We start from the raw sequence: 72089 nt of genomic DNA, 5'->3' as shown, positions 1-72089 counted from the left end.
CCAACAATAGCCATTTGGTGTGAATGAATCAAAATTATACTTATTTTTTGTCAGATCATCAAAAAATATACTTTTTGGTGTGCTGTTGAATTTTAGTAATTAGTTTATGTGTGCCATGAGATGAAAAAGGTTGAAAATAGCTGGCTTAATCCAACAGAGTGAGAGAGGTAAGGTTACCTTAGACTTTATATGATGGCTGTTTTCTCACCTGCCACTGCACATATTATAGCTCAGGCAGATGCAAGGAAGGTGTGCTTGGATCTTGGCTGGTGTCTAATTTGTATGTGGCTCCCCACCGCCCTGGTCAAGGATGTACTCATGCAATTTGACCCAAGTGGACATGCACAGACCTGACTTTTTAAAAGAACAAATGCTGAGGCCTATCTTCCTAATAAGGCCACATTTAACAGAAGGAACTTATATATGCTCAAGGTTGTCAGAAGATGCTGGATTCAGAGGTCTGCACACAGGCAAAGAATCTGGCAGCAAAAATGGGCATTCTGAGATATTAACATTTGACACATGACACATTAGCATATAGTGGGACATATCTGGAAGAGTGGGACCCAAAAGATTAACCTCAGTGTGACAAGAGCAGTCATAGAACTGGGCAACCTGGCAGAGAAAAGTACTGGTGGCTTTTGTGATGGCCAATGGCTGGTCTGGCTAGAATGGCCATGCGAGATAAGAGTGGCTTTTGTAAGGATGCTCAATATAGAATCATTGACTTTAATTCTGTGGTTTTTGGAGTGTGTGAATGCTGGGAACAGCTGAGAGATAATGACAGAACCTGAGGCCCTGGCATGGATATGAGCGTGCCAGACTCAGACTTATGCTAATGTCTGGATCATTGGTGAAGGTGGACAACAGATGCTTCAACAGCTGCTGAGGTTGCCATTGCTATTAGGGCTGGAGTTTATCCCATTCCATTATTAAGGGGTGTTTCCGACATTCTTGTTTTGACCACAATATTTGAGATGGAAGGATGGGTGGATAGAAGGACAAGTAGATGAAGGAAAAGTAAATGGGAGGGACAAAGAAGGAAGGAAGAAACAAACGGGTGGATAAAACCTGAAGTATAAAATTGGATCAGAGTGCTCTGTGCAGTTCTGGCTTTCATGATCAAGAATGAAAATGCAGAGACACAGAAAACACAGAAAGTGATACGGATGACAAGTACCAAATAGGATTTATAAAAGAAAAAGGAAAAAAACCTCATAACCCTTCAGTACACTCAGTATAAGCTGGGATGTGCCTAGAGCTAAAATCAAAAGACATGCATAAAGCCAACTTGGGCACAGTCACCAGCCTCTTGAATTTTAGTCCAATGATCCAAATGCTTCAAGAGGTAGTTTCATCACAAATTGAAAGGAGCATTTCTTTCTGTTCTATGTATATATATGGAACATGAGGTGATTATGGATTGGAATTATTACTGGGACTAATGGATGGTATTTACCTGGAGGCAAGTCTATCAGGAAATTTATCATTAAAGGACTTCCCAGCAATGAGGCAGACTTCTTGTGACATCTTGAGCTCCTGGACATTGAAAATGACTTGTGAGGCAGGTAGGGAAAGTGATTCCTACACTGAGTCTATGGTTGGATCAAAGACCTCTCAGTTCTCTAATTCCTTGGTTTTATGTTTCTAGAATCAAGAAGGACTTAGATAAATTCTCATGTAGCAGATCCCATTACAAGTTCTTATTGGAGGTTGAAATATAGTATAATACAAATTTATGGAGTAACATCAAAGAGAACACAAGGGAAGAAGAAAGGAATAAAAGAATGCTAAGTAACATGTATTATGCTAGATAGGACCTGTGCTGAAGTTTATATTGTCTCATTTAATTCTCACAATTACCCTGGGAAGTAGATGTGATTAGTGTCACTCTTACAGATAAGGACACCGGTGGTCAGAGAGGTTAAGTGACTTATCTGAAGTGACACAGTTAATTAGCAGCACAGATGGATTTTTGCCTAGTCTTTCTGAAGCCTAAATCCAAGCAAGCTCTCCCTGCCCTGCCATACCCTTCTGAAAAGTGTCTTTGTCTGAAAATTCCATGGGATGCTTGCTCTCCAGCATGGCTCTGGCCAGCTGGCCTTGGGTCTGAAGTGGTGTGACCTGCTTTCTGCTGTTATTGTAAGGAATGCTCACCTCTGGGCAGGGGTGCATAGTGGTTAGTGAATTGGAATTTCACTGCAATTAAGCAATTGTAGATTTCCCTTCTGCTCAGTTGCAAAATAGGTACCATTCTCTTCTGATACTCAACAAATATATCACCAAAAATACTGTAATTGAGTAACACTTTATTACTTACGGTTTTCTGAGTTGGAAGTCAAGAAACAAGATCCTTACCCCAGGGCCAGCTTTTCTTCTTTCTGAGACTCAGTTTCTTAATTTTAAAAGGAAAGGAAGGAAGGAAAAGCTAATTATCTCTAAAGTCTTTCAAATTATATATTTATTATATAACATAATAGTTATATAAGAATATATGTGTATGTATATATACATATGTATATATGCTTCTATTGATATTTAAATAAACATCTGCTGATCTACACTAATATCTGCTACAGTAATATTTTCCAATAATCCCCAAACAGAAAATTCTTTAATATCAATTGTTTGACTCTGGAGTGCATTATTTAGTGATCCTCCTATAGATTTACTTAAAATAATAATAAGATAAAATTTTATTCTCTAATAGTGCCCTGATGATTGGTGCACTCTCGGGAGGACTGAAGGACATTCACTTGGATTAAAACAAAATCATCCACAAAGTAATGGACACCAGACAAGAGCCGACCACAGTTATGTGGGTTCTTGTGACAGACCTGGGTCTGGGTCCTGACTCTCAAAATCCCTGGCTAGAGTAATCTTAGGCAAAGTATTTAACTTCTCTGAGCCTCAGTTTTCTTACTGGGAAGTGGGGAGAATAGTACCTATCTGTTAAGATTATTTTGGATGAGACTTGTGTGCATCCAGTGTCTGGCACAGGTTGGGATTCACCAATGGTAGCTGATGTCATGCAGGTTTTTATGTTCATTCACTGTTGCCCTCAAGGGCATGGTCAGTGTTTCTTCTCTGGGGTTGGCATGCTGCCCTGGAGCACAATTTGCCAATCGTTTGGGTAAGAGGCAATTCATCTTGACCGTAGAAATCAGTCTCTGAAATGTGACCTCTGGAAAAGCCATTCCCATTTGCTTTTAGCCATGCCACAGAGGGTTCAGGGGATTTCCCCCCTGCCTGCATAAATTAGCCCCAGTCACCAGCTTCAGTGCTGTGGCAAGCACAATGTTCCTGCAGTGTCTGAACTCCAGCACTCCAGCCAGAATGGGGTTAAAACCAACATTTGCAGATAAAGAGGTAAACATATTTACATTCCTTTCTTCACACTTTATGCATATGTCATGCAGTGAATAGTTTTAGAGGTCTGTTTGTACTATCTCTCCAGAATTTTTACAGTCTGGAGGACACAAAATCTCTATAAAGTGACTTATTGAAATAGAAGCAGATTGGTAAAACCGTTTCCCTCTTATGAACTGTGAAGAATGATCCTCTAAATGAAATCAGGAAGGAACTGGACAGAATCCTGTTTAATGGTCTGACAAAATGAATCACAACGATTCCAGACATCCATCACTGCTAAAAGGGAACCACAAATGATCTGTGAACCACTATATATTGATCACCCATGTAGTACAAGTGTCGGATTTAATGTTCACACACCATAGAGAGGCGGCAGGGACAGATGGTGCCTTAACTCTTCTTTGATAGATTTTAATGGTGAAATATTGATTTCTATCTGGCCAAGGCCTGCTGTTAGGGGCCAAAGTCATTTGTTGGGTATTGCCGGACACCCAGTCGGCCTGGCGTAATCAATCATTTTTGGCAAGGCAGGTGAAAATCCAGAGAGAAGCACCTTGGAACCTAAACTGGGGCATGATGTGTCTGAATCAAGCCAGAGGGAGAGAGAGAGAGAGAGAAGGAGAGAGAGAGAGAAGGACACTAGCTCTTGGAGATTGTGCTTGTAAAGAATTATTAATGATAAGACATGTTTACTGAGGAGAGTCGCGGCGAATCAGAACTGACATGAAATAGTCTTGGAGCCTCGTGGAGAAAATGAGCCTCTTGCTAAGAGAAACTATATTTTATTTAAACATCCTTCTAAGGCTGAGAACTCAGGTAATCTGTTGTGTTACAAGCCACTGGCTGTTCTTGCCATCTAGAGAGATAACACTGAGGCACTAATAGGAACACATCAATCACAATCACGCTGCAATTCCAGTGGTGTCTCGTAGTCCCAGCTCCTCTTTAAGCTCCTTAATAATGGTGATAACATAGTTCGGGGGCTGCTGAGAGGGGCTCTCCCCACTGAGGGTCATATTCATAAAGTGAAAAGCTTGCCAAGTCAGCACCTGGGGAAACGGATCTATGTGGGGACTTCAGCGTAGGCGGAGGGAAGAGCATGGACCACTGGGGAGGTTTGGAATCCAACAGGAGAATTTTTCTGACATCTGTTGGCCTGGGTTCTGTGATGTCACTCCTAAGAAAGGGGTATGAGTTTGTGTGTTATGTAATTATTAAGAAGGCTCATTTTCTTGGGCAGCTTATAAATTGGTCTTGAAGGTGATTCCCAAAGGGAACTCCCTCTTCAGGTGTATTGAGTGATGGCAACCTCATGGGAGTAAGTGTATGCCTTCCCACTTACGGAAGGGGCAAGTGTGAGTCAGGAGATGGGTGGGGTGCAATGTCTTCTCAGCCTCTGCAGCTTCATGTCACTCTCTAACCTAACACCCACAAGGTCAAGTATCTGTTTGCTGGTTTGACTTCCGCATAGACTTTGAGCTACTTGAGGGTGGCAGTTGTGTCTAATTAATTGTTTTATCTTTAGTACTAACACGTGATCTTGGGACTCACAAGATGCTCAATATGTGAATATGGCTGAATACATAAATGCAGGTGCTTGTGTTGAAAAGAAGTTAGTTTATACTGCTTTGTACCTTTTCAGTATCCACATGAATGTGTGTGTTGTGTTGTGTGTGTATATAAATATACACATTCATAAAGAAATGAACTGACCTCATAAAGACATGTAACACATTTCATATTTGTCTGTGAGACTTACCATTCATGGGACACCATATCACAATGGATGGTAGCCGGGACTTCAGAGCCAGATTGCTTGGATCTAAATACTGGCTCTGCCACTTTCTAGGGGATGACAGTGGACAGGTTGCTACAACTCTGTGTATCAGTTACCTCATCTGTAAAATGAGGATGATAGTACATATGTTTTGAGAATTAAATGATTTCATTAATGTAAGCAGTTATAATAGTGCCTTGGATACATTAAACATAAAAGTTTTATGTGATACATTTAAGTTATGTACTTAGCTATGGCATTATATTCAAAATCTTTATATATGGAAATACATATTGACCTCTCAGTGATACAGCAGGCCTGAGAGCAGTATGTTTAATTTGGTGGTTTGGTATGTGGAAGATGTTTTGATTCACTGTAAATTCATATGCTTTCAAGCTGTATTGTATTGGGGTTTCAATGAGACTGTACTTGCCTGAGTGTGTTTATTTCCCAAAAGCTGTTTGCAGGGCTGTGTGTCTCTTGCTTAACAAGTGCTTGTATTGGTGCACTCATACAAAGGTTTGAGGCAGAATGAGTCCAGCTTTGTAGACTGCCCCAGCTGTGCAACCTGCCCCCATATGTGAGTGCAGGCAGCAGATCTTGCTTAGATTATCTTGCTTACCTAATGATTTTTGCTTCACTGCCTTGCTCGATTGTGTTCACCAGAATGGTAGGCTATTAAAATGTCAAGGCACATTGAATTGTTGTTATCCGGGACAGAGACCTTTCCAATCAACCTATGTTCTGGGGGTTGCATAAACTCAGAGAAGGCGATTGGAGAAAGGCTTTATGGCTTTTTTACATAGATGGGGGTGAGCAGGGCAGTTGGGAGAGGGCACTGAGAGGGAGGGGGAGAAGAGGTGGGAGAGGAGTGGGGTTAATGGCATCTGGAGCGTTCTAATTAAATGCCATCTCCTCAAACAGGTATTGGTGGCTCCTTGCATTTATGGGCAACTGCAATAGGGCCTTGCTGTGTAATGCTGTCTTGAGAGAAGGGAGAGGGAGGTGACTCGAAGTAGGCGGTGGGGGTGGGGCTGAGAAGCTGCAGTACTGAGAATCACGGGTAGGGAACAAGGAGCAGTGTTATAAGGCAGAAATACCAAGGAGTTATACCCTGCAGAAATACCGAGGCATTGGCAGGAAGGGCTAGAGAGGAAAACAAAGGTTCCTTGGCGCTGGGCCTGTCCCACCTCTGTGGAGGCCAAGTTCCGCAGCACTACCGGAGGTGGTGGGCGTTTCCGGGGTGACAGTATGGAACTGCCCTCCGAAGAGCTACCAACACGGCACCTCTGGCCGGGCCCTGCAGGAGCCGTTCCTCTTTTCTGCCGTCAATTCTCATTTGGTCAAGGATTTATTTTTCCTATGGGGAGAGAGAAAGCAGGGGCGAAGGACGTTCTAATAAAATATCCAGGGATCAGAGCCTCTGAAGGTTCTTGCACAAACTCAGACTTGCCTAGATGACTTTTCCCTTTTGTTCACATCATCTCACAAATATTTGGCTTTCCCTGGTCACGTCTGCTTCATTTTTGTTTCAAAGAGATGGCTTTGTTTTTGCTCGTGTATGGCTCTGTCCGTTGTCCCTCCCACTCCTCACGGGCACCATCCACTGGCCTGGCTACCTCCGAGGCCTCTGGGGGCTGGCTGGCGCCCACGTCTTTGTCAGTTTCGTCGGCTGGGTTTTTATCTCGCGGCTGGGCGCCCGCGCATGCGCTCGACTACCCCTCCGCCACAGTCCCAGAAAGTCACACCCACCAAGCATTTTCAAGTTCCTAGCCTCTGCACCCTTGACTTCCCGAGCTCCCACTTTCGTTTCTGGTTCCTAGCGCAGCCCGTTCTTTTGATTTTGTTAAATCAAATCTCACATGCTTCCCACTTCCCTTCCCTCGCCTTCCCTCTCACAGGACTGGACACCTGCAAGGAATCTTGCAAGGCTACGTCTGACTTCCGCATCCTTGGGTCCTCCATCCTCACGGAGGGCGGTGGCGCCCCGTTGTGTCTCTGGCCAGCTAGACCTGCTTTGGGCCGTTTTTCCCATCTTTTATCCAGAGACAGCTTCTCACTCCTAGCACACTCTTCTATTGCACCCTCCTACGTCCTCCTGAGCCTGGTGAGGTGCCCCTCATTTCTAGAACTCCTTTATCTCTCTCATAGCTTTATCATGGTTTATTCAAAATGTGTTTACTTGTCTTGAATGCCTGCAAAATTGGTAGTTAATTCATTTAATCGACAGATGCTTATTGAGTATCTACTCTGTTAAGTATTTACCTATTAAGTATTGGAGATATAATGGGAAGAAAAACAGACACATGGTCAGGGACCATGTTATATTTATTTCTGTAATCTGGACCATTACAGATGCTACATACATTTTGAATGGATGGATGAAAGAAAAAATAAATCTTCTCCCTGTCCTCTTGAGCAATCTCACCAATATTTTGTTTGCTGTCTCATATTCAAAACACAAGCTCATTGTGATAAGCTTGGTAGGTTTTACTGTCTCAAATTCCTGTATATTCCATTATGTCCCTGTGTCTCTGAAGCTACCTTCTGAGGTGGCTTTGTTTCAGTTCTAATATTCCATTTTATTAAGGTTTTGTGAGTACCATGCCAAAGATCAAATGGCTTACTGGTGGTGAAGCCCAGATCAAACTTTATCCTGGGCCTCTGTACTTCTAACCTAGCACTCTCTAGATGACACATAGGCCTGCCTGTCCCTGTCTCCAGTGCCTGTCTCCTAACCAGGAAAATGGTAAAAGGAAAAATAGGCTGATGACCAGTTTTCAATGAACTCTCTTCTAGCCTTTTCCTGGACCCTCAGTGGCACAAAACGATGAGGCATTGCTTAAGAGGGAGATTTACTTAATAGATTTTAAAATATGATTTTCTTAGTTTCTCCTAAACCCCTACCCTTGCCCCAATTATCTTTCTGAAACATACATAGTAGGCTCAGCTCTATTGTAACTGGATTTTCCAACAATTACCAGGCACCTGAGGCTGAGTGTTGTGCTCATCACCTGGGTTGGCTCATTTCCATGATTAGATTTGTTTAATAAATGGAAGGTCTCAAGTGCCTGGGCTGAGAGGGGCAGGCAGCTCTGCAAATGCTTTCTGGACACCGTGCTAGTGGCAGCTTTGGTCTCATGCCATTGACTTGAACTTCATCCACTTGTTGCACTTGAAACTCTTACTGTGTTGGTGAGGCCAAGGTTTCTACCCTTCCCCCACCCCCAAGCTGCTAGTTTAACCCAATAGCCTGCCTCGGGGAAGATGAACAGGGAGCATTGGAGACTGGTCCCCAGCACTAAAGTACAATTTTGATTCTCTTATAGTTCACTGCAGACAGAGGCGGCTCCACTATACATCATTTGAGTCTCCTTAGATTTCATTCCCTGAGTTCAAAGTTCTTATCTGTGGAATGGGAATAAAAAAGACCACCTTACAAGATTGCCATAAAATTCAAAGAGGCAATGTCTGTAAAGTGGCTATCTCAATGTCTTGCACGGAGTGTACCCAACATTCATGTGTCTCTGTCTGATGTAAGCATACGCTATCACAGACACATGTACACACACACACACACACACACACACACACACACACACACAGTCACAAGCTTCTTTAGCCCAGGTAGGCTCCTCCTCATTTTTCTACTTTCACCTCACCCTTTCCTAATATTCCTTTAATTTCCTTCCTCCTCTCCCTGCATCTCCCTTCCCCTTGCTCATTCTTTTGAATGTCCCTTCTTCATTGGACTACATGTCCATATTCTTTTCATGAAGTTTTCTTACTGGGGCCAGTTTCTTACCTCTTTGGGCTGGTGCTTCTTCTCTCTCCTCATAAGCACTTTTGCTAGCCATATTGTCCTGCTGAGTAGTCAGTCATTTACCTCCATGTCTGTCACCCCATCAGACTCTGGACCCCTTGCTGTAAGGACTGTGGATTAGTGAGCTAGCAAATAGAGGACACTTGAGAAGGGTTGGTGGAAGTAAGAAAGGAAGGTTTTTTATGACCCAAGGTCAGTCTTATGAACTTCAGAAGGTGCACATGGCCACCAGTAGCACCTACACACCATTGTGCAAATTCAAATGAAGTGCTTCCCTTCTCTACCCAGGGGATGGGGTGACCAACTGGTCTGGGCTTCAGACCTCATTTGTCTCCTCGACGCTCGTGCAGGGCACACTGCACAGCATGTGAGTTATTCTGTAAAAGGAGCCAAAGATGCAGGGGAGGCTGCCTGGACACTGATCTGACTCACATTGCTGTTCAAGTGGCCCAGGCTTACCCTGTTAAAGAAATCCCTGCCACTGGTTTGCTCCATGGTCATGTGGCTCTCCCTTGAAGAACCTCACTGAGCCATGGTAGTTCCTTCCAAGTGTGACAAAGTTGCCTACGCCCCATAGACATGCTTTTATCTGACAGGCATTCACCTTCATGGCAGTGGAAGGAAAGAGTGCTTTCTCCCCTCACATACCCTGACATCTGTCCTCATTGGATGACCTTTTTGCTTTAATATGATTGTAGAGAATGGCAATTATATGAATAGTTTCTGTTATAAGTGCCTAGTTAATATTAGGTAATACTAAAACACTGTGCAATGTTTTTTGCTCCCCACAAATCTTCATGGAGTAGGCAAAAGTCTCCCCATTTCACAGACATGGAAATTAAGGCTCAGAGAAGAGCTGGTGGGAGATACTTTCCGGCATTCTGAGATCTCCTTTTCCCAGGGTGGCACCTAAACCCTGGGCTCCCTGGCCTGAGAGTTCTCCTTAGTGTCTGCCAGGTGCTTGGAAGGATCTTGCAGTTCCATGGGAAAGGGCATCTCTAAGTTGGGGCAAGTATGGTTTGAAGAATTTGCTGGGTTACAGTTTTATTTGGCCAGAGCCCAGCCCATGTCAAAACCACCTGGACACACCCCTCCTGGAGAAGCAACTTCCTTCTTCTTGCCAAAAAACAAGAGAAAAAGGGAGATTGAAACTTTGAGCTCCCAGGAAGCAGCACATATTTGGAGGCACTTCTGCCAATATAGTTTGTGGGAACATGAAACACTTTTTATCACTTTTTAGAAGCAGGAGAGGCAGGAAAAGGTAATATTTTCATCTTGTCAAGTTTTAAATAAAAAATATTTTTTTCTTAATCTCTTGCCTTTTTCCATAGATCTCAATGCTTTCATGTTTCTAATTTTTCTATGATTCCCTGAAATTTCAACTGTCCTTTGCTGAGGGCTGGTGTTTGCCACAATGTCAGGCTGAGTTACTGGCAAGTGACTTTCTAGATAACTTTAAAAAATCCATAAGAAATGGCAGCATTGTAGGGGCTGAGGGTAGAAGTAGGTATGCACACTCCACAAATCTGCAGAGGAAACACAAGACAGTTCAAAGTCTGACCAAATGTATGTGCAGCGATCCTGAGGCTCAGTTTTAGCATCTGTAAAATTTTAAGTGTGCACAGGGACAACCTGAGGAATGAATGAGATTACAAGTATGAAGGCATAGGATAAGGTCTGGCCCATACGGGGCTCTCCCTAGATGTTTATCACTTTCTTTCCCAGTCATTTCAGCCACTTTGGTTACCACTATAGGCTGCTCTTATGTAACTGTTGTTTGATTAGTTCCATGTAGCTGTTATGGGTTCTATCCTGAACTATTAAATTTTCATTTAAATTATTTTTTCTTATACTCCCCATTACAAGTGGGCTTCCATCAAGAATGAGTGTGCCTTGTGTGTCTCCCACTAATATGGGCATCCTGGGTGTTGTATCAGTCTCTAAGATAGCAGCTCACTGAAGGTGGAGGCTTCGTTCCACTTTCTATGTATCTCATGCCATATGGCCACTTGGCACACTTGTCTTTGAACCACATATCACCAATGTAAACTCTTGACAGAAGCAGGTTTGTTTAGTGGTTAACAGCCATGGAAGAAGCCTCTGACACTAAGTGTGTACTCATCAATGGGTTACTCAGTCCTTCTGAGCCTCAGTAGTCCTATTGGTACAACAGTAATAATGGAGAGTATCTCCCAAGGTTAGTTTGAGGATTACATGAAACTGTAGATGTAAAGAGTTAGCTTTATGTGTGGTATAGAATAAATGTGTAGTAAACTATAGATATTATTATTTGTGGTTGTTATTTTTATTCTTAATGTGTGAAAGGTACCCATCTATCTGTGTCACATATATCTAGTGCTTCCATTATAACCTCTTAAGAAACCATTCTTACACAGACAACAATTTAGTGCTTGCCAGAGGGGAGGAGGAATGGGAAGAGAGTAAAGGGGCTCAAATAAATGGTGACATAAGGGGACTTGACATTTGGTGGTGAGCACATAATGCAATATATAGATGATATATTTTGTACTTGAAACTTACATAATCTTATTAACAAATGTCATCAGTAAGTTAATAAAATGTTAAAAAGAGACCATTCTTTATAAACAATGGCTCTAATGCTGAATAAAGATTGTGCTGTGGCCACTTCAGGAAGCATTATCCCCTGTGAAGTTTATGAGCTAAATGCATTTAAATTGCTCACTATACCCTTAAAAGAAACTGTTTAATGCCAGTCAACATTATTTTTACCTGCATGTTACAAAGCAATAGACATAGTGAAATATATTAATATAAGCAAGCATCTAATTAGCCTTTAAAACTAGTTTATGTACATAGAAATGATTTGTATTCTTTTTTTTGAATAAATTTTTTTCTTTTAATTGTTGTTCAAGTACAGTTTTCTGTCTTTTACTCTCATCCCAGCCCACCCCCAGGGCTCCCCACTTCCCTCCCATTTCCACCCCCCCACCTTGTTATTGTCCATGTGTCCTTTATACTTGTTCCTGTAAACCCTTTTCCCCTGAAATTCCTTCCCACCTCCCCTCTGGTTACTGTCAGATTGTTATTCATTTCAATGTTTCTGGTTATATTTTGTTTACTTGTTTGTTTTACTGATTAGGTTCCAGTTAAAGGTGAGATCATATGGTATTTGTCTTTCACTGTCTGGCTTATTATGCTTAGCATAATGCTTTCCAGTTCCATCCATGCTGTCACAAAGGGTAGGAGCTCCTTCTTTCTTTCTGCTGCATAGAATTCCATTGTGTAAGTATACCATAGTTCTTTGATCCATTCATTTACTGATAGGCACCTAGGTTGCTTCCAGCACTTGGCCATTGTGAATTGTGCTGCTATGAATGTTAGGGTGCATAAGTTCTTTTGGATTGGTGTTTTAGGGTTCTTAGGATATAATCCTAGCAGTGGAATTACTGGGTCAAAAGGCAGATCCATTTTTAGTGTTCTGAGAAAATTCCATGCTGTTTTCCATAGTGGTTGTACCAGTCTGCAATCCCACCAACAGTGCACTAGGGTTCCCTTTTCTCCACAACCTCTCCAACACTTGTTGTTTGTTGCTTTGTTTATGATGACCATTCTGACTGGTGTGAGGTGGTATCTCATTGTGGTTTTAATTTGCATATCTCTGATAGCTAGCAATACTGAGCTGTGTTCTTAAAAACACAGTAGATATTATTCTTTCTAAAATTTATATTAAATCTCAAAGAATATTTCAAAGAGCTTCTCATTTGTTTATTCAATAAATACTTGAGTCACAGTGGATATGGAGATGAGCTAGATATGGTTGGTCCATGTCCTAAAAGATATCTTAGTCTGGTGGGGAGATGGACCTGGATCAATACACCTGTGCTCTAGTGGCATATGCAGAAGGTATACTGAAGGCAGAGGGAAGGGGCTCTACTAGACTGGAGGAATGGTAGAGATGAAAAAGGTAGGTCAGGGGAAACTTTGTGGAATAACAGAGATAATTGCCTGAGCAATTTCACTAGAAGAGGGAGAAACACTAATAGTATGATGGGGCAAGTGAAGCGGGAGGGAAGTAGAGAGACAGACTGAACTCCAAGATGATCACCATGACCAGGGTCAGGCCAAGAAGCAAGGGTAAGATCCCAAGAGTTGCAAGTGATTGGTTTGCATATTAGATTACTGGGAGGATGGGAGACAGGCTTAAGGGTGGGGAGACGGCTTCTGCTGAAGCAGGGAGAAAGAGAATCATTTCTCAAAATGTGGTCCAGGAGTCATAGCATCTGTATCACCTGACAGCTTATTGGAAATATAGATTCTATCTCCACTTTAGACCAACTGAACAAGAATCAGTATTTTAAAAAAGACTTATTTATTTTTAGATAGAGGGGAAGGAAGGGAGAAAAACAGAGAGAGAAACATCAATGTGCGGTTGCCTCTCATGCACCCCCTACTGGGGACCTGGCCCACAATCCAGGTATGTGCTCTGACTGGGAATTGAGCTGGTGACCCTTTGATTCACAGGCATGCATTCAATCTACTGAGCCACACCAGCCAGGGCAAGAATCAGTATTTTAACAAGGTCCTCCAGTGATTTGTATCCACACTGCACTGAAAGACTCTTGAAAGTTTGGGACTGAACTAATGTGGGCATTGGCTTTGAGGACAGAAGTGAAAGAATCTGATTTCTGTTTAAGTCTCTTGTTCACTGAAAAGTGGAATGACTTAGCAGGAAGTGATTGAAGAATTTTTTGGCAAGTTCTCTCTAGAAGATCTTATGTAAATGTGCATTTTGTGCCATCAGATGTGTAAATTACTTAGCTGCCCAGAGTTTATTAAGAAGTCCAGAGTTTATTAAAAGAGAATGTGAAAGATAAATTACCTATGCAGGGCTAGGTAAGTACTATTTGGATAGATAATTTAAAGTGAGTGGGATCTTTCTTAGCTCCCTCTAATAGCCTTATTGGTATGTAATGTGCTTGGGGGTTGGGTGGAGTACTGGGGCCATGAATAGATAAACAATATAGGATCAATGAATGGCTGGCAAAGCTTTAGGGGGATGACCTTTCTTTTAGAACATCTCCATTCATTCTGACATTCATATAGTGAACATTATTCCAGGCACTCTAGGTAATACAGAGGTAAACCAAATAGGATAAATGTGTCACAAACTGAAGGCATTTGAACACCCATGTGCATGGATGGATGTGATGTGTGCAGCAAAGGCAGAGTGCTCATCATGTTGCTAAACTTTGGCAGGCAGTAGCAGACAGTTCATAAACACAGGGGTTCTGCTCCAGAGTCACTCAGACTCCAAACATTTCCTCCTGGGGAACCTTAGGCAATATAACCTCTTTATGCCTCAGCTTTCACATTGCAAAATAAGAAAGATAACACTTCTTAGGGTGCTTATCACAAAGAAAAGAGCATATATATCTGAAATGGCCATCATCATCATCATTGTTGTTATAATTGTTATTGTTATATTATCCTTAACTTTGTTTTTATTCTTTTTTAAAAGACTTTATTTATTTACTTTTAGAGAGAGGGGATGCAAGGGAGGAAGAGAGGGAGAGATACATCAATGTGTGGTTGCCTCTCATGAACCCACACTGGGGACCTGGTCTACAACCCAGTCATGTGCCCTGACTGGGAATCAAACCAGCAACCCTTTGGTTTGCAGGCTGGCACTCAATCCATTGAGCCATACCAGCCAGGGCTGCTTTTATTCTTACAGAAGATACAAAATACATTCTCCACGGTCAAGAAGTTTCCTAGCTAGTTGGAGAAAGAATATGAACCTAAGGGAGATGGTCCACCAACAGCAGAGGCCAAATATGAGCCATCAGAGTTGAGGGCCCTCAACTCTTTTGGAAGGTGTTCTCCATGGGCTGGGATACCCAGGAAAGGCTTCTCAGGAGAGACGTTGTTAAGGCAGGAAGGTGACTGAGGGGGCAGAAGTGTCCTACAGTCATGTAGGAGGGTGCAGACAAAGGGTCCCCAAAAGAAGGATTTATAATGGAGTTCAGAACTCAAGGTGTCCGGGAAACATTAGAAAAATATATAGAATGTCCTCACCCTCCATCCCAGGGGAAGGGACAAATGGAGTAGGGCCATTAAGAGCTGTTTCGCATAGCAACAGCCTTGCAGCTACCCTCTGGTGTGGTCATTTAGCATATCTATAACCTTTAACTGGTTGCATAGATATGTTAAATAGCTGTGACCAGCTCTGAGCCAGGGGAATGGAAGTAACTTCCCCACCAAGATACAACTGGGGGGCAGGTCCCCCGAGTTACAGCACCTGCGTGGGAGCTCAGAGAAGATTGGCTCCATGACGTGGGGCCACGCCTGCCCAGACTCATGATGGCATCCCAGGAAAGCTGGAAGGATATGAGTTCTGGCATGTGAAGCTGAGTGTGGGAGGAGTCAGAAATGGGGCTGCAGAGGAAGATTGGCTGCGGGGATTTAAAACCCAGACTTGGCGGCCATTGAGAAGAAACCATGCAGCTGTGGCAGTGCAAGGAGGACAGCAGCCACTGAGGAGAGAGAACCATGCGACTTTAGCAGAGTGGGGACTCCCACAGCTAGGCAGACACCATCCGTGATGCAGCCGCCTACGGCTCCTTGGCTCCTCTACCGCACGGCTCCGAGCCCCAGCCGGCTCTGCAGCCGTGACCGCGAGAAGTGGCCACCAGTAAGTGACTCGGGAACACTGGGTCACTGCCCGGCCTCTGAAGCCACCGCCAGGCCTCCACACGATGCGCCTGCGCTCTCACCACTCGGGCTCAGCCAACCTTGCAGCCACCTGCTCTGGCCAGGACACAATGAGCTCCGCGCTAGCCCTCTGGGCGCTGCTGCTGCTGCCACTGCCGTCACTCTCCCCGAAAGGGGGATCACCACCGCCCCCCGCAGCCATGAGAAGAGTCACCACTCAGCTTTAGCTGGAGATCCTGGCAACACAACCAATGGTGCTGGGAACTAAGGAAGGCCTGCCAGCTGAGCACAAATCACTAGGGAAAACTGAGAGCTGCCTAAGCCACGGACTTCTATTTCTTTTCCTGAGATACAGTACCCCAGACTGGGCAAAGGGGGGAAGGGAAGGAAGGACTGTGTGTGTTTGTGGGTGTTTCAAGGGACTTTGGGATTTTGGCGAAGTCATTAATTAGGTCATTACTTTTAGTCTCTGTAACTTGAATAAATAACTCTTTTCTTCTTCACCAATCTCTAGCATGGAGAGCTATAATTCTCTGGCTTAGGGAAAGGTGAACCTAGTACAGGGGGACCTCAGGGGAAACGGGGATTAATTCCATAGCATTGTGGGACCCTCTTCCCTGGTGGCCAATTAGGGAGGATCATGGGAAACCACATGTGCAGTAGCTTTAAAGTAATATAACTACTTGTATATATTCAGTAAAAGCCCACCAAAACTAGCCAGGAAGGATCCTCCTTCTAAGAATAGAGTCCCTCCAGCCCATGAGGTCAATCTCTGCTTGGAGTTGGCCTGCTCCCATGTTCTCTTCTATAAACTCTGGGTGTTCTGTTCAATTCTTTGTCCTGATCATAAGAACCTGGTTACCTGTGCCCACCTGTGACAGTCATACTAGAAGGAGGACAATCACAGTGGAATCCTACAGATTTGAGGAGAGGATAACAGCAGCCTTTGGCCCAAGGTCTTCATTGTGCCCCTGGAGAGCAGGCAAGAGGTGGAGGCTCAAGGTCACTCTGCAGGTGAATAGTTGTGCTGGGACAGGAGCCCAGCCTTCAGCTCCAAGCTAGTGCTCTTTCACAGTAGTGCATCTTCATAAAATAGTACAGCACACGAGATGCTCACTAGTGCCTGAGGGTGACTACTGTGAGGTTAAATGAACCAGTGGAAAAAAGGAGCCTTGGGTTTGAGTTTGGTCAGGGATGAAATTCAACCTCTGCCACAATCAGCGGAGTCCCCTCTAACCTGGGTTTCTAACGGCTCTTCTTATCTCTTCCTTCCCTCTCCTCCTTCCCCTAGCTTCTGGTAGCTTACCAGTGATCTTGCTGGTGGCTTGCTGGTGATCTTTGGTGTCTGTCTGGCTTGTACATGCATCACTTCTATCTCTGCCTTCATCTTCACATGGCTGTCTGTGTCAAATTTCCCCTTTTTATAAAGATGTCAGTCACATTGAATTAAAGGCTCCATTTACTTCAGTATGACTTTAACTTAAGTAATTTACCTGCAGAGACCTTATGTCCAAGTAAGATTACATTTGGCATTCTGGAAGTTAGGACTTCAGCATATGACTTTATGAGGAACACAGTTCAACCCATGACACTGGACACACACAGTTGCATGTTCAAATGTGTTATATACATAAAACACTTAGAATAAGGTTGGCATAAAGGGAATGCTTAGGGTTAGGAGCTATTATTTTTCATTGTAATTTCTTTCTAACTGGTCCTCTAGCTCTAGTCCCTGCCCTCCAATGTAGCTAAAATGGTAGATCAGTTAATACAGATTGATTTCATTATGTCCCTGCTCATACTGCAGGCCTTGTCATGTCATTCAAGCTTCTATATAATCTGGCACATATTAATCCAGCTCTTTTCTACCTTCCCACATTACACAATTAATAGCTTTATTATATAATTTATAATCTGCTTTGCACCGTGGTTGGTTGTGAATGCTAACAACCTCCCAGGCGAAATATTTAAGGCAAGATTATTTAATCTGTTCTCAAATACAGATCTATTTGCATTCATTTTTGTAGCCCCTGTGTCTACAACTGTGCCAGGCTTCCTCAGATTTTGTGTGGTGCCGACCAGTGCTCCATGCTGGTGTGTGTGTGCATGCATGTGAACATGTATTTCTATGCAGACATTCTCTCAGGAGGGACAGCAACACATGGTAGAGAGATTCCAGCTCTGTCTGCTATCTTAGCTTGTGTTGTAAGATATAGCTATCTTAGCTATAACAAATTACCATAGTGTGGGTGACTTAAACAACAAAAATGTATTTCTCATAGTACTGGAGGCTGGAAGTCCAAGACCAAGGTGTCAGACAATGGGTTCCTGGTGAGAGCTCTGTTGCAGATGGCTACCTTCTTGCTGCATCCTCACATGATGAAGAGATGATCTCTGGTGTGACTGTTCTTATAAGGGCATTAATCCTATCCTAGAAGGCTCTACTCTCATCATCTAATCACCCCCAAAGGCCTCACCTCCAAATACTATCACACTGGAGAGGAGAACTTCAACCTATGACTTGTTGGGAGACATACACATACAGTCCATGGCAACTGCCCTGCAAGACGTTGTTCTTTCTATGGCACTCCACCTCTGCTCCTTGCCTAGCACGTTGACCCCTGTCACATGGGCCTCTGCTCTGGGCTCCTTTCTCAACCCTGGACCCAGCTAGTTCCCATTTCATGTTCTCCTAGAACTTCTTTCTCCCCCAGCCAGTGTCTGAAGTTGCCTGTGCATAGTGCAGACAGTTAACTGGCAGGAGTAGCTGGTATCTGGAAGAAGAGGATCATGGAACTCCATGCTGGAGGGACAGTGGCTGCCATTCCAATTCTACCTCCTATATAGTGCACATAGACTCTATGACTCTATGCTCTTTTTTGAAAACTCCTTTCCCTGTCAATGGTACCCTTTTTTCCTCTTGGGTACTTCATGTCTTCATGTTCCCTGCCCTGTATCTAAACCTCTCTTGACAAAGAAGACACTATCAGTTCTTTACCCTTAATGCAACTATAAGCCATGAGATTCCACTTTCTCAGTCTGCTCTCTGATTAGGGCCCAGAAGGCTTTTTCCCTGTGGATGTTTCTGAGATGAGGTATGTGAGATGGGGCCTGTGAGCTGAAGGTGTGTCCGTGAGATTGATGGGCTGAGCAGATACGAGACACACATGATTGAAACAAGGATGCACATGTCACTTACACACAGGAGATGTGCATAAATACAGACCTGTGGGGAGCAGGAGGAGGATTGAATGAAAGGCAGTGATTGGACCTGGCAGAGGCATCTGGGAAGACTGACTGGAAGAGGTGGTAGAGAGGCAGACAATAGCTGGAGGAAGAGAATGGTCAAGTGGTCTAAGAAGGGAGAATATTAAGTACTGGAGTTAGAGTTGACAGTCTCAGTAGGAAAAACCAAGTTTTGGGATGCAGAGAAGTCCATGCTGAGAACTGGTGATGAACCCACTTACATTCACTTTGCTGTCCAAGTGAATTTATTTTGTCCTGACTCCCCCATCCCCTATTCCAGGATCTCATCTACCTTTCCTACAAGTCTTCCCTTTTGCAAACATTATAGAGCCTTGGTGCAAATTATATAAGATATTTTATCTGGGGTGACATGCCCCAGTAGGTAAAAAGTGTGGTCAGCAGATGGTGCCTCTGTGCAAACTGGAAAAACCAAGGCAAATGACTGAATTTCTATTTCCTTGGTGCCTTCAGCAGGGCATATCAGAGCTAGGGAGTCTTGTCTACACCTTCTGAGTCACAGCCTATGGACCCTCTTGGACATACTATCCCCTTTTGCAACTCTATAACCTTGACATTTTCTGTTCCTTCCTTCTGGGATTCCTGTCTCCCTCTTTCAAAATTCCAACTCATCCCTCCACACTCATCCCAAGTATTCTACCCTTGGTGACACCTTCTGACTTTCTTAGGCAGAAGGCATAATCTGTTCTCTGAGTTACTGCATGCATCACAGGGCTGGGCACTGCTCATTCACCAACATATGCCAGACCAATCCTGGTCACCCAGCAAGAAGGAATGGGTGAATTGGGCAATATTCTTCAATGCTTCATCCTAATCTTCTCTCTTTATATTCTCTGCCACCAGAGAGGTGAGTAAAGTAGGTACTATTAACTTCACTGGGTCAAAGAGGGTCAGTGGCCTGCTGGAAGTCCTATCTATCTTTGCAGGAACCCTATGTATCTTAACTCATAACATACTCAGTTAAAAAAGATCACTCCCTGCTTATTGGAGAGACTCTGTACTGTCCTGCCCCTATGCCTTTACCCATGCTGTACCCTTCTCCTGAGTGCCTTTTTCACACCTTACTTGATTAAACACTGACCCAAGTTTAAGAGCCACTTCAAGTGCCATCTTCTCCATGAGAATATAATTTCTGGGCCCACAAGGCTTTGAAGCACTTGTTCAGTACTTGAATTGTATTTTGCCCAGAATCAGTAGTAAGTGTGCTATCTCATCTTGTATGAGAGCTGGAAGTGATGTGTTCCAGGCCTTGTTTGTCATTGTGCTTTTAGGATGCCAAGAACAGTGCTGTCTACACGATAATATGCACAGTGTGTGCTTATTGGGTTGGCAATTGCTCATGTAAGTTCATTTATACTCATTCTTTCATTTAAGTATTTATTTACCACCTCTTGCTTACCTTTTTCCAGAAAGAGTTAAAGCAGCATATCTCATTTTGAAGTAGTTAAATCAGTGGCTCTCAAACTCTTTCATTCAAGACCCACAGTAACATACATTTTGCATCGCGATCCTGTATGTATATATATATACTTTTTTTCTCTCTGAAACTAGGCTTTTCCAAAACAGCACCTCCACTGATAAGGTACAGCTCCTGCTTTAAAAATGCTAGTTGTGACCTATTAAATTGATTCACAACACACTAATGGGTCATAGCCTTCAGTTTGAAAAACACAAATTGAAACGACCAAGAGACAGGACTCAGAAGAAGCACTGGCCAGTGGACAAACATGAGTTCGTTTTTGGATAGGTATGGTAGGAATTGGTGGAGGCTGGGGTCAGTGAGGAGGTTTCTTGACCTGGAGTCAGATGTATTGTCCTAAAATGGCCATGAGCAGTGATATGGGAGGATGCCCTGACATATCTCCACTTCCCATTCTGTCTGTCACCCAGTTTCCCCCTGCTGTCCCAAGAGCCCCCTTTGATGACCAAGAATTGAAAGGGCCTTCCACTCTACTTTTCCACATCTGTGTTACGTCATCCACTATACCAACGCTATTGTCTCTATTGCCTGAGACTATGAGGAAGGAAGGGATGAATTTTGTCCATTCTTATATCCTCAGTACTTGCCAAGTGCCTGATGCACAGGTACTTAGTGAACCTTGGCTGAATAACTGAGTGAATAAATAAATGATGACTGTATAATATCAGAGTCCTGCTGAGTGAGGAATTCCAGGGTTGCTGGCTCTGGTCCTCAGGGATTAGGCAGGTAACATTATTGCATGAAGCAGGTCATGCAGGAAGCAAAAGGGGGCACATCCATGAAACCCCTTGAAAGGCCAATGTCTGTGTCTTTACTGTTGCTGCTGTAACAAATCGCCACAAACATAATGACTTAAAACAACAGAAATTTATTCTCTTATGGTCATGGAGGCCAGATGTCTAACTGAGTCTTCAGGGCTGCAAGGAAGGTAGTCACAGGGATGGAATTGTTCTTTTCCTTCTCCAGATTCTGGCAGCTACTGGTATTCCTTGGCTTGTGGCCACATCACTCTAATCTCTGGCTCTGTAGTCACACTGACTTCTCTTTTTCAGTGTCAAATGTCCCTTAGTGTTCTCTTTATAAAGATCCTTGTGATTACAACTATGGAACACTCAAAATGTACAGGATAATCTCCCCATCTTAATATCCTTAATCATAACTTTAAAGTCATTTTTTCCATTTAAGGTGACATCCCCAGGTTTTAGATTAGGACAAGAGTATCTCTGGTAATCATTCTTCAGTCTACCATACTATGGCTGAACAGAATCAGAAGGAGGGTCAGAGCTAAGAGAAACCAGAAGTTCGTCTGGTCCAATCTTCTTACTATAGACATATGAAAGTGAAAACCACGAAGAGACAATGACTTGCCCATGGTCGTTGTTTAGGAGCAAGGCCAGGATTCCTTTTCAGCCTCTACCACTTCTACAGCAGCTGCTCCTCTGAGTCCTGTGGCTCTGACATATTTCTTGCCATGTTTCCTCAGCAGTGATATCTAAAATGCCAGACAAAGATTCAGTACTTGTATTTTTCACCCTAAAAGCCAGACATGTTGTCAGTTGCCAGACATGTCTTCAGGGCTTATGAAGTTGAACTAATACATGAAAAGCTTGTATTACTTTCCACAGAGATGGTGTATACTTCAAATCTTGAGAATTTTTAAAGCCCCTGTGAACTGCTGGGGCACCTTAAAATAAATATAGGTGTTCCTGTCTTCTAATCCTATTAATTATTCATGTATTACTTTCTATTCAAACTACTCATGTCCCAAGTATTCCACACATTTTTTTTTCTTGGTTGTAATCATGCAGTTCAATAAATCCAAAAAAGGTTACAGTCCTTATGTTCAGAGGACCCAAATCCCTTCAGTTCTGCATAGAGAGGGATTAGAAGGTTTAACCATTTTTTTCTTAATTGAACCAGTGTCAGAAAAGAAATACAAGAACTAACAGGAAAAAGCACCAGGGAAGATATGATTTTTGTCAGTCCCGTGAGACACACCACCCAATGTATCTTTGGCTATCTGTGAGGTGCTAGTCCTCTCTAATGGTGTCTCTGAATGTGCCCAAGTATTCTAATCTACTTTTAAAAAACCAATATGGCTTAGTCAATTTCTGTAGATAGATAGATGAATAGAGAAATAAGATTCATTATCCATACATATGTACATCTATATAAATACACACACATGTGTACAGACAGGCATATGGGTATGTATATATGTGTGTTCCTCTATGACTGTTTTAGAATAATGCATTTCATAACTTTATCCTAATCACTCATGTATAAAGTAGCTTAATAATTGGTTTTACAATACTCAAAGGGGTGTAATGAAAGTGGGAATAGTCCCATATAACATTCTGGATATGGGGAACTGTCTTTGTTTTCCTTTGTGATTCTTATTCTTAGGCCCATCAATTGACAAGGGAGATGAAGGCTCAGTGTATCTTTTGACAAATGTCTGTATGGGAAAGGGAACCTCCTTACCAAGTGCAATGGGTTTTAAACAGGTATCTGGGTATCCCATTGATGTGTCACCAAGAGAAATTAAAATGTTTGGGCTACACCCCCATGACCAGCAGGACCAATCATTCCCTTGAGGGCATGATTCTTCCTTTGTGCAGCTCATGCAACCCTGATCATTTTGAATATTTATGGTGATTGATTTGGCACTTGTCTGTTTTTCCTTCTAAATTGGAGGTTCCACATTGGACTTACCTCTGTTTCTCCAATCTGAGGATCTGATACCCAGCATACAAGAAGTACTTGAATGTAGGCTTTGGTTGAAATTTTCATGTTTTATTTTTTACAGTAACCAAATGTTGGGGCTTTATGTATCAGGAAATACTAGTTAAATATCCATAACAGCCAGTAAGTGTGGCAAATGAACCTCAGCAAAGAGGGTGGAGAAAGACTGCGGGGAGCATTGGGTTCTGGGGCACAGGGTATGCTTATTGATCTAATGGCAGCAGTACTCAGCTCCAGCCAATGTGGACATTTGTGAATAAGGATTTAGTATTTCTAGATCATTCTGTTTTACAAAATAAGCCTGAAAATACCAATTTTACTGTGAAACTATATTGCTTGATTAGGTTTACAGGCCACCAGTTTGAGAACTTTCCTGTCTAAAGCTACTCTCTGACTAATCAAATAATCAATTCTGAAAATGAAATAGTCTGGTGCAATGGACAGCTTGACTGCTCTCTGTTTCTTTCCTTCTTTTTCTCCTTTAAAAATACTTTATTTTGTTCCAAGAATGTAACATTTTCAAATAAGTTCCTTCTGTTGTTCTACATTCATAACTAGCTCTGGAATGACTTTCTTTCTTGTGAAATGATCAACATTTAATTGATATAAAATTAGAAATAACTTGTATTACTTTACAATTAACTTGGTTAAATTTAACAAGTATTAATTGCTTGCTAAATGGATAAAAGATTCCACACAGGACCTAAAGATGAGTTAAAGCATTATATACATGTTATATATACATAAATGTAATATCTAAAGCAACCACTCAAAAGCTATACAAAAAGAACAATGGGAGAGTGGGATGGCGGGATGGGAACAACTGTAACTGAATAACATTAAAAAATAAAGTCATAAAAAATAAAAACATACAGCTAAATCAAAATGTAATTCTTAGAAAATGTCTAAGTAAAACATAGAGAGGCAGAAAAAAGAAAACAGAAATAAAGAAGAAAAGTACAAATGGAAAACAAAAATTAAAATGGTAGATTTAAGCACTAGCAAATGAATACATAAATACAATGTAAGTAGTCTAAAAACATCATTTAAAAGGCAGAAATTAAAAGTAGTTTAAAAAGTATGTTCTAACTATTGCCTAAAAGAAGCTCACTTCAAATCTAGTGATATAGGCAGGTTGAAAGTAAAAAGGTGGAAGAAGATATATAATGTAAACATTAATAAAAAGAAAGCAGAAGTGGCAATATTAATATTAGAAAAAGTAGACTTCAGAATGCAGAAAATTGCCAGACAGAGAGGGGCATTATCTAATGATGAAGGGGTTATTCTAGCAATAAGATACAACAATTCTAAATGTGTATGCAACAAACAGAGCTGAAAAATCCAAAGCTAAAACTGATAAAAATGATAAAAACTGATAAAAATGAAAGGAGAAATATACAAATCTATGATAGCAGGTGGAGACTTCAACATGCCTATATCAAGAATTGATGGAATAACTAGACAGAAAATTAGCTAGGATATACAATATTAGGCAACACCATCAACCAATGGGATCAAGTCAGCATTTATAAAGCACTCCACTCAACAACATCAGCATACACATTCTTTTCAAGTGCCCATGGAAAATATGCCAATATAGATCATACTCTTGGATGTAAAACAAATTTTAAACAATTGAAATCTTAAAAATTGTGTTCTCTGATCACAATGGAATTAAGCTAGATATCAATAACATAAAGATAACAGGAAAATATCCAGGTACTTGGAAACTAAACACAATTCTAAATAAACTGTAAATCAAAGAAAGTCTTGAGTGATTAAAAAACTATATAAAACTGAAAAAAGTTAACATAAAATTTGAAACATACAGATAAATCAGTGCTGGGGGAAACTTACATCACTAAATGCATGCATTAGAAATGAGGAAATGTCTTAAATCAATATATAAATTCCTACCTCGTAAGAGGAGCAAACAGAAAGAGGCCAATAATAATCATGAGATCAGAGATCAATGAAAAAGAAAATGAAAAATAGAGAAAATCAAGGAAACAAAATATTGGTTCTTTGAAAACATCAATAAAATTGATAAACCTGTAGCAAGAAAAAAGAAAGAGAGAGAGAAGGCACAAATGACCAGTATCAAGAATGAAACAGGATGACGATGGCGGTGAGGTAGGTGGAAGCAGAAGCAGAGTCCACTTCCCCCAGTGCACAGGTGAAACACCTAGCCAATCTTCTGAGAAACAGAGTGAACAGCCAATGGTATCCCAGCATATATAATGATTGGAGACCAAAAATTATAGAGGACATTGAAAAATCAGATGGTAAGGAGAGTGCTTAAAGACAATAAGGTCCCTGGGACCAGCACATGGACCAGGGAGGCTGCAGCCCCAGGCCCAGCATCCACCAGGTCTGCTGCAAAATTCTTGGGAGAGAGCCACACTGGACTGTGTGAGAGGCCAGGTGCTTGTTTGGATGGGGGGAGAGGTTTGAATAGGAGGAATTTTTCCAAAAGAAAAAAGAAACACTCTGCAGCTGTTTGGGGAATTCTCCTCAGCAGCCTCCAGCCTCCTGTGCCCCTACTCCCACTGGTCCAGGTTGGTGTGCACCCCATCCTCAGCTGAGGGCAGCCTGCCGGAGCTCACTCCAGAAGCACTGGGGAGGGTGCACACCTAGTCCAAGGTCTGCAGTTGCCTGTCCATGCTCACACCAGAGACCCCAGGGATGGAACTCCTCCCACCTGGCCCCTGCATTCAGAGCCCTGGAGGGCCAACTGGTTCTCTAGGAGGAAGGCAGAAAAGCCTTGCAGGGTGGAGCTGCAGTCCCTGGAAAGATGTGACTCAGTGTGGGGTTGAACTACCCTGAAGGGGCACTGAAAGTCCCTAGCATCTAGGACAGCAAAGAGCAAGAAGGTGGTGTGTGAGTTGTCCCCAATTGGTGCACTTCAGGGACAGCTCAACTGGTAGTCTAAAGGCCTAGGCTAGCCACAGAAGGGCACTGAGGAACTGGGCTAGAGGCTGGACAACAGTGAAGAGTGCAGCTCAGGAAGGGAGAAAAGCAAAACCAACCCTCCTCAACCTGACACAGCCAGGAAGACAAACAGAACTGCCCTGACTAGTTTAAAGGCAGCAGAAAGCTTTTTTCCCCTAATTCCTTCTTCCTTTCAGTCCTTCTTTCTCTTCATTCCTTCTTCCTTCCTCTTTTTTTAATTTTATTTTTTTTAAAAAAGTCCCTTTTATTTTCTTTCCTTCTATCTTTTGTATTCCTTCTTCCTTCCTTTTTTAAAATTCCTTCTTCCTTTCCCTCTCTTTTTTCTTTTCTCCTTTTCCTTCCTTCCTCCTTTTCCTTCCTTCCTCCTTTCCTTTCCTTTCCTTTCCTTTCCTTTCCTTCCCTTCCCTTCCCTTCCCTTCCCTTTCCTTTTTATTCCTTCTCCCATCCTTCCTTCTCTTTTTTCTCTTCATTTCCCACAGGTGAGACAATAATACCTGGTGCGGAGAAAAGACCAGAGTTAGACCCAAACAAGGGTCATCCCAACAACAGAGACAGACAAATTTCACTTTGCTACTACAGAGAACTTACAAGGTGGGAGTGGTGAACACCAGTACACCTGCTGGAAGAGGAACCCACCAAAAAAGGAACCACCAACAGATAACAATGAAAGAAGTTGAAGGAGGGAGTGGGAGTCACACTAACTTCAATCCAAACCGATTTGGAAATACAACAAAAAGGTGGAGAAATTAGCCACAAAAAACAAATGAACAAGAGCGAGAGAGAAGCCTCAAAACCTTGTACACAGGGAAAAATCAGCTTCAACACAACCTGTCCACACCTACATAACAGAAAACAATATGAGGTGGATGGAGTGACCCTCAGTTAAATAGCTGGTGGGAAGGACCCACCAAAGAAAAAACTAACAACAATCAAAACCCAAAGACATGCAGAGAACTAACATAAATGACAGCCCAAGACCAGCGAGCTTAGGAGATTAAGGAGACTGCATCACTGAATCTCACAGGTATTCTACCTCAGAAGTTCACATGATAAACCCAGGGAGTCAGAACAGATTAATTTAAGAAGCATAGGCTAACAATAAGAGTCTCACAAACAATGAGAAGACAAAGAAACAATCTCCAAATGAAAGGAAAGGAAGAAGCCTCAGAAAGAATGCTAAATGAAATAGAGGCAACTCACCTATCAGATACTGAGTTCAAAGTAATGGTTATCAGGAAGCTCAATGAGCTCACAGTGAATTACCAGAAACTACAGGGAAACTACATTGAACTTACTGCAAACTATATCAACATGAAAAAGAAAATAGAAACTAACAACAAGGCCAAGAGGGAATGAAGAATACAATTTCTGAACTGAAGAACACAGTAGAAGGAATTAAAAGCAGGCTCGATGAAGCAGAGGATTGAATCAGCAAGCTGGAGGACAAGGTAGAAAAAAACACCCAGAAAGAGCAAGAAAGGGAAAAGAGGCTCAGAAAGAATGAAGAGGGGTTAAGGGAAATGCAGGACAACATGAAATATAATAATATCCATATAATAGGGGTACCAGAAGGAGAAGAAGAAGAGCAAGGGATAGAAAACCTATTGGAAAAGTAATGATGGAAAACTTCCCTAATTTGATGAGAGAAAAAGCCACACAAATCCAGAAATCACAGAGAGTCCTAATCAAGAAGAACCCAAAGAAACCCACTTCAAGATACATCATAATTAAAATGGCAAAATTCCAAGACAATGAGAGAATCTTAAAGGCAGCAAGGGAGAAACAGGAAGTAACATACAAGGGAGGTCCAATAAGGCTAGCAGCTGACTTCTCAATGGAAACGCTCCAAGCCAGAAGAGGATGCCAAGAAATATTCCAAGTAATGAGAACCAGAGGTCTGCAACCAAGGCTACTTTACCCAGCAAGGCTCTCAATCAAGATAGAAAGCCAAATGAGAGGCTTCCCAGACAAAAGAAGTCTAAAAGAATACACCTCCACCAAACCAGCTCTGCAGGAGATGCTAAAGGGACTGATCTAAGGAAAGGAAGGAAAAGAGAGAGAGAAACACAGGTATGAAAAAATGGCAATGGATAAGTACCTATCAACAATAACCTTAAACGTAAATGGATTAAATGCTCCAATCAAAAGATATAGAATAGCTGAATGGATAAGAAAGTATGGCCTATACATATGCTGCCTACAAGAGCCTCACCTTAGGACAAAAGACCTACACAGACTGAAAGTGAAGGGCTGGAGACAAATTTTCAAGCAAACGAACAGGAAAAAAGACCCAGGGTAGCAATACTCATATCAGACAAAATAGACTTCCAAAAAAGGGCCATAAAGAGGGACCCAGAAGGTCACTTCATAATACTCAAGGGAAGAATCCATCAAGAAGACATAAACATTGTAAATATATATGCACCCAACATAGGAGCACCCACATACATAAAGAAAATCTTAGAGGACTTCAAGAAAGATATTGAAAGCAACACAATTATAGTGAGGGATTTTAACACCCCACTGTCAAAAATAGAAAGATCTCCAAACAAAATATCAACAAAGATCATGGCATTGAACAATGCCCTAGATGAAATGGACTTAACTGATATGTATGGGGACCTTCATCCCAAAGACACTAAATACACATTCTTTTCAAATGCTCATGGAACATTTTCAAAGATAGACCACATGATAGGACACAAAACAAGCTTCAACAAATTCAAGAACATTGAAAGCATATCAAGCATTTTCTCTGACCACAAGGGACTGAAACTAGAAACCAACCCCAAGGAAAAAACCCCAAACACTCAAAATCATGGAGATTGAATGGCATGCTATTAAACAATGAATGGATCAAGAATGAAATCAGGGAAGAAATAAAAAAGTTTCTGGAAACAAATGAAAATGAACTCACAACAACCCAAAACTTATGGGACACAGTGAAGGCAGCCCTGAGAGGGAAGTTCATAGCGATACAGGCCTACCTAAAAGAGATAGAAACATTTCAAACAAACAACCTAACCCTATATCTGCAAGAACTCGAGGAACAACAACAAAGACAGCCCAGAGCAAGCAGAAGGAAGGAAATAACCAAGATCAGAGCAGAATTAAATGACATAGAGACTAAAAGCACAGTTCTAAGGATCAATGAATCCAGAAGCTTGTTCTTTGAAAAGATAAAACAAAATCAACAAGCCTTTAAGCAGGCTCATCAAAAAAAAAAAAGAGAGAGGATCCAAATAAACAATCAGAAATGAAAGAGGAGAGATTACAACTGATACCACAAAAACACAAGGGATTATAAGAAATTAATACAAAGAACTGTATGCCATGAAATTTGAAAACCTAGATGAAATGGACAAAGTTCTAGAAAAATATAATCTCCCAAAACTGAATGAAGAAGAAGCAGAAAACCTGAATAGACCACTAACAACAGAAGAAATTGAAGCAGTAATCGAAAAGCTCCCGACACGCAAAAGCCCTGGACCAGATGGTTTCACAGGAGAATTCTACAAAGCATTTAAGGAAGAGCTAACCTATGGCAGACTCCAGCCAGCAGAGTTCCGCCTTGTGACTGAAAGAGAAAATAAATGCACAGGCGACAGCAATCCTGTGGAGAAAAGGGAAAGGAATGGCACAGCTACTCTCTCAAGGGGAGAGAGGGAGAGCCTGTGAGTGCCTTGGCCATTCTCTCAAAAGGAGAATGCCCCGACCCTTGCCTAGACAGGATTTTATTGTTTTCTTGGGGGCTTACATCAGAGAAAGATTTATTATCTATTACATAGGATATTGTCTACATTTTAGGTACAATCAAGGAAATGAAAATAACATGCAGAGGGGACTAGCAGTGAGCTGATTAACTCTGTCCTTGGGTGAATTCTCACAGGCTTTGGAAATTACCTTGAAGATAGACAATACACATTTGTTCTTTTAGACCAGGGTGATGAAGTTTTAGCAAGAGCAAGCCATAACAATCAGTGTGTATTTTCTAGGCCTCATTCCCATGGGAAAACTCAGTTTGAAGGTCTGGGTCCTGCCCACCACTTTGCTTATGTAGGTTTTCTATACAGAGCTGAGTCACATTTGCCAGACTGAAACAAACTGGTCCCCTACACTAACCCCTATCCTTCACAGACTATTCCAAAAAAATCCCAAATGATGGAAGACTCCCAAACTCTTTTTATGAAGCCAGCTTCATCCTAATCCCAAAACAAGATAAAGACACAACAAAGAAAGAAAACTACAGGCCAATAACAATGATGAACATAGACATTAAAATTCTCAATAAAATGTCAGCAAAAGCATCCACCAATACATTAAAAAGATCATACACCATGACCAAGTGGGATTCATCCCAGGGATGCAAGGATGGTACAATATTCACAAATCAGTAAATGTAATACATCACTTAAACAAAAGCAAAGACAAAAATCACATGATCATATCAATAGATGTGGAAAAAGCATTTGATAAGGTATAGCACCCATTTATGATAAAAACACTCAGCAAATTGGGGATAGAGGGAGCATTCCTCAACACAATAAAGGCCATATATGAGAGACCTACAGCCAACATCATGGCTTAGTGGAAAAAACTAAAATATTTTCCACTAAGATCAGGAACAAGACAAGGTTGTTCACTTTCATCACTTCTATTCAACAAAATATTGGAAGTTTTAGACACAGCAATCAGACAAGAAAAAGAAATAAAAGGCCTCCAGTTGGAAAGGAGGAAACAAAACTGTCATTGTTTACAGATGACATGCTAGTGTACATCGAAAATCCTATAGACTCCACTGAAAAACTGCTTGACCTAATAAGTGAATTTGGCAAAATAGCAGGATACAAAGTCAATATCCAGAAACCAAAGGCATTTTTTTTATACCAACAATGAAACATCAGAAGCAGAAATCAGGAAAAAAAAAGTCCCACTTGATATAGCAAAAAGAAAAATAAAATACCTAGGAATGAACCTAACCAAGGAGGTAAAAGACCTGTACTCAGAAAACTACACAACACTGAAGAAAGAAATCAAGGAAGACACAAATGAATGGAAACATATACCGTGTTCATGGATTGGAAGAATTAACGTCATCAAAATGTCCATACTACCCAAAGCAATTTACAGATTCATGCAATACCTATTAAAGTATTAATGGCATATTTCTCAGACATAGAACAAACACTTCAAAAATTTATATAGAACCATAAATGAACCTTGATAGCTGCTGCAATTTTGAGAAAGAAGAGCGAAGTAGGAGGGATCACAATACCTGATACCAAACTGTATTACAGGCCACTGTAATCAACACAGTCTGGTACTGGCATAAAAACAGGCACATGGACCAATGGAACAGAACAGAGAGCCCAGAAATAAACCCAAATCTCTATGGTCAATTAGTTTTCAACAAAGGGGGAGTAACATAAAATGGAGTAAAAATACCCTCTTCAACAAATGGTGTTGGGAGAGGTACGCAGCTACAAGCAAAAAAGAAAAAAAAAAAAAGAAACTTGAGCACCAACTTACACCACACACAAATATAAATTCAAGGTGGACAAAAGATTTAAATATAAGCCATGACACCATTAAAGTCCTAGAGGAGAACATTGGCAGGAAAATCTCAGACATTCCACTCAGCAATATTTTCACGAATATGTCCCCCAGAGCAAAGGACATTAAAAAAAACCCAAATGGGATCTTATCAAAATAAAAAGCTTCTGCATGGCTAAAGAAAACAGTATTAAAATAAAAAGAGGACCAACTGTATGGGAAAACATATTTGCCAATGATACCTCAGACAAAGGTTTAATCTCAAAATATATAAAGAACACACATGACTCCAGTCTAAGAAGACAAGCAACCCAAGTAAAAAATGGGCAAAGGATTTGAACAGACTCTTCTCCAAGGAAGACATACAGAGGGTCCAGAGACACATGAAGAGATGTTCAGTGTCACTGGCTATTAGAGAAATGCAAATTAAAACCACAATGAGATACCACTTCACACTGGTCAGAATGGCCATCATAAACAAAGCAACAAACAAGTGTTGGATAGGTTGTGGAGGAAAGGGAACCCTAGTACACTGTTAGTGGGATTGCAGACTGGTACACCTACTATGGAAAACAGTATGAAACTTTCTCAGAAAACTAAAAATGGATCTGCCTTTTGGCCCAGAAATTGCACTGCTAAGATTATACCCTAAGAACCCTGAAACATCAATCCAAAGGAACCTATGCACCCTAATATTCATAGCAACACAATTCACAATAGCCAAGTACTGGAAGCAACGTAGATGCCCATCAGTAAATGAATGGATCAAAGAACTATGGTATATTTACACAATGGAATTCTATGCAGCAGAAAGGAGGAGCTCCTACCCTTTGTGACAGCATGGATGGAACTGGAAAGCATTAAGCTAAGCATAATAAGCCAGGCAGTGAAAGACAAATACCATATGGTCTCATCTTTAACAGGCACCTAGACAACAAAACAAAACAATAAGCAAAATATAACCAAAGACACTGAAATAGAGAACAGGCTGACAGTGACCAGAGGGGAAAGGGGAAGGAATTTCAGGGGAAAAGGGTGAAGGGTTTACAGAAACAAGTATAAAGGACACATGGACAATAACAAAGTGGGGGGTGGAAATGGGAGGGAGGTGGGGAGTACTGGGACTGGGCTGGGATGGGGGAAAAAGGCAGAAAACTGTACTTGAACAACAATTAAAATTAAAAAAAAAACAGAAAAAATGAAACAATAAAAAAAGAGAATGAAACAGGAGATATCACTACAGACCCTACAGATATCTAAAGGATAATAAGAGAATAGTATGAATAACTCTATACACAGAAGTGTGACAACTTAGGTTAAATGGATCAATGCTTCAAAAATACAAACATCACAATTTATCCAATATGAAAGAGATCATTTAAATAGTCTTGTAACAATTATGGAAAATGAATTAATAATTTAAAACTCCCATAAAAATCTTCAGGCCCATATGGTTTCAATGGAGAATTCTATCAGATGTTTAAAAAAGAATTAGTACCACCTTTACACAATCTTTTCCAGAAACTAGAAGAGGAGGGAACATTTCCAATTTGTTTTGGAGACTTTCATTTCCTCGGTATGAAAATCAGACACATACAATACAAAACAAGAAAAATACATTCTAATAAATACAGGTGCAATAATCTTTGACAATGTATTGGCAAATAAAATTCAGCAAAACATTAAAATATTTATATGCCATGGTTAAGTTGGCTTTGTTCCAGGGATTCAAGATTCATTCAATATTTAAAATCATCAGTCATTCACCATATTGACAAGCCAAAGAAGAAAATCACATAATCATATTAATTGACTCAGAAAAGCATTTGAAAAAATTCAACTTCCATTCATGACAAAACTCTTAGAAAGGGAGGCTTCCTAAACATGATTAAGAACATATATATTTCTTATTTGAATGTTTATGCAAATATGGATTTATAAACTATATAGAAGACAAAAAATCCCAGCAAAAACAACTGCAGCTATTTTGAAATATTTCTACCTGATATTTGTCTTATATTCTTTTTATTTTTATTTTTAAACTAAAATTTTGGCATTATAGTCTCCTGCATATATTAAAAAAAAACTATAACTAACATTATGCTTAGTCATGAAAGACTCTCTACTTGTCCCCTAAAATGAAAAATAAGATAATTGTGTCAACTCTCACCACTCTTATTCAAAATAGTGCTGGGAGTTTTAGGCAGGACAGTGGGGCAAGAAAAGGAAATAAAAGCATACAAATTAGAAAGAGATGACATGATTGTCTGTACAGAAAATTGTAGGAGACTATTCTACATGGTGTGGGCCCAGCTCCCAGTGGAAATCAAGGTCTGATGTAACAGGGTGCAGCCAAGAAGGGGACCTCAAATAGGGATTTGGAATGGGGCCCAGAACTCAGGGTGTCCAGGAAATATTAGAAAGACATACAAGATGTCCTTACCCCTTCCCTGCTTCAGGTGTGAGTTGGGGGAAGGGACAAATGGAGCAGGGCCATTGAGAAGTGTTTTGCATAGCAACAGCTTTGCAGCTAACCTCTGGCATGGTCATTTAACATACCTATAACCTTTATCTGGTTGCAGAGATATATTAAATAGCTGTGGCCATGCTCTGAGCCAGGGGGATGGAAGTAATTTCCCCCCAAGATGTAACTGGGAGGCAACTCCCCCTATTTACAGCGCCTGCGTGAGGGCTTGGAGATTTTTGGCTCCATACCATGGGGCCACACCTGCCCAGACTCACTATGGCAGCCCAGTAAAGCTGGAAGGATATGGGAGTGCTGGCAAGTGTAGCTGATTGTGGAAGGAATCGGAAATGGGGCTGCAGAGGAAGATTGGCATGGGGATTTAAAATGGAGACTTGGCATTTATTGGGGAGAGAACCACTTGGCTTTGGGGTGCTCCCTTTGGTCACGGGGCCTGGGAAGCAGGAGAGACTTTGCCTGGAAGAAGTATGAAAGAACTCTTGCCAGTAGGCCATGAGAAGGTGTCACATGGCTTTGGATTAATTGGAGATCCTGCCTGGATGGTGAGCTGGCTGATGGTGCCAGTGGCCTGAAACACGGACGTTTGCTTCTTTTCTGGAGTTATGGTACCCCGAAGTAGGGCAGGGGGAGAAGGAAGCACTGTGGGCATCTGTGGGTATCCTGAAGAACTTTCATATTTTAATGATACATTAGGTCACTAAGTCTCTATATCATTAAATAAACATTTCCTTTCCTTTTCACAAATCTCTGGCATTGAGAGATGTCTTTCCTATAAGGCAGGGACAATAGAGCCCAGTAGGAGGTCCTTTCGATAATAGTATATCACCCTTGGCCCCCTTGTGTTCAGTAACAGTTTTCGGCATCCCCGGGTGGGCCAATAATTGCTCCCACCCACCCGGCCTTGTTCTGTAACATGGATGCACAGGACCCACACCTATGGATAGGTTCTCCCCTGGGGATTCAGGCCTGCAATGTTCCTAGGCCACTTTGAGTCTTGCTTTTGCTAAAAAACTCCCTCATCCTGACTGCAGCAAATATTTACTGAAAAGTAACTTCCTAAAATCCATGCTAAAGCTTCCAAGGACAAGTGTAACTGGTTCAACCACTTTTGCCTTTTCATTTGCAAATATCCCTCTTCTGTGATGTGATTAGTGGCATTGGCTCCTTTCTTTTCTGTAAAAGGTAACCACCTAAAGCCAATCTGTGCATAGTAAATGAGGACCATCATGTAATGTGCCCAGAATAGAAATAAAGGCCTGTCATGGCAGTGGCTGTGGCTTTTGCTCCCTTTGAGAGAGATGCCACCTGCCCTTTTTTTTCCACAGGACTCAACAGTCCATGTGAATGTCTCTCCCCCATCCACAATGTGGTGGGCCCCATGAGCCCGGGTCTGCATCAGAAAACTCCAAGGGGTATAAAACAAAAAATCTCCTAGAATTAACAAGTTCATCAAGGACACAGGATACAAGATAAACTGACAAAAATCATTTGCATTTCTATATTAACAATAAAGTTGTGGAAACAAATTAAAAATACCATATGATCTCACCAATAAGTGGAACCTAATCAACAAAACAAACAAGCAAGCAAAATATAACCAGAGACATTGAAATTAAGAACAAACTGACAGTAACCAAAGGGGAGGTAGGATGGGATAATGGAGGGAAAAGGGGGAAGGGTTGTCAGGAACATGTATAAAGGACACTTGGACAAAACCAAAGAGGGGTAGGTTCAAGGTGGAGGGTTGGGATGGCTAGGGTGGTGGGGAATGGTGGGGGGCAAAAAATGAGACAACTATACTTAAACAACAATAAAAATGTGAAAAAAAATAAATACATAAAAATATACCATTTAAAATCATTCTAAAAAATAAAATACTTAGGCATAAATCTAACAAAATATGCACATAACTTGTATTTTGAAAGCTATACAATGGAAGTAAAAAAATAAAGAAATTCTAAACAAATGGGGAAACATACTATATTCATGAGCTGGAAGTCTCAACATATTTAAGGAGTCAATTCTCCCCAAATTATCAGTTTATAGGTTTGATGCAATTCCTATTAAATCCTAGTAAGTTTTTTTTGTAGATACAGTAAAAATTATTCTAAAAGTAATGTGGAAAAGTATAGGAACTAGAAAATTAAAGACAATTTTGAAAAAAGAATAAGAAGAAATTAGTCTACCTACTTTCAAGATTTATTATATAGCTACAGACAGTGTGTTACTAGTAGATGAATAAACACAGATCAATGAAACAAAATAAAGAACTGAAATAGTCCAGACTGCAGCTTCATCGAGTCTTGACTTCTTACTTTCCTCTGTGAACAACATGAGCTTCAGCACAGATTTCAGCTTCTCTACAAGCTACTGGAGCCTGGGCTCTGTGCAGTCACCCAGCTACTGGGTCTGGCTGGCCAGCAGCTTGGCTAGCATCTACGAAGGTGCCAGATGCTCAGACTCCTGGATCTTGGTGTCTTGTTCCACCAGTGTGCAGGGCAGCTGAGGATCTGGGGGCCTGGCTGCCTAGATGGCCTAGAATCTTGTGGGCATAGGGGGTATTCAGGGCATGGAGACTATGCAATTCCTGAATGACTACCTGGCCTCCTACCTGGAGAGGGTGAAAAGCCTGGAGGCTGATAATCAGAGACTGGAGATCAAAATCTGGGAACACTTAGAGAAGGGACGCCAGGTCAGAGACTGGGGGCATTATTTCAAGACCATCCAGGACATGAGGGCTCAGATCTTTGCAAATTCTGTGGACAATGCCTGTCTTGCTGCTGATGACTTCAGAGTCAAGTATGACATGGAGCTGGCCATGCACAAGTCTGTGGAGAATGACATCAATGGGCTCCAAAAGGTCATTGATAACACCAATATCACTTGGCTGCAGCTGGAGACAGAGATCGAGGCTCTCAGAGAGGAGATGCTCTTCATGAAGAAGAACCACAAGGAGGAAATAAATGGTCTACAAAACCAGATTGCCAATTTTAGGTTGACTGTGGAGTTGGATGCCCCCAAATCTCAGGACCTTGGTAAAATCATGACAGACATCCAGGTGCAGTATGATAAGCTGGCTTGGAAGAACTGAGAGAAGCTAGACAAGTACGGGTACCATCAGACTGAAGAGAGCACCACATAGTCACCCCTCAGACCACTAAGATAGGCGCTGCTGAGACGATACTCACAGAGATGAGATGTATGGTCCAGTCATTGGAGATTGACCTGGACTCAATGAGAAATCTGAAGGTTGGTTTGGAGAACAGCCTGAGGGGTGGAGATGCGCTATGCCATGCATACGGAACAACTCAATGGGATCCTGCTTCACCTGGAGTGAGAGCTGGCCCAGACCCAGGCAGAGGGGCAATGCCAGGCCCAAGAGTACGAGGCCCTACTGAACATCAAGGTGAAGCTGGAGACTGAGATTGCCACCTCCTGCAGCCTACTGGAAGAAGGGAGGACTTCAGTCTTGTTGATGCCCTGGACAAAAGCCACTCCTTACAAACCATCCAAAAGACAACGACCTGCAGATTTGTGGACGGCAAAGTGGTGTCTGAGGTCAATGATACCAAAGTTCTGAGGCATTAAAGGCAGCAGAAGTGAGGCATTCCTTGGCAGGGCAGGAGGCCAATAGAAAGTTCAGAGCTTATTGAAGACCATTAAAAAAAAAGAAAAGAACTACAATAGTCCCAGACAAATATGCTCAACTGATATTGGAGAAAAGTGAAAAAGCAATTCAATGGAGGAAGGACAGCCATCTCAACAAACAGTGCTAGGACAATTGACAGAAAATGAACCAGGTCTCATACTTTCTACAAAAATTAACAGAAAATTGATCATAAACTTAAATGCAAAACATAAACTATAAAACTTTTATTTTAAAAACTGTACTTGAACAGCAATTAAAATAAAATAAGATTTAAAAAATAATAATAATAAAGGTCATTTAGGCTAAAGGGAAGTAATATCAGAAGAACCCTGGTATTTGGAAGAAAGTGTACTGTAAAAAAGAACTAATTAGGTAAATTAAAAAAAAATTTAAAAGCCATTAATTGTATGTACATTGTCTGTATGTGTGTGTATTTCCTTAAATGATAACTGACTAACTCATTAAAGTAAAAATAAAATGAAAAAAAAAAGCAGGATAGAATTGTGTAATTCTAAGACTAAGTAAAAGATTCTTAGAGTTAACACCAAAAGCATAATACCTAAGAGAAAAAAATGGATAAATTATACTTCATTAAAATTAAGAAAAAAACAACTTGTGTGTAAAGATCCTAATATGAGGATGGAAAAAAAAAAGCAACAGAGTGAAAGAAAATATTTGCAAACTATATATCTAACAAATGACTAGTATGTAGAATATATGAAGGACTCATAAAACTCAGCAATAAAAACCTAAACAATCCAATTGGAAAGTGGGTATAAGATTTGAAAAGACATCTCACATCTCCATACCTATCAGAATGGCCCAAATCTAAAACATTAACAACACCAAATGCTGGTGAAGATGTGAAGCAACAGGCACTCTCATTCATTGCAGGTGGGAATACAAAATGATACAGCCACTTTGGAAGACAATTTGGAAGTTTGTTATAAAACTAAATATAGTCTTACATATGATCCAGCAATCAAGCTCCTTGGTACTTACTCAAATGAACTGAAGATTTATTTCACAAAGAAATGTGTGCACATGTTTATAACAGCTTTATTCATAATTGCCCAAATTTGGAAGCTACCAATATGTCTTTCAGTAGGTGAATGGATGAATAATCTGTGGTATATCCAGACAATGGAATGTTATTCAATGCTTAAATAAAAGAGTTATTAAGTCATGAAAAGACATTGAAGAACCCTAAAGGCACATTGCTAAGTGAAAGGAGCCAATATGAAAGAGCTACATACTCTATGATTCCAACTATATGACTTCTGGAAAAGGCAAAACTCTGGAAACAGTAAAAAAGACCAGTAGTTTCCAGGGCTGAAGGAGGGAGGAATTGGAGTAGGCAGGGAGCACAAAGACTTTGTAAGGAAATGAGACTACTCTGTTTAATACTATAATGGTGGATATTTGTCAAAACACACAGAATGTGCAATGTCTAGAGTGAACTACGGGATTTGGGTATAAACTATGTAATTTAAATTATGGGCTTGGGGTGATGGTGTGTCACTACATGTTCACAGATTAAAACAAATGTGCCACTTTGGTGCAGGATGTTGATAGGGGTAAGGCTGTGCATATTCAGGGAGGTGGGGGCAGGAGGTATATGAGAACTCTCTGAAATTTCTTCTTAATTTTCTGTGAACTTTAAACTGCTTTAAATGTCCCTGGCTGGTGTGGCTCAGGGGATAGTGTGCTTGCCTGTGAACCAAAGGGTCACTGGGTTGATGCCTAGTCAGAGCACAAGCCTGTGTTACAGGACAGGTCCTCAGTAAGGGGCACGTGAGAGGCAACCACACACTAATGTTTCTGTCCTCTTTCTCCTTTCCCCCCTCTCTAAAAATAAATAAAATCTTTAAAAAACTATTTTAAAAGTAAAGTGTATGTATGTATGTGTGCATTTATAATTTAATCTTTATTATATTTTTCCATTACCATTCAGTCCTCATATTCTCCCCTTGCCTCCCCCCAGCAACCACCACACTATTGTCCCTGTCCATGAAAAGTAAAGTCTATTTAGATTAGCCACTAGAGAATGTAAGTTAAAACTACAATGACATATCACTACACTCCTCTCAGAACAGTTGAAATAAAGATGAATGACAACATCCAGTTCTGGCAATTATATGGAGAAAATGGATGTTTCATACATTGCTGGTGGGAATGTAAAATGGAAAGTAGTTTGGCAGTTCTTAAAAAAACTAAACATGAAGCTATCGGACAGCTCTGGGCATTTATCCCAGAGAAATTAAGACCTACATGTTCACACAAAACCCTGTAGAGGAACAATGATAGTGGTTTTACTTGTAATAGCCCCAAAGTGGATGCAACCTGGCTGTTCTTCATTGGGTGAATGATTAAACAAATTGTGGTACATCTGTGCCATAAAATACTATTCAGCAATAAAAAGGAACAAACTGTTTATATATGCATCAACCTGGATAGATGTCCAGAGATTAAACTAAGTGAAAAAACAATCCTAAGAGGCTGTCTATTATATAGTTTGATTTACATAACATTTCTGAAATGACAAATGTTTAAAAATGCAGAAAGAGATTAGTGACTGCCAAAGGTTAAGGGGCAGAAAGTGAGAGAGAGGGTAGTAGGTGTGGCTATAAAAGGGCATCTTGAAACATCCCTGTGGTGTTGGAAAGTTTCTTTGTCTTGTGACATTTGTCTATAGTTTTGCAAGATGTCACCATTGTGGGAAAGTGGGTGAAGATATATGGGCTCGCTCTGTATTATTCTTATAACTGCTTGTGAATCTACAATAAGCTCAAAATAAAATGCTTAATTTAAAATACAATTTGATAGGTTAAAAAGACTGCAGATTATTGCATACTAAGAATATATTACAATTTATTCAGCCAATTTTTACTGTCTTATGTTTAGGTTATTACAAATTTCTTATTTTGGAAAGAATTGGTATGAATACTTTTGTAATTAAATTTTGGCACATATCCTTACTCATTTTCTTATACTGTATCTCTAGAAATGGAATTGCTGTTCAAGGGTTATATATTTTTCTCACACTTTCAGGATTCCTTCACATCCAAAATATAGGAAGATTCAATATTTAGAGGCATTGAAGTTATGTGAGCATTTAAGATGTGAACAGAAAGAACATTTTAAAAAGATGCCAGTCCCCTCTGTACTTATTTTGAGCAATTAAGACATAGGAGATTGATAATGCAGTAAGTACAATAAGCACATTTTAATGACTTTTGATAACACATTTCAAAATTTTTTCATTTGAAAAATGTGGATACTATAATCTACCTTCTAGCAATGTTGTGAGAATTCAACACACAGAAAGTACTTGGAAGAGTACTGGCTGATGCAGACACCAGCCCGCAGTGTCCTCAGTGTTATGGATGAGATGAGACATTCACATGAACTACCAAATCCTGTGGAGGAAAAGGGATGGCACGGCTACTCTCTCAAGGGGAGAGCGCCCCTACCCTTGCCTTGACAGGCTTCTATTGGCTTTCAATTTGCAGAGGAATACAGGTAAAGCTCATTAATCATTGTCAGGCAGTAAGGATCAAACAATAGATAGCATACAAAGAACTATGAGGGCTTATTCTGAGTCAGGGTCTGTTAGCTAAAGGGCTACAACACTTTGGGAAACAAACTCTTTTCCTGCTCAGACCCTTATCATTTAATTGAGAGCATTCTTAGCAAAGCAGGTTTCACAGGATTTTATATATTCTTTCTTAGCCTGATCACCTGGGGAACCCACCCTTTCCAGCACAGGGCTGCAGCACCCTCTGTCATTGTTTCAGGCCGAAGTCAGGCAGGGGAAGTAAGGCAGCCAAGAAATTAGGAGATTTCTCGCAGACAGAAAGAGGATTCAGGCTATGTCAAAGCCAAGGGGTGAGGGTCCATCACCCCCTTTTGCTATAGCTCCCCAAGTCTTTCCCTGGGGGATCCCCATGATCATGCCTGTCTTAGATTGTTCCTCCCTTGAGGAATCTTACCTGTCAGTGGCTGACTGATCAAGCATTGGGGGCCAGGCAGGGTGAAGTAAAAGGAGCAGAAGCAGTGCTCCTGCCAGAGGGATAAACTTTGTCTCCTTAGTGGCTTATGGTCGGAAGGTTGCTCACTCAGCCTTAGCTATGGGGGATTTCAACTTCTGAAACCAAGCAGGGTGGTTCCCAACAACTGGCCACATAAAAAGTCTTGACAAACGTTAGTTGCCCTTGTGATTATGGTTCTGACTGGGTCCAGAAATGACACAGTGATTTCTACCAGCCTGTAAGGGGAAGACCATTGCCTTGCATCCTTGCCAACACCAGTCATTATCAACTATTTCCATCTTTGCCATGTTTCAATATTATTTAATTTGCATTTCTTAGATTATTAATGGGTGGAAACATATTTTTCATATATTTATTGACCATTTATAGATATTCTTTTGTGTCTTGTCTGTTTATATTCCTTGCCCATTTTTCAATTAGGATATCTGTTGCTTTGAAGGAATTTTTACATGGTAATGTCAGTAACTCTCTCATATGTAGTGAAAATATTATTATCTTGTTTGGCTTTTAACTCTTTAAATTATGTTTCTTGATACAAAAAGTTTTAAAAGCTTTAGAAAGTCATGTTCACCAAAATTTCTTTATGGATTTGCTATTGATGATATGTCTGTAAAAACCTTCCTGATAAAAAAATTGTACTATCCCTTTATTTTTCATATTTTATGTTCTTTAATTTTTATTGAATCCTAGGTATAAAAAAGTGCTTGATCAAGATACTCTTTTCATTGATTCAAGCTTGGTCCTCTTATATGCATTCATTCCTTTGATTTTAAGAATGTAATGAGTATTCCATAACCAGGATCTTGAAATAATTTATATTCTTCTATGTGATCTGCCCTCACCCTATCTCCTTCCTCTTCTTGAGAAAACCATTCAGAAGTCAGTATTTATCATTTTTATTTGTATAATTTCATCTTATCCACATGCCTTCTGAAGTATACATTGTATTTAAATTGTTTTTACTCATAAAAAGAGTATCATGCTGCAGGTAATCTTCTGACACTATTTTCCCCCCATTTAATATTATGTTGTTGCTCAGCCTAGTCATTATACCTGTGTCTAATTGACTTTATTTTGACTGCTCTATAGACTTCATTGTGTCCATATACCTCTGAACTTTTCTGTATGCTCTCATTTATGGACATTTAGGTCGCTATTATGCTAAGCACTGGTCTAAATACACATACACATATTTTTCATACATACAGGTGAAAAGGTTTCTGTTCAGTGTACATCAGGAGTAAAATTGCTGGTTATCAATCTTTTCCTTCCAGAAGCATTGTTTAAGAGGTCCTGTGGGGCCATATCCTTCCCAATGCTTGGTGTTGCTAGAATTTTATTTATTTATTTTAGCCAATTAAATAGTGTTATAGTATATGTAAAATAGTACCATTATGGGAATTGGACAGAAAATGATATTTTATGATGTCCTTACTTTTCATGTCCCTAGTTTCTTCTTGTATTTATTGGCTTAGTGCATTTTCTCTTCTGTAAAATGCCTATTTGTATCTTCTGCTCATTTTCATTTTACATTTTAATCTATACATGTATATCTTTAGCAATATGACATTTAATTGTGGTTAAGGTGTATATTAACTTACATTTTTGACAAATGGATAGCATGTTTTTCCAACAACTACTGTATTTTGAAATGTTCCTCAAGAAAGCTTATAGTTTTTGCCATATGCTTCTTTCACAATCTTCCTAAGTTTGTAATAAAGACCTTAGATTATCCTGATGGCAAGTAATTATTTGTCTTTTTTAATGGGGTTTTCTTAGCAGCACACACATAACCATGGAGCCTTGTCTGGGTAGCTGCCTTAAACACAGTTCTGTTGGAAAGCCTTGCTAATCCAGGTGAAGACATTTGACCTGCTGTGCAACAGGCCCACAACAGCCAGCATAAATGTTTCAGCTTTGCAGACCTGGCACATATCAGGGGCTCAGTCAATGCTTATCAGTTAATATGAGATGAATAATTTGGCTAATTATTTCACTAATCTTACTCAATTGCATACCTTTCTTTCTATGAGCTCAGTTAGGCAGACAAAACATTGAGCCCTTCTTTCCACACGCTCTTTAAATAGCACATCACCAAGTTAATTTTCTCCTTGGAAAAGAGACCTTCACATAAGAAAACAGATGTAATACTCACATATGTATTTGCGTAATATTGAACAGAATTTCTATTTAGAAATAGTTTCTAGTTTGGCTTTGACAGAAAAGTATCAACCTTTGGATGTTATGGTCCTCATTACCAGTCAAGAAAGCCACAAAAAATGCTCTAAAGGCCATGAAAATGCTTGGTACCCTAGTGCTGATCAGCACTTTTGAGAGAATCAGCAGACCCAGGGAGTTGGTAATGGGTACTAACGAGATTTGTACCCTGAAATCCATACTGCAGAAGGCATTGGAATCTCCAGAAAGCCACATCTGTGTGCTCTTCGCCAGACCCCAGCAAGAAGCCTGAATACAGCATGTCATTATGATTAATTGTGGGTAATGAGGGTCTTATGAACCCAAGAAAGAGAATCGGTTGTTTCTCTACTGCTAGTTATAGGCCCCGATTTGTTTTCAAGCACTCTACAGAGGACAGCCAAGATAGAATAGGACTATTCTATAGCCATCCTTTGCTCTCCTGCCAAAAATTTTAGTAAATTAACACACACGGGTCCGTTAGGGACTTTGTGAGCTCTTTCAAGGATGTGATAAAAGGTGTCCTGGTTTGAAGAATCTTTATAAAATCAGGCTGTAGAAAATCTTCTGTGAATTCTTAAAAAAGCTCATTGGAGCTCTGAGTTCACATACAAATAGTACAATGTTCATAGGTGCAGGGTGCATAAAAGAAGTATTTCATGGAAGCATGGGTGTTCCAGTCATTCTCTAACCTACCAGAAGGTGGTGCAAATTCACCATCGATATAGTAAAGAAGGATGTGGTTTTCTTTTTCTGGAGCGGAGCTCTGCAAGTACAGTAACACCGGGAGGTTCGGGGGTGGGTGGGTGGAGGGAGAATGCTCCCGTATTTAAAAATAATTTAAGCAGACTGAAGATTTCATCCATAAGAAAACAAATAACTCCCCTTCATGTCGTATAACATCTGTCAACTTGTTTCTTGCCAGATTCAGTTGATGTGGGTCAAACTTACAAACAAAACAAAACGAACACGGGATAAAGATTTGAGGAAGATAATTTTTGATATCTCAATATAACAAAATTAACAAGATGGGATTTGTAATGGCTTCAGAAAAACACTATATTAATGAAATTACCTTGTTGGACATTGTAACAAACAGCAAAGAGGTGATTAATGGGGCATATATTTCTTTCACTTTAAAAATATTCATTATTGTATTTTAATGTTTGGACATTTAAAAATATTTTTAAGATGAAGGATTGTGACTGCCCTTTTGTGTGGCAGCTTGTGCTTTTTGAAAATAAAAATTACACCTTCCCCCAGGAAGATATTATAGGCTCAGAAGACCCAACAAGAATGTTTTAAAACAAACACAAACAAAAAAGAAAGCAAAAACCTATCAGCAGCAGCAAAAATAACAAAACCTTTTTCATTCTGCATGAGGGGAGAGTCTGGAAGCAAGCCCTGACTTACATCAACTTATCAGATATGTCTGATGGTGCCCACTTTTCCAGGAGTCCAGAGCATGTTTAGAGATGTGACATCCACCTGGATGGGAGAAAATTAAAAAAAAAAATTGTTTATGAATCCAGTAAAATATCAAGTGGGCCACTTTTATAAAATCCTTTCCTAAATCCTCCCTGTTTCCATCTGAAATCATTCGGTTTAAACAGAGAAGTGATTTTGAATACAACCAAAACAAAGCAAACAAAACAGAAAAACCCAAATCTTTGTATATAGAAAACAAAGAACCAAAAGAAAGGTTGAACATTTTCAAATTAGAATTTTCAAAGACAACGCACCCAGAAAGTGACCTCAGAGTTCTGAGTACTGATTTTTCAGCTCGAAATCGAGCATAGTTTTAGCAAATGTTACCACGGGGAACGATGTACTTTTTTCCTAACTATAATCTATCTTTTAAAAAATTAATTTGCTCTCCGTATTGCCGGATTACATTTTCATTTAACTTTGGGGCCGTGCCTTGTAATTAGTTTTTCCTGATCTGTTTCTTGCAAGGGGTAGGGAAGAAGTGAAAAAAAAAAAAAAGAAAAAAAGAAAAGAAAAAAGATTAAAAAACAAGCTTGTAGGCTGCAGTTAAAATATTTTCCTTTATCACGCCTGGCAGGAAAAGAACCAACAACATTGAACCCAGGGCGGCGGCGGGTCACACACACATCCCTCTCTCCGGATTCCCAAACCCAAACGTCTCTTCTTAAAGTCTTCGCGGCTTATTTGGGTTCGAGAGTCGCTAGTTATTTATTTGGAAGAGAGACGGGGTCTTGGAAGGGAAGCTGAGGGGCGTTTACGAGGACGACGGTCGGTTTTATTGAACAACTTTCTCTCGGGCGTTCGCCTGGGCCGGAGGCGCCGACACCCCTTCCCCAGCTCACCTGGAAGGTCCCCCTCCGGGCACCCGCTTAGTCCGGCGTTCCTTTCAAAGCCTCCTGTCGGCAGAGAGACCCACAATGAAATAAATTCTCATTTTCTGACGTCTTTGCCCCCGTAGGAGTCCAGACAATGTTTGGGGGGCTCGGCACGCATGAAGATAAAAGAGTTTTATTTTAAATGCGATACTTGTCAGGATTAGACAGCGTTTCCTTTCAGCTAAACTACAGAGCGGATCTTCATTTCCTATTTCACTGCTTCCCCCCACAGAAACTTTTCTTTCTTTTCTCTTTTTCTTTTCTCTCCCTCTTGCCCCCCTCCCCCCGGAGTCGGGGAGAAAAGCCTTCGCACAAAGCTTTCCCCTGCAACCCCGGAAATCACATTTAACTCCTAATCGGTGTAACTTATCAGGGGGACGCGGGGCCTGGGCGGCCGCGCCGCGCCGACTTTCCCGGGCGAGGCGGCGGCCGGGCCGCGGCCGGAGGGAGCGCCCGGGCGGCCGGGCGAGGTGCCGGCCGGGGGGAGGCGGCCGCGCGGGGCCGGGGGCTGCGGCCGGACCTGCGCGGGGCCGGGGGGGGGGGGTGGTCCCGGCGTCTCCGCGCAGCCTCTAGACGGGGACGGGGCCGCGGCAGCTGTCTCCGGCTCTGGGACCCGCGGTTTCGCTTTCGCCGCACAGTCGCCCCCGAGGGTGCCAGCGACTCGGCGCGGGCACGGCCTCCGTCCGCCGGGTCTCGGGGCCGCCCGGCCCGGCGCCCGGCGCCTGGCGGGGGGCCCGGCCTTGCCCTGCCCCCACCTGGCCGCGTCTCTTTTTTGCCGCGCAGACCGCGGTGAAAAGCAGCACAAACAGCGCTTTGCACTTTTCCGCCACTTTAGTGGGAATCGGAGGAGCCGGGAGAGAAACGAGAAAAGAGAGGCGGTTATTTATGGCCGGCGAGTTGAAATCTAGCACCATATGGTCGGATTCCTCCGACCTGGCCGCCTCCAGCCCCGGCTGCCCCCGCCCTCCCGGCTCCCCGCGACGTCGGGCCCACCGTGCCCTGCCGACCACGTCGCCAGCCCGGCCTGCGGGCTGGGAACGCCTCAGCGGCTCCTTCACTTGCTTCCAGGCCTCTCACTTTTTTTTTTTTTCCTACAGAAGTTGATATGAGCCAGGCTTTAAAAAAAAACATGGTGTCACTTGTAATTAAACAAAAAGTCATTAGTGATCTTTGAGCATCAGTGACACTCTCCCTTTTCTGGGAGGTCACCAGGGCTGGGGAGCCTTGGGCCAGGTGCACGGTGGTGTAGGGTTAAGCAGCGTCAGACCTTGAGAAGGGTCTCACTTCCTCTTCGTTTTGTCGCCCTTTGTGCTACATACGGGGGCAAGCAAGGTCTGCCAATCACTCCCATTTCTCTTTCTTGTTCTATAAAAACAGGGTCGTCACAGCAACAGGGACATGACAGGCTGGTATCTCTCTCGAGCTCCAGGGGGCCGCTAATAGGATTGAAGCAAAAGATCAAGCGAATGGTTTCCTATTTTAGGCCCCTAATAACTCCACACTGCTTGCATATACATGGCCTTACAGTATTAGGAGGCAACTTTTAATCCCAGGAAAGAGTAGCCTGTTTTCTAGCAGAGCCTATTTTAGAAAACCCAGTGGGATCCACCCTCCCTCATCATCCTCCAAATCCTCATCTGTCCATCTTCCCTCTTATTTGAGAAGAGGAAAGGAAAGCTCCCTTCCTTCCTGACTTCACTCACTGCCCCTTCCCCGAAGCTGAAGGTGTAATTTCCTTTCATTAATTTATTTTACCAGCTCAAAGTAAATACTCCTTTTAAAGGGAACAAAGACACTCCTTTTTGGTATTCAGTCAAAGTCCTTGGTGAGATCAGAAGTTTGCACATCTCTTGTAGAAATCAGCCTTTCTACATGTGATTTAGTCAGACAACCTCACCCTTCACTCCTCCAAACACACCTACAAAAACACAAAACAACCTAATCTAAGGAGGAATGAAGATTTCTCTCCCTCAAGCCATTAATGTTCAAAATGCAACCTGAAGTCACATAGGCCTGTGGCCTGGCTTACATGTGGTTGGTGAGTGTCCCTTATCTGTGTGCTTGTGGAATAGATGGAGGAAGCAAATGAAATGCTTTGGACAAGGGGGCGGTTTGTTGTCATCCTCAAGACCTGAGGAAACCCGTCAAACGAGACTGACTTCAAAAAACCAAGACTGCCTGGGAAATCTGAATGCAAACAGCCCTGAAATAATCAGTGCCACCAACATCTGTCACCACAGCTGTTTCCTTTCTGGTTGGTGAGAGAACTTGTCTCTTTCTCGTGGGCTGGCAGTGACCTCCAAGCAACGAATACAGGGTCTTTTTCTTCCAAACAGAATTCTTCAGGTCTCTGTGTACTTAGCCGGCTTAAAAATAAAACAGAAAACAAAACAAGCATGACATTGCCACCCTTAGGTGAAAATAAGCAGCCTGGCAACATAGGTTAGGAAGCAGCGTTTTTGTGATGTGGTCACAGATAGGGAAACTGAGGCATACAAGTAGCCAGTGAACTTTCAAATTAATATCCGGAGAAGAATCAGAATTGATTAACTCGATCTGCAGCCTACTGGATTCTGCTGGGTGTTTTAGAAGGCACTGGGTTAAAAAAAAGAGGTGAGTTTTTATTGTTTTCTCTTTTTATTCAACCAAAAGATAATTAGTGAGCACCTGAAATGTGGAAGAGAAATGCTTTGTGTTGTGGAAAAATAAAAAATAAAATGTCTCTGCCCCAAGGGACTGTGCCTTCTGGGAGGGACTCTAAGACAGGCAAGGGTATGGATACAATAAGATGGTGGCTCAGTCTGAGGTTATGGGAGGAAGTCTGACAAGGGAACATGGAATGACTGTTGGAGTAACTAGCAGACTTCAAAGAAGAAGTAGCCTTGGAGTTGCTGGGACTTGGGACTTGATGGCTGACTGAGACTGTGATCAGTAGAATAGGAGACAACACTGAAAATGCAGACAACAGCATGCATTTATCATCACAAGTAAACAGTGAATTTACTTTTCTGGGAGTGAAGGGAGATTAAGGAAGGAGTGAAAGAAGAGAGCTACTGCTATGCTATAAGGCTTTTAGACTTTAGCCTGTGGACAAGGGGAGCCCTGAAGTGACAATTCAAGGGGACATTTGCAGAGAGTGAACCTAGGGCTGATGCCCAGGCAGGTTTGGGGTTAGGGAGAAGGTATGCACTCTGAGATCCCAGTGTGGGGGCTATGGTAGGCATGAGGTATGAGGGCTGCTGCAGACCAGTGGCATAGGGATGGCAAGAAAAAAATGATTGTACCAGAACTGGCTGGACTTAGGGCTTAGGCAGAGAAGCTGTTTAAAGTGACTGGGCCTTCAAGCCTGTGTGTCTAGGGAAAATAGGAAACTTCATCATGTGCAAAGAATTAAAATAACACTTAAATCCAGCATTACATGTAGAGTGTTTAAAACATTGGGTGCTTCATGAAAACAGAGAAACTCAGATATGAACATTGATTAGCTTTTGCCAACGTTGAAGAGTTTTCTTTGTCAAAGCCAGACAATTGGGCTCCTGTCTGAGCCTCAACCAGACTTAAAGCCAGGATCTCAGAACACAGTGTCTGTGTGGGGTGGACAGGGAAGCAGCCTGTAGAGAGCATATTTTCCCCAAGACACATTATTCTTCCTTAGTACTGATTTCAATTTTTTATTCCATTATTGAGAAAGAAAGTTAGAGAAAGATATATAAGAGGCATTTTTTCTTCGACTCCCAGGCATGAGAAAATGTTCAGGTGTTAAAATCAATATGGCATCTGTTTACTTATATTTCAGTTGCATACAATGTTTTGCTTGAGAATTTCCACAGGGAAGACACCAAATCATTATACAGCCAATGCAGGCCAAGAGGATACAAAACAGTGAAAAAGCATTAGACTGGACATTTAGATCGAGTTTTCTTTCTCATTATGCCAACCACGTTGTGTGACCCACCCACGTGGTAGCACTCTTTACTCCTGGTTTCCCCACATGAAAAATGTGGTGGATTGGATGATCTCAAAGGTTCTTTCCAGATCCAGACTATTGGATCATTAATGTAACTCTTCCTTTGAATTTTCCCAACAATTTCTTCCTTATATTCTGTGTTCTGTTTTGCATGTTCAAACAGAAAGGGTATTTATGTCAGATTATTCAGACTTTATTCTGAATTTTAATAACTTATTTGCACTGAACTTTATATATATTTTAAAAGCATTATACCATCATTCTCACTTGATCTACAAAACTGTTACATAAAGTGAATAAGCCAGAGATTTGATCCCCAAATGTACAGCCAATAATAATCATTTGTTTTTATGAGTGCCTCCACATGCCTTCCATTAAATTTCTCATTTAATCACCATAATACCTTGTAGGTATTGCTTTACTGATCAGAAAGCTGAGACTTACAGGAGTTGGGACTCAATGAATGCTTCCACTCATGATGGCTGAGTCAGGATTGGAGTCCAGGTCTGTGAGCTTCAAGCTCTCTAAGGCCTGGGGAAGTTGTACAAAGGCTGTGAACTGTGTCCCTCCCCTGCATAATATCTTTTGTATGGCTTTGCTGTCTTTGACTTCCCGTGGTCTTTGTGGCATTCCGTGATCTTCCCATGTGAAATATAAGGGCCAAAATTTAAAATAGGCAAGCTTCTGACAAATATTTATCAAGCACCAATATGTGGCTTCAGGATTCTGAAGAAATCTTAAAAATGTCTTATTCCATGAGAATTTTACAATCTGAGATGAACAAAGCACTGAGCCAGTGAAACATCAGTGAGCAGACAGTGTTCTATACCATAATGAAACCATCACCTTTAGGGGATGCTCACTCTCTTTCCACTGCATCCTGGAATACAGGTTGAATTCTCATGATAAGCTTATGTGGTGGGCACACTCTACACCTCTTTTGGGCAAAAAGATGTTGATCTGCAGAGTGTTTTAGTCACTGCCTAGAGGTCCCATGGCTAGAAGCGGTAAAGCCGGGAATTTTAAACAGGACCTCTGACAACAAAGCCCACCACATCCTTGATGTGGACCCTGGCTCGTGGGGTCTGCATCATTATGGATGAAATGAGACATTCACAAAGATTACTGAATCCGGTGGAGGAAGAGGGACGGCATGGCTTTTCTCTCAAGGGGAGCAAAAGCCTTAGCCCTTGCTCCAATGAGTTTTTATTGTCTTACTGGGCACATTACAAGAAGGTCTTCATTAACTATGCACAGGCTTTCTTTAGGTGGTTACCTTTTACAGAAAACAAAGGAGCCAATGCTGCTAATCATATCACAGAAGAGGGATATTTGCAAATGAAAAGGCAAAAGTAGTTGAACCCATTACACTCATCCTTGGAAGGTTTAGAATGGTTTTTAGGAAGTTGCTTTGCAGTAAATGTCCTCAATTCAGGGTGAGAGAGTTTTAGCAAAAAGCAAGACTCATAGCGGCCTAGGTACAATGCAGGCCTGATTCCCCACAGGAGAACATATCCGTGGGCGTGGGTCCTGTGCATCTCCGAGTGGGATCTGGGCCCATGGCCATGCAGAACAGTCTACTACACATCCTCCCTCTGGTATACAGCTTCTCATTCTCAACAGCATTATGTGAGGGGCAGGGTGGTATGCTCAGACCTCTGAAAATAGGAGAGTTCAGGGTCTGGAACTGTGATGAGACAACCTAGGACATGCTAAACAGAAAAAGAATCTCACTGTTTTATAGTCTTGCCTTGTAGTGGAATGTGCTATTCTGTTGGGAATTTTGAAAGCACTGCAGGAGAGAACAGAAATCAATGGGCAGATAGCTTGGAATTTTAGGAAGATGGGCTTTGGGTCCAGAGACCAAGTTGGAGTCTTGGCTCCATCATTTACCTGCTGTGCCTGATCTCTCTGCACATCAGTTTTCTTGTCTGTAAATAGGGTAATGATATGTCTCTGTTCAGACTTAAGATATTGCATTTAAAATGTCTGATAACTAGCCCCATGGCAGATGCTCAGGAAAATGAGTTACCAGAGGGAGCTATACAGCAAGATCCCATTAACAAAACTTAGAATCAGCTTGTTGGATCAAAGTGAAGACATTTGGAGACTTTGTTATTTGTCCAATGTTTTCCTTGCCCTGGGTTTTTATTCATTTCCTGGTGTTTTAACTCTGGAATTAACAGGAAAGCCAAGCAGACCCAGTTCTGTTTCTTTTTGCTGCATAATAAACCAACCAAAAACATTTGACAAAATCCAGCACCTATTTATGATAAAAACCCTCAGTAAAGTGGGAATAGAGGAAACATACCTCATCATAATAAAGGCTATATGTGACAAACCCACAGTGAACATATACTCAACAGGGAAAAACTAAAAGTGCTTTCCTTAATATTGGGAACAAGACAGGAATGTCCACTTTCACCACTCTTATTTGACATAATACTGGAAGTACTAGCCATAGCAATCAGACAAACAGAAGAAATAAAAAGATTCCAAATTGGAAAGGAAGAAGGAAAACTGTCTTTATTTGTGGATGACATGATACAGTATATATAGAACCCTAAAGATTCCACTCCTCAAAAAAACTACTGGAACTGATAAATGAATTCAGTAAAGTAGCAGGACACAAAATAAATATTTAGAAATTAGTTGCATTTTTATACATCAATAATGAACTCCTAGAAGGAAAAACTAAGAAAAAAATCTCATTTATAATTGTACCAATAAATAAATAAATAAATAAATAAATAAATAAAATACCTAGGAATAAATCTAACCAAGGAGATAAAAGGTCTGTACTCAGAAAAATTATAGAACACTGAAGAACAAAATGGAAAAAGATACAAATAAATGGAAACCTATGGATAAGAAGAATTAACATCATTAAGATGTCCATAAAATACAAAGCAATCTATAGATTCAATGCAATTCCTATCAAGACACCAATGGTATTTTTTCATAGGACAAGAATAAATAATAAAAAATTTTATATGGAACCACAAAAAATCCTGAGTAGCCACAGCAATCTTGAGAAAAAAGAACAAAGTTGGAGGTATCATGCAACCTGATATTAAACTATACTACAAGGCCATAGTAATTAAAACAGGATAGTACTGGCATAAAAACAGATACATAGGTCAATCAACAGAATAGTGAACCCAGAAATAAACCTTTGCCTTTATAGTCAATTAATATTTGACAAAGGAGGCAAGAACATGCAATGGTTTAAAGACAGTCTATTCAATAAATGGTGTCAGAAAAATTGGACAGATACGTACAAAAAATAAAACTAGACCATATTCTTATACCATATACAAGAATAAATTCAAAATGGATTAAAGACGTAAATGTAAGACTTGAAACCATAAAAACCCTAGAAGAAAACAGGCAGTAAAATGTCTGACATTTCTCTTAGCAATATTTTTCTGACATTTCTTCTCAGGCAAGGAAAACAAAGTAAAAAATAAACATGGGACTACATCAAATTAGAAAGTTTTGCATGGTAAAGGAAACTGTCAACAAAATGAAAAGACAACCTACTTAATGTGGGAACATATTCACCAATGATACATCCAATAAAGGGTTAATAGGTAGAATTTTTAAAGAACTTACACAACTCAACACCAAAAAATACCAAATAATCCAATTAAAAAATGGGCAGAGGACATGAAGAGACACTTCTCCAAAGAAGACATACAGATAGCCAATAGATATATGAAAAGAAGCTCAAAGTCACTACTCATCAGAGAAATGCAAATTAAAACCATAATGAAATACAACTTCATACCTGTCAGGATGACTATCATCTATGAATCTACAAAAAACAAGTGTTGGTAAGGATGAGAAGAAACGTGTGCATTGTTGGTGGGAATGTAGATTGGTGCAGCCACTATGATAAATAGTATGAATGTTCCTCAGAAAATTAAAAATGAAACTGTCCTATGACCCAGCAATTTTAGTTTTGAGTATATATTGGAAAAAACCTAAAACACTAATTTGAAAGGATATATTCAGTCCTATGTTCATGGCAACGTTATTGATAGCCAAGATGTGGAAACAACCCAACTGCCCATTCATGGACTAATGGATAAAAAAGTGGTGGTACAGATATACGATGAAATATTACATGGCCATAAAAAAGAATGAAATCTTACCATTTATCATAGCATAGATGGATCTAGAGTGTATTATGCTAAGTGAAATAAATTAGAGAGAAACAGCTATATAATTTCACTTACATGTGGAATCTAAAGAACAAAATAAATGAACAAACAAAGTAGAAAACAATTCATAAATACAGAAAACAGTCAGAGGGGATGGAGATTGGACTAGGTGAAAAAATGTGAAGGGACTAAGTATAAATTGGTAACTACAAAATAGTCATGCAAATATAAAGTATAACATAGGGAATACCATCAATAATATCATATGTATGGTGTTACGTGGGTACCTGAAATATCAGGGAAATCATTTTGTAAAGTATATGATTGTCTAACCACTATGCTGTACACCTGAAACTAATAAAAAGTGATATTGAATGTAAACTATAATTGAAAAAAAACTGGTCTAGGAAGACTCAAACAGCTAGGGCTTCTTGGGCATATCTCTCACATGGATGATGATCTCTCTTCTGCAAGGATAGTAGTCTCTCTGTAAAACCAGAAGACCAGAAAGAGCCCTCAGTGGCTTTGGGTCCTGTACCCATTCTTGAAACAATCCCTGTGACCAAAGGGAGGTTGTGCTTTGATTGGCTCCACTTGGACTATGTGCTCCTTCTGAGTCAACCCCACCCAAATTAGTTAGTCTGAGTATGGGAAAATTATGATTTTCAAGAGAAAAGTGAGTTGTGGATGGAAAAGCAAGACTATTAATGTCCACTGGACTTTCTTGTTTCTCACTGACACTCAATAGATATTTGTTGATGATAAAGATGGGTGGAAAAATGTCTAACACCCCTTGCATTAAGATGCCAAGACCAGTAGCATCTTTGCCCAGACCAAAACTACACACAGTGTGTGTAGCCTTGGGGGTGGGTGGTGGGTAGCTTAAGGGTTTTATGAAACTTACACTTTGGCCAAACTTGCATTTTTTTTACATCTGCACTCTTGCTTGTCAGCTCTCCCACTTGGAATGAACTTTCCACCCATTGCAGCCATTTAAAATTACATTATCCAATTTGTAAGATCCAATTTATGGTCACTTTAGTCAAAGGTGAGCTTTTCTTTCTCTGATCTTTATGGCCTTACTACTCAACATGTGGTCCAAGTGGCAGCAACATCAGTCATTTGGGGACTTGTCAGCAATGCAGAATTTTGGTCCCCATCTCAGATCTATTGATCAGAACCTTCATTTTAACACAATATTTGTAGGTGATTTGTAGGCACATCCAAGTTTGAGCAGCAGCAGAGCAGTGGTGCTCACAGGGTGATGCAGAGAACCTGGAGGTGCCTGAAATTCTTGAAGGGGATCTGAGAAGTCAAGTCTATTTCAGTACTGATACTAAGACTGCATTTTCATCTTCACTCTCTTTCACACATGAGTGTACAGTGGAGTTTTCCAGAAGCTCCATGACCTGGGAGGATGTAGTCCCTCTGATGGAGGTATTGATATGTGTACTTGTATGTTCTTGTGTTTAAAAAATTTGTTTTAATTTGAGATATGATAAATATAGTTAGATATAACCCACATTATAATTTTTAGGTGTATAATGGGATTCTCACATCTGAAGGTGTGAGAACTGCAGCTCTTGTTCCTTCTGTCTCTGGGTAGGAAGTGTTGACTTTGCATCTCTGGCTTTCAGCACTGCTGGTGTTCCTGCTGTTGGTGCTCTTCTATTGTGTGTGCATTGAGGACCACTTGTACCTCCTCATCTTTGATGGCAAGGAGGAAGTCCTGGGGTTACTACTTGGGCATCTGACTCCATGAAGTTCCTTTCTTTGGCTCAAGCTTAGATACAGAATCTCAGAATACAAATATTTACAAAGAGGTTTGAAAATTAGGAAGTCCTTTTGAATAACTAAAAAAAATTAGATTCCAACCCACTGCATTATCCCTTCACTTGTGGCACTTTTCACTTTTCAGCTCACACAGTTTAACTCCCCATGTGTAGGGGAGGAATTCTTGCTTCCATTTTAAGAAAAGCAACACAGATTAATAGATTTATATGGCTTTTCAATATCACTGAATTAGCCAGTGTCATATGGGACTTTAATCTCAAAATGCCTAGACAAGACTCCTTGTCACTATACCATGGGTCTGGGAGAGTCCATAAATGAGACCAGTGGGTCCTGCATGCCTTACTACCATGAACAGTTGAAACATAAAGGGGCAGTGGAGCCAGCCAGACACTTAGGTGCCAGGAATAGAATGCAGGGATGTAGCTAGGCATCTTCTGCAGGGGCCTAGATTCACCTACCTATTCTGAAACTCAGTTCATGCATTCAGTGCTTTCCTTCTGCCCCCTGATGGGCTGGTACCTATACTTGGGAGTCCCAGCTCTTTCTCCCAGCATTTGAAGAAATTTGTGTCCTTATTATTCTGACTGTTAATATGAGGAAATTGAGGCTTTGAGGTTAACTTGCCCAAAGATACAGTGGATAAGTGGCAGACCTTGCCTTTGAAGACCTGCCTCTTTGCTTCTGCCAAATCTCTCTGTCCCTCTTTCTGGATGGCTTGACTTTGCTAAGGGGCTAGATTTATGATCTAGCTTTTGTTCATCAGTGTGATTCAGATACTAAGAAGGACTGTTCTAAGACTGTATTTTGGAATCAAAACCTTTAAGGCTGAACTACAATTTCTCCCACTTCTCTCTCTCCCTTCTTTTCTTCTTCCTACCCCTCTTTTTTTCTCCCTCCCCATCTCTTTCCCCTTTTCTTCCCTCCCTCCCTTCCTCTCATTCTTCCTTCCATCTTTCTCTTCTTTCCTGCCTCCTTCTCATTCTTCTCCCCCTCCCTTTTTCTCTCTCCTCTCCTTTTTAGAAGCTTCTGGAATCCCAGAAAGTGCTTTCCAGGAGGTTGAAATATTCTTCTCTGGATAAAAGAGAAACAGCATTGCTGTTCCTGATGCATAGATGTTCTGTGTAAAAGCCACCTCACCCCACGCCAGTCTAGACACACTCACCACAGAAATGGTGAGGAGACTGATGCTCTGAGCAGCTTAGGCTTGCAAAGGGCAGCTTTACCCCCTGCACCCAGGCACTTGAAATATCACATCCAGAATCCACTGGGTTCTCTTTCTATGCCCCCACTCTATCTAGGGGAAATGTCCATTGCAGCAGTAAGGGATTCAGGTGGAGGGCAAAAGAGCTATGGAGAAACTGGCACATTGAAATCTGGACAATCCCTAAACCTCATTTTCCCCATTACATATGACTACTTCTCTGCTCTGCTCCCTTGTACAGGATTGGCCAAGAAGCCACTGGACCGCCCTGCCTGGCACCCCTTTTATCTTTTTGGCCTGAAGGGGCCATGGGCTAATGATCAGTGAAATCAGGAAAAGACAAGAGGTCCAGTTAATCCACAAATTGAATCACCAGCCCCTGAATAGTCAAGAGTTGCTGGCACAAAAGTTGGTTTCTCTCTTTGATCATTAGCAAGCTCAGAACACACCTACCTTGGCTTTCTGTGGAAGTCCTCTGAGGAATTAAAGGCTGCTTCTTTTTGGCCAAATAAGATTCAGATATAGGACTAAAAAAATCCAGTGTTCCAGTGTTCTAGGGGAACTGTTTTTATATGACAGTGAGGAGAGGATTGAAATTCTAAAGAGGCTGTATAAATGTACTAGATTTAATGGGCAAGTTCTCTTCAGCATAGCTACTTCACCAAGAGGTCAGGGGAATTAACCGTATGTAAACTTTATCAAACTGTATCTAAAGTTACATATCTTCATAGAGGCAATATAGTGCAGTAATGCTGACACTAATAATTTAGGCATCAATTGCTTTAAGAAAACTGGTGTACAAAAGCTATAATTCTGAATATAAAGAGGATAGGAAGTCACAATTTGTATTGCAAGGTGATTTTTTTTTTTAAACTAAGACTTTCTCTCAGGCTTTAAAAAATATCAATGGTTTTCAAGTGACTTGACTGACAAAAACTGCATTTACCCATGAGTTGTTATCAATGGATTCATGTAGAATATGCTCCTGTGTTACTAAATTTTAATGATCATTAAGAAACATCTACCTACAGATGATATTAGCCAAAAGGGTGAATGTAACAGATGCCACCTTGTCAGCATAGCAAGTCCCATGAACCATGATATTATGAGAGTGGATCTTAGAGCAAAGGGAAACCAAGAGTTTTTGGGGGTTTTCAGATCTCAGAGAGCTTGCTGAGAAAAAAAAGGTTCCCAAGTTATGCTTTTGCAACAGCCTGAACCTTGGACTCTCTTTGGAGTCAGATATAAGATTGAGTTTCAGTTTTGCTACTTATAGGCAATGTTATTGACTGTCTCTGAGCCTCACTTTCTGCCTATGCTTTACACCCTGATTAAAGCACTCCAATCTTTTCCTGTCTCACCCAGAATAACATCCAAAGGCCTTCATCTGGCTACTGCTGACCTCTTTGGTCTCTTGCTGACTAAGCTCTAATGACTCAGATGAGCCAAGCTCACTTTGCTGCAAGACCTTTGCACATGTTTTCTCTCATCTTGGGAAGTGGGAGCCTTTGCATGGCTCCTATGCTGACCTCATTCAGGTCCTTGCTCAAATGTAATGTCCTCAGAGAGAGTCTTCCTAGTTATACATCCTCGAGTCCCTAGCTCTTCTCCCTTCTGCTGGCTTGGTTTTACTTCACAGTAGTTACCATTGCCTGAGACATAATATTTATTCACTTGTTGATTAATTTGTTATTTGTCTTTGCTGATAAAAATGTAAGACTGTGTAAGCAGGGGCTTTGTCTCATTTGGCCTGTTTCCACTGCCTATGACTTTGCCTTCACTTAGCAGAGACACCCAATGGTCACACAACAAATGACCTTGGAAATGGCGATCATTAGACTGGACTTGGAGATATTGTCAGAATTAGGAATGATGTAGGTAAAGCCTGGGATAGGGATAGAGCCAGTAAATGGCAAGTATTATTGTTGTTAATATTAATTAGCATGAGCCTAGTAAACTCTAAGCTTTGTAAATATTTGCTGAATTTGTTGGATTTGACAGACCTAAAGGACCTTTAATGGACAGTGAATCAATTTCTCTTAATGAAAACACCTCAGGAGGCTGTGTATCTGAGGCTCCTGTCAAAATTCCCTCTTCCTGCTCATGGATGTAAAAATCAAATGCTTGCAGGGGCCAGGTAGAGTATAGAAACAGCTGAAGCAGTCTGGGTGGGAACTGTTGAACTGGAGAGGCCATGCTCAACTCCTGGTAAAGATCCAAGGTTTTCAGATTATGTGCTTTTAAAAAAATATTTTTCTTTTAGGTTTAATATATGTAATAGTATATACTTTTTTGTATAAGTATTGAAAGAAGGGCATTTACTAGCATTTAAAATTTACTTTCAATCTTTAAAATTTGACACTATTACAGATGTCCCCCATTTCCAGTCCCCCTTTGCTCACCTCCACCCCTCCCCTATTTGCTTTTTAAAGAGAAATTAAAAATCCATATATTTAATAAAATCTTATTTTAAAATTATAATAATTGTGTTGGGGTCCCACTGTGTGGTGCCACCCCCACATTTGGTGAATCCTAGAAGAACTCCCAGGACTGAGCATATAGTCATGCTCATGGCTAAATTTTATGACAGTGCAGTTGGAAGAGAGGCAGAGGGATTGTAAGGGCAGAGTCTGAGGGGGGTGATATCTAGGCTTCCTTCTCTTCTCTCCCTCCCATTGAGGTTCACACAGAGCTCATACTCTCTGCTTCCCCAACAACACAATGCAGCAACATGTGTGCCATGTTTCTGTGCAGGGAAGCCCATTAGGGCTTCAGCACCCAAGGATTTTACTGGGGGCTGGTCCCTCTGCTGAGCACATACCAAAATTCCAGACTCTCAGGGTAAAGTTAAGTATCCAGTCTAAACCATCTTGTTTCATAGCCTAGGCACGAGGAGCCACTTTTCTCATTCAGTGACTGTTTTCTCTCTGTGTAAGAAACCACTTGGCAACCAAGCTTTTTCTTATGGAACACTTTAAACATACACACAAGAAGAAATTTATATAATGAAGCTCCATGTGCTCATTACCTTCTGCAGCAGTTAACATACACCTATGTTGACTCATGTATGTCCCCACCCACTTCCCATCCCACCCTGAATTATTTTGAAGCAAATCCCAGACATCAAATTTCATCTGCAAGACTTCGGTAGGTATCTCTAAGTGATAAGGACTCTTGAAAATGATCTGGGGTACAATCTGCCAGTATGTAACTTTCACCCTAGTCCCTAATAATGGTTCTTGGTTGACTGGCTGCATTTCCAGACCCTTCCCCTGCCAATATCACTACCACATAACTTGAGCCTGAAGGCAGTGTTTAAAAGCACATTTATGAAGCACTCCTATGCCCCAGGTGATTGGGGCAATATAGCTTACACTGAATTTTAGCAGAGATAATTCCAGTGGTGTTAGTGCATATGCCTTTGGCATCTTTGCCTTGATTTTAAACTGGCAGAAGGCAGTAGCTGCACCTGCTCTTAGAAGGCCACTTTAGCTCTGGAAGACCTGGATGAGAGGCTTGGATGATTCCTTTATGCCCTCTAGTTGGAATTTGCCAAACTGCGAGGTTAGGGACACAGTCCTCCAACAGCCAAGTTGGCCCAAGACTTCTGACCCCAACTGCAAGGACCCAACTTACAAATTTAGAGGGAAGAGTGCATACAAAACCACCCTCTTTTCTGACACCAACTACAAGTTCAGGGGTTTCCCAAAACCATCTCATGTTTGATTCACCAACAGTCTCACAAAACTCATGGAAACTTATACTCATGGTTACTATTTATTATAGGGAAGAGTACAAGTCAGAATTAGTGGCATTTAGGAGGTTTTCAAATGCAAAGTTTCTATGTTTTCAGGACCTGCTACTTTCCCAGCATCAGTGTGTGACAATATGTGTGAGTATTAACAACCTGGGAAGCTCATCCAAGCCTCAGTGTCCAGAGTGTTTGTTGGGACTTTGTAACATAGTCATGATTGATTGATTGACCATCCATTGGTTAAAGTCAGTCTTCAGCACCCCTTTCCTAGAGGTCCATCTGATATAATGTGGTTGGAGTGGCTCAAGCTGGATAACTTTGTTAGCATAAACTATCAGGTATGGTTCCAGGGGTCTACCATGAATAACAAAGACACTCCTATTACTCAAGAAATTCCTGGAGGGCACCAGATGAAGATCCCAATATGGGGCTGGGACCATGAAGACTAGCTTTTGTGGCTTTTTCTTGTCATCTCGTGCCCTCCTCTCCTTCCTTGCCGATGCCACTGGTTGCCTCTGTAGCCAGTAAACCAGTAATGACCATGGCAAGTCTGGACTTGGGAAAGTGCCCCCACTGACTGTTCCCTGCTTCAGCCAACCCTCAAGACTCCATATGGGGTGAAGGTCAGCCCACATGGGTGCCTGTTGGGTAGGCACAAAAGATTTTAAACTGGCAGAAGGCAGTAGCTGCACCTGCTCTTAGAAGGCCACTTTAGCTCTGGAAGACCTGGATGGGAGGCCAGGTAGGAGGAAAAGCAGAACTAATGGTAGCACTGCCATGAGTCAGCAGGTTGGGAACTAGCACAAGGGTACAGAATACACCAATTAAAGAGAGAATTGAATGTGCTTTGGTGATAGAAGGAACACAGAAAATACTAGGATTGGAATCTACTGTTTTTTTTTGGGGGGGAGGGGCATTAAGCAAATTGGAGTAGAAGAGAGAAACTGAGACTGGACTATGTAGAACCAAGGATGGGTAAAGCACAGAGAATGTGCATTGGACAGGCAGAATGAGTGCCAGAACAGAATGCCCTAGGGCATTATGACCTCATGGATACTTAGAGAATGTGTTATCTTGTGGAACTAGATCAGCTAGATACTGGCAAGTATCTGAAAGAATAAAAAAAGTGGTTTGGAAAGGACTTAGATATTACTTCCTTTTTTAAAAAAATATTTTATTGAGTATGCTATTACAGTTGTCCCATTTTCTCCCCCTCATTCCCCTCCACCCTGCATACCTCTTCCCACCCTCATTCCCCCTCTTTAATTCATGGCCATGGGTCATATATATAAGTTTTTTGGATTCTACTTTTCCCATACTATTCTTACCCTCCCACTGTTTATTTTCTACCTACCATCTATGCTACTTATTCTCTGTACCTTTTCCACTTCTCTTCCCCTCCCACTCCCCTATTGATAATCCTTCATGTGATCTCCATTTGTGTGGTTCTGTTCCTGTTCTAGTTGTTTGCTTAGTTTGTTTTTGTTTTTGTTTTAGGTGTGGTCATTTTATTGTACATATTTTTTATGTTCTTTTCCTTAGAAAAATCCCTTTAACATTTCATATAATAACGGCTTGGTGATGATGAACTCCTTTAACTTGACCTTATCTGAGAAGCACTTTACCTGCCCATCCATTCTAAGTGAAAGCTTTGCTGGATAGAGCAATCTTGGATGTAGGTCTGTGCCTTTCATGACTTTGAATACTTATTTCCAGCCCCTTCTTGGCTGCAAGGTCTCTTTTGAGAAGTCAGCTGACAATCTGATGGGAACTCCTTTGTAGGGAACTGCCTCCTTATCTCTTGCTGTGTCTAGGATTCTCTGCTTCATTTTAATCTTGGGTAATGTAATTATGATGTGTCTTGGTGTTTCCTCCTTGGGTCCAATTTCTTTGGGACTCTCTGAGCTTCCTGGACTTCCTGGAAGTCTATTTCCTTAGCCAGATTGGGGAAGTTCTCCTTTATTATTTGTTCAAATAACTTTTCCACTTGTTGCTCTTCCTCTTCTCCTTCTGGTACCCCTATAATTCAGATGTTGGAATGTTTAAAGATGTCCCAGAATTCCTAAGCCTCTCCTCATTTTTCTGAATTCTTGTTTCTTCATTCTTTTCTGATTAGATGTTTCTTTCTTCCTTTTGGTCTGCACCATTGATTTGAGTCCCAGTTTCCTTCCCATCATTATCGATTCCCTGTACACTTTCCTTTATTTCACTTAGCATAGCCTTCACTTTTTCATCTAATTTGCAACCAAATTCAACCAATTCTGTGAGCATCCTGATTACCAGTATTTTGAACTATGTATCTGATAGGTTGGCTACCTCTTCGTCGCTTAGTTATATTTTTTCTGGAGCTTTGATCTGTTCTTTCATTTGGGCCATTTTTTTTTGTCTCGTTGCACCTGTTACATAGTGAGGAGCGGAGCCTTAGGTGTTCACCAGGGCAAGGTAACACAAGATGCTGTGTTGTGATGCTGTATGTAAGGAAGGGGTTTGAGAGGGAACAATGGTGCTTGCTCCACTCTCCGCCAGGTTTCGGTCACTTTCCCCACTTCCCTCAAGCAAATTGGGCCCTCCTGGTGCTGATTTCCATGTGGGTGGGTTTGTGTATGTTCTAGGACCCTGTGGCTCTCCAAAAAACTTTCCTGTTAGGCTGGGAGTTCCTGCTCCCCTTTTTTTCACCTGGTTTATCTGCGTGTGAATGTGAGACTGCCCAGTCAAGCTGCTGCCTTGCTGGCCAGCTGCAGCCTTGCCTCGAGTTCTTTCCACCCCTGCTGCCCGACTCCGCCCCTCCTGCCAGTCTGGATGAATATGTCTTCTTTAACTCCTTGGTTGTTGGACTTCCATACAGTTCAATTTTCTATGAGTTCTGGTTGTTTTTTTTGTTTTTAAATTATTGCTGTCCTTTTGGTTGTGTGAGGAGGCACAGTGTGTCTACCTATGTCTCCATCTTGGCCAGAAGTTGATATTACTTCTTTGTTTAAGCTCAGAAATTGAATGTTATCCTTTACTGTGATTTTACATTCAATTAAATATAAGAAAAACAATAAGAAAAGAAATTCCAAGAGTTTAGAAATTACCTCCTAGGAGCCAGGGACAAGGTCAGATCTATCTTTTGGCAGAGCCAACTTCTTTACTACATACCTTCACTCCTGTCCAAATATCCTTACACCCAGACCCAGGCATCCTCCTTATACTTTCCAGCCCCTATGTATGTCTCTATCCTCTAATTTCCCATGGCACTGACTCTTCTTAATAGACAAGTTTCTCACACAGGAGTGAAACACAAGCTGTAGGACAGACCCTTGGATTCCAGTTCAGACTCTGTCACTTACTAGCTGTGTGACTTTGGGAAAATTGCTTAACCTTTATGCAGCTCAATAAATGCTAGTTGTTATTTTTTGCTGATAATTAATTTCATATTATTTACAACGTATGTACTTGAATGATGGTATGCCCCTTGATTTTGTATTGCTATTCAAACTTTTTTAGGCCTTAATTTCTATGTTGCAAACTTTTTGAAAGAAGGGACTGAGCATTTTACATGCAGATATTAAGGCACCGAGGATACAGAGATGAATGGCTCAGTTTTATTCCAGGAGAACTTCTGGTGTTCCTGGGGGGAGGAGGAAGATAGGTAGATATAATTACAGTACAATGTGATTTTTCATGAGATAGAAGTAAACTAAGTATGTTTTGGGACCATGGAGAAGGAGGAGGACCTACTTTAGGGATTAGGAAGAGAGTGGGGAGGAGGCCAGAAAGGATTCCTGAAGGAGGTGGCATGTGAGCAGGACTCTTGTTGAACTATTCTGATTTACCAACTTCGGTGTTCATTAGAATCACTGCAGGGTTTGTTAAAAATAGATAGCAGGGCCCTCCTGACCTATTGACTAAGTGCATGGGCATAGGATGCAGACATCTGTTTTTTTTGTTTGTTTGTTTTTGGTTTTTTGAACCTACCTGGCTTTTCTAAGTATTTGTGTTTTCACAGCCAGCAGGGAATGCCAAATTTTGTTTTGCTGCTTGTCTTATTCAGTTGGCTACTGTAACAAAGTACTATAGCTGGGGTTGCTTACAAACAACAGATATTTACTTCTCACAGTTCTGGAGACTGGAACTGTGGTTAGGCACTGGCATGGTTGAGTTCTGTGAGAGCCCTGTTCCAAGTTGCAGACAGCTGACTTTCTGCTGTGTACTCACATGGCAGAGAGCGGAGAGGGGACTCTTATAAGGCTCCACCCTCATGACCTCATGTAATCCTAATTACTTCCCAAAGGCCCTACCTCCTAATACCATCACTTCACAGGGTAGGGTTTCAACTTACAAATTTTGGGACAACACAGACATTCAGTCTATATAACATTATTATGCATTAGAGTACAAATTACTAGTTTCAGTAAGTTCATCTCATTGTTAAAACAGACAATATTTGGCCAATGTATCAAAGAATTCATCTTCTGGAAGAGTTTTTGACTGGCAGCAGAAAAGATTAATGACCATCGACCTATGTGTATAGAATATGACCAGGGGCATTTGGAAGCCAAGTATGGAAGCTACAACAAAGAACACAACTACTGCCAGAGAAGTCTGCCCAACCAGCAGCTTCCCTAGGTGCTAAAAGAGTATAAGAAGCTCACGTTCAAGGCTGATGTGCAGGGAATCCAACCAATACCCACAGAAGGACAACTGGGATGCTCAGCTGCATGAAGCCATATTTGGGGAGGATAGTGATGTGACCTGTGCTGTAATTGTTGAGTACCACAGCAAGGTGTGCTGTAACTGGAGATGCTAAACATCTCTGGATTAAAATCCTTCAGGGAAGGAACAAGTGCAGATATCTATTACTTCCTAAACAAGGGGGCTTCATTTCTCTTATTGCAATTGAGAAGATAGGTAATGAGTTACTAACAGCCAAGTGAGAATCAAATCTTTTTTAAAAGTATATTTTATTGATTATGCTATTATAATTGTCCCATTTTTTCCTCCCATTTATGCCCCCTCCACCCTGCGTTCAGCATTCCCCTCTCCTTAGTTCATGCCTATGGGTTATACATATAAGTTCTTTGACTTCTCTGTTTCCTATACCACTCTTAACCTCTCCCTATCTATCAATTATGCTTCTTATTCCCTGTATCTTTTTCCTCATTCTTCCCCTCCCCCTCCCCACTGAAAACCCTTCATGGGATCTCCATTTCTGTGGTTCTGTTCCTGTTCTAGTTGTTTGCTTAGTTTTTGTTTTTGTTGTACTAGGTTCAGTTGTTGATAGTTGTGAGTTTGTTGTCATTTTACTGTTCATATTTTTGGTCTTCTGTTTCTTAGAGAAGACTCTAACATTTCATATAATAAGGGTTTGGTGATGATGAACTCCTTTAATCTGACCTTATCAGGGAAGCACTTTATCTGCCCTTCTATTCTAAATGATAGCTTTGCTGGATGGAATAATCTTAGGTATAGGTCCTTGCCTTTCATGACTTGGAATACTTCTTTCCAGCCCCTTCTTGCCTGCAAGATTTCTTTTGAGAAATCAGCTGATAGTCTTATGAGAACTCCTTTGTAGGTAATGGTCTGTCTCCTTTTCTTTTGCTGCTTTTTCTGTTTTTCTTTAATCTTGGGTAACTTAATGAATGATGATGTACCTTGGTGTGTGCTTCCTTCGGTCCAATTTCTTTGGGACTCTCTGGGCTTCCTGGACTTCCCAGAAGTCTGTTTCCTTCTCCATATCAGGGATGTTTTCCTTCATTATTTTTTCAAATAAGTTTTCAACTTCTTGCTCTTGCTTTTCTTTTTCTGGCACCCCTATGTTTCTAATGTTAGGGCACTTAAAGCCCTCCCAGGGCTTCTAAGCCTCTCCTCATTTTTTTTTTTTGAATTCTTGTTTCTTAATTCTGTTCCATTTGGATGTTTACTTCTTCCTCTTGTTCCAAATCACTGATTTTAGTCCTGGTTTCTTCCTCTTCACTGTTGGTTCCCTATATATTTAGCTTTATTTCACTTTGGGTAGCTTTCATTTCTTCCTTCATTTTGTGATTGAGCTCAATTAGTTCTGTGACCATCCTGATTAAAGTAATTTGCACTCTGCATCAGATAGGTTGTCTATCTCCTTGTTGCTTAGTTCTTTTTCTAGAGTTTTGATCTGTTCTTTCAGTTGGGCCATATTTCTTCATCTTGGCACACCTATTATGTTGTAATGGGGTGCGGCCTTAGGTATTCAGTAGGGCAAGGTGACCCTCTTTGCTGCGTTGTAGTGCTGTCTGTGGGGGAGAGGTCAGAACGAAAAATGCCACTCGCTTGCTCTGCTCTAGCCCCACTTTCAAATGAACTCTCTCATGTGAGACTGGGAGGTTCCCCTGCTAGTGCCACTCCTGCAGGAGTTTATAGCTAGCTTTGAGTCTTTAGTTTCATGTTCAGCCAGCCCCACCTTGCCCACATGGTCTGCCACCTTGCCTGGAGTCCTCTCAGCCAGTCCCTCCTCGCCTGTGCTTCCTCCCTGCTTGGCCGCCCATCTCCCATCTCAGTCCCTCCTACCAGTCAGGGTGGATGTTTCTTTAACTCCTTGGTTGTTAGAGTTCCATGCAGTTTGATATTCTGGCACTTCTGGATGTCTATTGTTTTTAGATTGGTTGTTATCCTTCTTTTGGTTGTGAGAGGAAGAGAAGCATTTCTACCTACGCCCCCATCTTGACCGGAACTCTCAGAATCAACTCTTAATAATAGATACGGGTTTTAGAATCAGACTTTAGACTATTGAAGAGGAAAGGATTGCTAGGGATCCCACCCTTCCCCCAACTGTGTTCCATGGAGCCCCAGGAGTCCCATGGAGCTTACTAAGGCTCATTGGACTAAGCAGGGTAGAATTCTGGCCTCCCTCAGAGCCCATGGTCATTTTCAAACAGATAATCTCCCCTGTTATTTTCTTTATTTATTTATACTTCTTGGTATTGTTTTCTTTTAGAAAGTATTCTGGGGCTAAAAGAACAGTTTGCTAGCAGCTGATATTATTGACCCCCTTTTGTGTTGTAAATGTGCAGGGTGAGACTCAGAGAAAGTATCTCATCCACATTGTTCAGTTCTTGCTGCCTGGATCTGCCTGGGAGACTGGTCTGATGGCTGTGTGCAGCTCTTGTTGCAGTCCTGTGGGCCTCAGTCCTGTCCTGGGACAACTTGGAGTAGGTAATGCTCATCTCTGTAGACACCAGTGTGAAGGAGGGAAGGATACCTGGTCTGAACATGCTTGTGAGACAGTGTATCCTCAACCTGACAGGTCAGCTATAAAAATCATGCACTTTTTGCCTCCTGGAGAAGTATTCATGAAATCGCTTTATGGTTGACTTCTTGTGGGGACAGGGTATTTAATGGAGGTTTGTGGACATCACAGGAAACTAAACAAACTCTGGAAAGAATTCTCTTGAGTACCACAGTCCATCTTCCTGGAATGCTGGGTTGACAACTAGAATGGCCACAAGAGGATCTGAGATAATTGTGGAGCTAGTAAGCTTTTGGTCCATAAACAAAGAAGACATACTCCTACCTAGGTGATGTGGGTCCTGGGGTCATGGAGGAGTGGTGATGATTACTTAGGTTTTAGATCATGTTCTACAGTGGCTGTTGCTAAAAAGAAACAGGGCCAGGAATTAGGAGACCCAGGACATGAGTCTGATTTGTCTTTTGTTAACCTCATAATCTGGAACATGTGATTTAACCTCTATGAGCTAAGACAGCAAGCTCCACAAGGCAAGGGCTGAATTTTATCAATAGTATGGAGCATAGTGCCCAGCACACTGAGCATTCAAAATCCTAAGAGAGCCATGTTCAGGGTGCCCTTGAGCCACTGCTTAGTGTAGGAATCATTCCCTGCTTGTCCCATTTGAGAACTGCCTCTCCCCTACTCACTAGTACTATTGCCTTACCCTTTCCTTAGTAACTGCCCCCTTCTCACTCTCTCATTTGAAATACACCTTCTTCTTACCCATTCAGCTCGATCCTTCTCTCCACTGAAGATGAGATTGTGCTGTGAATGAGAGAAGCATGGGATATGGGAGGAGAGAGGAGGACTGAGCAGATTTTGTGCAGCTATATAAAATGCTGATAGAAGAACATGGTGGGGTGATCCTCTGAGTGTGTCCTGCATGGTCACTAATATGTTGTGGCTGACTGAAGGTGTGAAAACTCTAGCCAGAGAGCCATATAATCACTCATTAAACACATACTCATCTCCTGTGGTGTGCTAGGCATCTTGGGGAAAAGACAAAAAAAAATGTAGATACCTTCTTCTCCAAAGGAATTCAGGCACATTAAATGAAGTACAGTGGAAGAGCTGTCAGTCATAAGAAACAACAGTATAAGAGGTGTTTCATGGCAGAACATGAGTAATTAGAAATACAGAGCTTCTGAGACAAAAGTATCTGAGATGGAAGGTACTGGCAGAGCCTTCTTTCTGGAAGAGGAGAAACATCCTGTCTTTGGTTAAGTTGGAAACAGACCTGAAGTTTCCCAGGGCTACTCTGGACAGTTGAACAGGTTGTTCACTGTTCCTAGCATCCAGCTGAGGGGATAATGGAGGCTGCCATCCAGCCGATGCTCCTTTCATTGAGCTCTGCACACCAGTGAGGTGCACAATGCACTGAGTAGACTCACAAGACACTGGCCATCAGCCACATGACTACCCAACCTTCTGCAAAATTAAGAGGCAGATCTGGGCTCTCTATCTTTTCATGCTCTACTCCTCACTACTGGGCATGTTAGGGGACAATTACCTTTCCATTTTCTCATGTGTCCATGTAAGGTGACTCTAAAATATTTTTGGGTCATAAATCCTTTTGAGAATCTGGTGAAAAATTTGAACACTTTCCATCCAAAAAGGTACATTCACACATAAGTTTGCATGAAATGTCAGAGAAGTTATCAACCCCAAAACTATTGGAAGAAGTGAACTTCTTTCAGAGACCACTCCCTGTAGCCAAAACACCCCTGCATGGGAGTAACACTTTTGGCCTCATAGAGGAAGAATGGGTCACCTGACTGATGACTGACACCACTGATCAACATTACTCAGTTGAGTGAAGTTGATTTATCCAAAGACTGGAAATATCAGAGATTCAACATCTTTCTTCTCTCTTCACACCGGGTAGTTTGAGGTAGCAATGCTGGGTGTGTGTGTGTCTTCTGCAGTTTCAAATTCTCCCTCTGGTGACTGCTCCTCAAAACTCAGGAGTTGGAGACAGGGAGGCTTAGCATAGATCTAGAATCACATGGCTTTGTAGGTGGTCCCCTGTGGTTGGGGATGTGAGGCTGAGGAGCATATGGACACAGTATTGTCAGTGTCAGTTCTTATATGAGTTTGAGTAACTATTAAAAATACACAAATTATAATAGTAAAAAAAGTCATGCATGGATCAATACTGAGATTGTGACATGAACTAAGGATCATGATTTATCTGTATCTGTGCATTGAGGCTGGGCAAGGGGCAGAGTATGGGTCCTGGAGAGCCTCCAGGGGGCACATTAAGGAATGGGGCCTTGAAAGCACCAGAGGAGCAAGTTATATAAAGTGCGGAACTGGGGAGTGATGCATTAAGAGTTACCTGTTCTTTCCTTCTTTTTTTCTTTTTCTTCCTTTTCCTTTTTTTGGGGGTGTGTGCAGGGAAATAGATTACTACTAAATCACTGTGATTGCATGTAAGGGAATTATTAGAGAAAAAAAAACAGTGTTAGGAAGCTTTCATAGACTCTAAACCAGTGTAGTGATAGCAAGAACAGAAGGAGGAAGACTGACTTGAGACCTAACCCAGGGGATTTCTGGCAGGACCTTATGATTGATTGGATTTAAGAAGTTGAGGGGAGATAGAATTCAAGCCCAACTCCTAGCCTAGATGGGTGTTTTTGTTTTTCATCTCCTTGAGTTTTTTATTCATTGTCCTAGCTGGGACTATGAACAAATAAAGGCTCCAGTTTTATGTAAGAAATACTGACAAAAAAAATCTTGTTTTCCTATGAGGTAGAAAAAAATACAAAATTCTGAATTTTCATTTTGAATACAGCCTGAGTTAGAGGAACTTGGCCACCTGCAAACCTATGCCTCCCTCTCATGAAAGAAACTTGAGACTTCCTGAGTGACCAGGAACCCTATAGAGACCAGAGCTTCTGTGCCATATACACCCATAGGGTTTTATTGTAACTGAAGATTCTTTTTTGGGCTGTCTTTCCCAAAGGAAAGAGAAAACCTAAGGTCTTTGTGCTCCAGGCCTATGACCCAGATGTAGTCTGTCTGCTCCAGGTGAGGCTTCCTGGGCTGGACAGGCATGTCCCAACCAGAACCAGCACTATGTGCTCTGGAAAGAAGCCTAGTCCCCAGTGTTCTCCCAGTGCTCAAGGAGGCCCCTACCTGAGCTAGTGATCCAGGGAGCTGGGAATAAAGTAGAGATATTGCTGTCAGAGGCTCAGGCTGAGGACAGGTGGGGTAGGTGGTGCTGACCAAGGACGGAAAGGCAGGTAACTCGGCAGCCTGGCACACAGTAGTCTACTGAGGCCTCTTGGAAATAGACCCATGTCCCCAGAAGCCTCCTGGCATAGGAAGGATATCTTCATGACATCTCAGCTAACTTGCCTACCACTAGAAGTCAAGCAATAGCTTGGGTAAAAGGGTGGATTTTAAGGACACCAACTAAGCTACTAGAATAGGAGGAGGGGCTATGTTTATCATAATAAATAACATTTACTGAACACTAACTCTGTGCCGGGCACTGTGCTAAGAATTCAATAAGTATAGTATTTAATGCTCATAAGGATGTTTTAGTATATTATTGCTGT

The 72089-nt window shown here is 41.3% G+C and overlaps 1 long non-coding RNA gene and 1 pseudogene across 1 annotated transcript; one reads left to right on the top strand and one right to left on the bottom strand.

Moving 5' to 3' along the window:
- Positions 1-21403: 21403 nt before the first annotated feature.
- LOC123810488 lies at positions 21404-46432 on the bottom strand. The gene is made up of 3 exons (XR_006784248.1): positions 46372-46432; positions 45455-45529; positions 21404-21901 (listed from the first exon to the last, which is right to left on the bottom strand). It is a non-coding gene; the product is annotated as an uncharacterized LOC123810488 (long non-coding RNA).
- LOC123810487 lies at positions 36477-37732 on the top strand (annotated as a pseudogene).
- Positions 46433-72089: the final 25657 nt, after the last annotated feature.

This window comes from Phyllostomus hastatus, unplaced genomic scaffold (genome assembly GCF_019186645.2).
Source record: "Phyllostomus hastatus isolate PE091 unplaced genomic scaffold, TTU_PhHast_1.1 phas_scaffold_60, whole genome shotgun sequence".
NCBI classification, from domain to species: Eukaryota; Metazoa; Chordata; class Mammalia; order Chiroptera; family Phyllostomidae; genus Phyllostomus; species Phyllostomus hastatus.
The sequence above is the reverse complement of the archived record's forward strand: the minus strand, read 5'-3'. Positions and strand labels throughout refer to the sequence as shown.